The sequence below is a fragment of the Bos indicus x Bos taurus genome, chromosome X (genome assembly GCF_003369695.1).
Source record: "Bos indicus x Bos taurus breed Angus x Brahman F1 hybrid chromosome X, Bos_hybrid_MaternalHap_v2.0, whole genome shotgun sequence".
NCBI lineage: Eukaryota > Metazoa > Chordata > Mammalia > Artiodactyla > Bovidae > Bos > Bos indicus x Bos taurus.
In genome coordinates, this window is record NC_040105.1 from 110,126,605 (window position 1) to 110,193,287 (window position 66,683).

The window sequence follows — 66,683 nt, forward strand, 5'->3', positions numbered from 1 at the left end:
GAGACCTCAGTCCAGATTCAGAGACTCTTGGCCTCTAAGTGACAGGAGGCGTAAATAATACCCCTCTACAGCACACTTCGCTGTTGGGAATAAAGTCCAGAGGACGCCAGCCTAGTTAAATGCCTAGAAGCCCAGCAAGACTGCCAGCAGAGGGCGTCTCAGCATTCTCTCCACTTAGCTGACTCCCAGGCTCCCTCATAGCTCAGTAGGTAAAGAATCTGCCTGCAATGTAGGAGATTCGATTCCTGGATCAGGAAGATCTTCTGAAGAAGGAAATGGCAACCTACTCCAGTATTCTTGCCTGGAAAATCCCATGGACAGAGGAGTCTGGCAGGCTACAGTCCATGGGGTCACAAGAGTCAGACATGACTTAGCAACTAAACCACCACCACCAACCAGCTGACTCTCAGCTGTGTGACCTGAGAGGTGGCCCTCAGGCTCTAAGGGTTGAGTGGGAGAGTCATTGGCTCACAACCCGGGAAGGGATTCTCTGTACCACAATTGCTGAGGGCCCAAGCTCCGTGCAGCCCAACGAGCCCCTCCTGCCTCCTCTAGGGAGAGCCTGGAGCTCTCTCTTACTTCTTACCAGGCAGTGCTCACCAGCTCCCTGCCAGCTGCAGCCTGCTTTGATTGCTCAACAGACCTCTTCCTCTACCACCCGCTCTGCTCCAGCTCCACAGCCCCTGGGCGCTTCCCAGCCCTGCCTCAACTCTCCCACAGATTCTTGGGCAGCGCAAGCAGGCTTCCTTTCTCCCCTTTGTTAAATTGCCATTTCCCTCACTGGGCCACTACATACCTGGTGGGATACGTTCTTCCTGGCTTCCAGCAGCCTCGCATCCACCTTGGCCATGGAACCCTCACAAGTGCCAGTGGCTCCTTTCAGGCTGGCATGGTCCTTCTGAACATCACCCAACATGGCACTCATGCTTTCCCTGACTCGAGGGTCCTGCTGCTCTGGGTAAGTGTCAGCACGTCTCTGAGTTGTCCTTCCCAGACATGATTGCCTATATAGCATGTTCCATATGTGGTCATGGCCATCTCTCTGGAGGAGGTGGGTGGCAGTGGGCTCAGTACAGATGTGGGACTCAGGCCATGGCCTGATAGGTGGTTGACCTCTCTTTGCCTTGTGTCTGGCTTGCGATGGTCCCCATGCTGAGAACTGGTGATTGGAGTGAGTTGCCACAAATGAAGCCCCGAGAGAACAAGTAATTTGTCCAAGTTGACACAACAAGTATGTGGACAAGCCGGAAATCAAACCCATACAGTCTGGCTTCAGAGGCTCACAGGTACATCCAGGCCAATGTATCTTCCTTTGCCAGTTCACACAGGTGATAGACACAGATGCTTCATGTTCTAGTTAGCTTCTGTGAGCAGCCCTACTCCCTTACCTCTCAGCTGAATTAAGATGTGGGAGTTACTTATATTCATTTGGTAGGATATATTCCTCTAGTGCCTGAATGAACCATCCCAAGCTGTAACAGGATTCCTGTTCCACATTTCTTTCTTCTCCTCACTGTTCTAGGTTGAGTTAACCTCACTCTTTCTAGAACAAAGGTCTCCTCTGATTTCTTATTCAAAGAGTGGGAATTTTTGCATAGGAACTGGATTCTTTCATGTAGTCCTAAGCTTCAGGACTGGAGAAAACTGGGATTTCCCCCTCCTGTAGTCTGAGAGCAACACCTGGCAGGTAATAATAAGGGAGGTCCCTTTCACAGTTCACTGACCAGCTCCAGGCTAATTTGCTTGAGTCGTGTCTGACTCTTTGCGACCCCCATGGACTATACAGTCCATGGAAATCTCCAAACAAGATTACTAGAGTGGGTTGCCATTTCCTTCTCCAGGGTATCTTCCCAATTCAGGGATCAAACCCAGGTCTCCTGTATTGCAGACAGATTCTTTACCATCTGTGCCACCAGGGAAGCCCCTCCTAATTTGTAAATAATGCCTCTTGTTGGAGGGGTTTGTTTTAATCATAAAAGTATCACAGGTTGGTTGTAGAAAAAATGTAAAAGGCAGAAAAGTGGTAAACAGGAAATAAAATCACTTGTTAGAGAAAAGTACTATTAACATTTTGGTGTATTTTCTTCCACTACTTTTTCTTGCACACCTATATATGTCTATATAGTTATATAACTATAAACAGATTATGGTCATGTACTTGGATATCACTTTGTATACTGATTTTTATTAAATTTTGTATCATAACTATTACACAAATCATTGAAAACACTTCAAAATCATGATCTTCAGTGTCCCTTTTCACAGTGTTTACTCATAATACTGTGATCCTTCATTTAAATCTCTCTGTACAGGTGTTTTTTTTGGTTTTTTGTTTTTGGGTTTTGTTTTTTTTTTTTTTTTTGCCTCTAGAGTAACTTGAACAGGAATTCTCAAGGCGCTTGATCCATGGTATGAATTTCTTACCAAAAATCTATCAAGTTTACATTCTAGCAGCAATGTATGAGAAAACATTTCACCATACCCTAACAGCATGTACTATTATTTTTAAAATACTTGCCAGTTAGAAAAAGGGAAAATAGTTGTAATTTTGAAATTTTGCCAAGTGTTTTTTTTGCCATTCCTTGTTTTATTCCCTCCACATGGGGGTCCCCTTTTAATGACAGAGGCCCTGGAGGACCATAGATCCTTAACGTGAACATTAAGACTTTCCCACTCCTTCTGGTTTCCTCTTTGAAGCACACCCTTCCACTTGAACTCTGGAGCCCATCCTTAATTCTTCCTCACATTCTTGCTCCCATAATTATTGTCTTCTCTCCTTCTGTCAACTTCATCTCTTTCTCCTGAAGTCATGTATACTATGCCTCACTTCTGTTTCTTCTAACATAAAGTATGTCTCCTGGATTTGAGAAATTCCTTCAATGTGTACTCAGCAAGTGACCTCTGTTTCTGAAGTAGGTCCTTGTTGGCTGGCTCCTGTCTTTGTTCTCCTGTGCCTCTTTGCGACGTTGGACAGTGCAGATTAAAACACACACACACACACACACACACACACACACACACGCACACGCACATGCACACGCACACGCACACACACACACACCCTGTCACATCATACTATATTCCCTGCAACTGTAGCTACTTCTGGGCCTCTTCCAAATGCTCGTTGGTCCCATCCCCATCACTGGATGCACCTGTTATCACAGCTGCTACTCATTTGATTTACTTCACACATAGGCCTTTTAGTGATTGCCTTGTCATAATTGAATGTTGTCACAGTGGAGCAGCATAGACAGTAAATACTGGGAGCTGTGGCCCTCAGACTTTTATGTAGGAAGAGGGAGTTCCTACCTCCTTGGCAAAATGTGGTGCAAAACTGAACTTTTCATTAGGGCACATTAGAACTTAGGTAGTAACGTGATGCAAACTTATCTTCACAACAAACTGCATATTTAAAAGTTTTTCATATACTTCTGCTCGTGTTTCACTTGATGTCAGAATTCCACATTTCTAGCCATGTTACATGGCTTCCCTGGTGGCTCAGATAGTAAAGAATCTGCCTGCAGTGTGGGAGACCCAGGTTTGATCCCTGAGTTAGGAAGATCCCCTGGAGAAGAAAATGGCTACCCACTCCAGTATTCTTGCCTGGAGAAATGCCTAGACAGAGGAGCCTGGAGGGCTATAGTTCATGGGATTGCAAAGAGTCAGACATGACTGAAACAAAAGGAAACCAAAAGCAGTCATTACCCATTAAGCAGTCATTCCTACCTCCGTACGCCCCAGGTCCTGGCAAACACTAATCTGTTTTGTGTCTTTTTGAAGTTGCCTGTTCTGGATATTTCATATTCATGGAATCAAACATGTGGATCTTCTGTCTGTGACATTTGTCTGTGACTCAGCATAATGTTTTTAAGGTTTGTGAATGTTGTGGCATCTAGCAGGACATCATTGATTTTAACTGATTGAATAATATTCAATTGTATGGATATACCATATTTGCTTATCCATTCTTCATTTGATGGAAATTTGGCTTGTTGTTGTTTAGTCGCTAAGTCATGTCCGACTCTTTTGCAACCCCATGGATTGTAGCCCGCCAGGGTAGGGGTTTGTTAATGCCCAGGAGAGGGCCCAGGGGATCCTGAGTATCCAAGATTGTCCTGTTTGACACCTTACCATGTTTCAGGGTTCCACTTTACCTTTGTCAGATCCATACAGGATATGGAGAACTGTAAATGCTGTGCAAGCCATCTCCATAGCATCAGGGACTCTCTCTTCAGCCCAAAACAACAGGCATCCCCGAACTCATCAGCTGTGGGGAACCCTGGGTTTCCAGTGTCAAACACAAGACATCAGTCCATGATGCCAATAAAAATGTCTCACTGAGAAGGTGAAGTAGAGCATCCCAGACACCTTGGAAATTAGACTGTCACCTAGGTCACACAATGGTGATCTCCTTCCTGTGGCACCTGGAACTTATCCTCAGAGCAGAGTCTTAAACACCTGACAAGTTCCACCAACTCACAACACTATGAATGAAAGAGTGAATGAATGAGGTCATAAGGAAAATATTAGAACATAGAGATAGAGCTGTCTCCCTGACAAAGCCAAAGTTGGGAGATATATTTGACTCAGAGAGACACAGTGTTAAAGAAGTGACGGGTATAGTTTCAGTGTGTAAAGTCCACATAGAGCATGAACTTGGTGTGTTTCCAAGCACTTTCCAGAACCATTAGTATGTTATGTGCATTGGTCCAGGCAGAAATGCCCCAATCAGTTTAGTTCAGTAGCTCAGTCATGTCCGACTATTTGTGACCCCATGGATTGTAGCACACCAGGCCTCCCTGTCCATCACCAACTCCCAGAGTTTACTCAAACTCATGTCCATTGAGTCGGTGATGCCATCCAACCATCTCATCCTGTCGTCTCCTTCTCCTCCTGCCTTCAATCTTTCCCAGCATCAGAGTCTTTTCCAGTGAGTCAGTTCTTCCCATCAGGTGGCCAAAGTATTGGAGTTTCTGCTTCAACATCAGTCCTTCCAATGAATATTCAGGACTGATTTCCTTTAGGATGGACTGGTTGGATCTCCTTGCAGTCCAAGGGACTCTCAAGTGTCTTCTCCAACACCACAGTTCAAAAGCATCAATTCTTTGGCACTCAGCTTTCTTTATAGCCCAACACTCACATCCATACATGACTACTGGAAAAACCATAGTTTTGACTAGACGGACCTTTGTTGGCAAAGTAATGTCTCTGCTTTTTAAAGAAATGCCCCAGGAAGCAGAAATGCCCCAGGAGTCTTGGTCTCTGTCAGGAAGAGTCCAAACAGGTTCAGCTGGGCCTGATGTGTAAATGATTTGGAAGGCCCTCTTCTAAAGTTATGGAATCGAGTTAGTATTTATTTAGGATGAGAAGAAAATTCATGGTGAAATTTAAAAGATGACAATTGATCCATCAAAATCCTAAAATGATATGTACATATACGTATATACATACATATGTGTGTAAGTGTATTATTAGACACTCCAACTATGTCATTGTAGAATCTGAAATGTTTGAGGTGAAAGATATAATGATTTTATTGTGAATCAAAACAGCTCACTTTTGCAAATTAAAAAAAAAAAAAAATCACGTAGCCGTGTGATTTTAGCTACATAAACTGGGGTTGTAACAGTTGATTCTTCCTACAAAGAAAAACACACTCAGGTTCATGCTAAATATTTAATGTTTATTTTTACATTGAGTTTTAAAAAATAAACTGGCTTTTCTAACACTTTTCTTCCTTTCCAAAAAATAATATTTATAAGGAAATGTTGTTTTGAGTTATCATAACAATGCATGAGCTTCAGAATTTACCTGTTACACTACCTTTCACTGTATTCTGAGAGCAGCCATGTTTAGCTGAATGGAGACTTTTCTGTTACCCATTTCCCAGAACCCCCTGGTCCACCTACTGCTCAGGCAGCCTGGAATGACTTACTCATCTGCACTTACACTCCTGGAACCTGTCGGAGCTTGTCGATGTAGAAGTCAAAGGATCATGCTTGCTTTGTTTGGGACAAATCACTGCCTTTTTGGGGAGGACATGGGTCGATGAGGGTAACGCACCTGCTTTGCTACAATCTATGCCAACTGGATGGGCGCCTAACAGTCAGCCTGTAATCCCAGGTCTAGAGAAGCCGGCCTGAGTCTATGATGGCTCTAGTCGTGTTCCACAAGGAGACAGACGATAACATGTAGGGGATCCAGTCACTGTCATATAGGAAGACAGCTAGAAGTCTGTCTATTTGGGGAAACCATTCAGTCATTGAAGAAGAGCTACTCCCACAAATGAAATCTCAGGGAAGCAAAGGGTGAACAGTCTTGCAGGGGTTGACAAAACATTTACTGCACGCCAAGGTTTCGTTCAGCCTCACATTACCACATGCAGATGACCCATTAACTTTGGATTTCAGACTGCTTTTCCAAGAACGATTGGGAGGTAGTGGTAGTATACAAGAAACATCTCCATAACTGGCTTCATCTCTCAGGGCTTTTTTTTCCAAATGGATAAGCATGGCAGGGAAAAGTCAGGGATTATCTTAAGAAGGAATACAACCCATCATGTGTATGCTTAAGGACATAAAGCATAGTCATAATTATATTTTACAGTGATATATGTGCTTCTTAATTAACACATAAAATGCAATGTCTAAAGCATGTCTACCAGCTCTCTAATTTTTATATAATGCTTTTTTTAGTAAATATGTATAGATATCTATAATAACTATGAGCTATAGAAATACTAATTTCTGTTGCTGATGAAGAAACATGTACTGCTAATAGCATTGTGGTTTACTGTCTATATTTGTAATTGAAGGAAATGCTAAATTTTAGTTAGTTAAGTAAAAATAAATATGAATTTCCCCCATTCAAGTTTACAGATTCTTTGAGTTCTTCATGTCAAGTTTAGGTCTTAAAGCTGAAAACAGATACTGTTTTTCTCCAGTAAAACAAAAAAATCGTATCTAGCATATAGTAGGTGCTCCAAAATATTTCTTAAGTAAATGAATACACCTGTGCTCCAATCTACTGGTTAAGGGATTAAAATTTCTTCCCCAGTCTCTCACACCAATCTTAATAATGAATTGATAACAAAAGTTACTATTTGATGATAGTTTGATATGTGCCAGGTACTACTGTGTAAATAATGTTCTCTGTTTTTGTTGTTTATTCACTATCTCAGACTCTTGTGAGCCCATGGACTCTAGCCTGCCAGGCTCCTCTGTCCATGCGATTTCCCAGGCAAGAATACTGGAGTGGATTGCCATTCCCTCTCCAGGGGATCTTCCTGACCCAGAGATGGAACCTGCTTCTCCTGCTTGGTAGGCGATTTCTTTATCACTGACCCACCAGGGAAGTATAAATAGTGTCTCATCTTATTCTTATAATGACCTGAGGCAGGTACTATTATTACTCCCATTCTGTTGTTACAGAAAATGAGCCAAATAGATTTTTAGCAATCTCTTTAAGGCTACACAGCTGACATTATAAAGCAGATTTTTTTTGATCTAGAGTCTGTGTTGTTAAAGTATTAAGAACTTATTCTGGGTGTCTCAGGCTTGGAGATTGGCCCTCAGTTCTAACACATCCTGCACAGGTCGCCTTTGGTGACTAAGGCTCAGATCAGTTCTCTTTCACCCTCATCTTCTTAGGCTACCTGCAATACCATCTGGGGGATGAACTTGAGCCATTCCCTCAAGTTCACAAACCAACTCAGATCTAAAGACAACTTGGATATCCAGGATCGAATTCTCTTCTGTTCTCCAAATCCCAAAGCCCATTTACTGACTGGACAACTTCCTCTGATATTCTTCAACCTCCCCTACACCAATTCAGTGGTCATCTTCTCTGTGAGGATTTTTCTGACCCTTCCTAAGAGATCTGCTCACCTGGTGTTCCTGCTATACTCTGCATACACTCTATCACCACCTCAGTCATATCACAGCATTCCATTAATTACATACTTGCTCATCCTTATCACTTTGGAGACCATTTCTAGTTTGTTTCTGAGTTCTTAGGAAATAGGACAATGTCTGATACAGTACGTACATAGTAGATGCTTGTAGAATGGATGAATACATGAATGAATGTTATGCAGCAACACTATGGCTGTTATAATAAACATTTGTGAGTGTTATAATAAACACTTTGGTTGCTGTGTTTATTATGACCTAAATACACAATCAATGATCTAATGTAAAGGTATAAATGTAAAGTGTTAAGATGTAAACATGTAAAATGTAAAAATAGAAAAACATGATCCAAGGGAACAATACATTTATAAAATAATAAATCTTAGCAAAGAAAAAGAATTCAGTCAGGGTTACACACAGGAGTACTTTAACAAGAATTTTCATTGAATTCTCTTTAGAAACAGTGGAATCCATGAGACAGCATCTTTAAAATGCTGAAAGGGAAAAAAAAAAATTCAACCCAGAATTCTATACACAGGGAACATGTCCTTCAAGAATGAAGGTGAAATAAGTATATTTTGAGATAGATGAAAGCTCAGAGAATTCATCAACAGATCTGCACTAAAAGAATGCTAAAAGAGGCCTTTCAATCTGAAAAAAAATATGGTAGTAGAAAGAAACCTTGATTTGAAGAATACTAGAAATGGTAAATATATGGATAAATATTAATATTTTCTCTTAATTTTTAATAACCTGTGACTTTTTAAAGTAAAAATTTGATAATATTATAGGGTTTATAAAATATGCAGTAGAAATATATATGGTAACTACAACATAAAGGATGAGGTTGAGGAGGAATGAGTTGATGTAGTAGAAGAGTTCTTACATTTATGTACAGTATTAATTCCAAGTAGACAGTGAAAAGTTAAGGATATATATCATAATCTCTAGAGCAACCACTAAAAAACAATGCAAAGAGGTATAGCCAAAAATAAAACAGATAAATGAAAAAAATTTGATTTCCCAAGATAAGAAAGAGAATACAGCATCAAAAATACATGGGATAGGTGGTAGAAGGATAGTTCTAGGTCCTAACCATTTGAAAAACTGCATTCAATGTAAATGGATTAAACACTCTAAATGAAAGGCAGAGATTATAACAATATAATAAAATAAGCAAGACTTTTTCTGTAAACAAGAAAATAAAATACATTAAAAAATAAAATAAATAAATAAAATAAAAACATAGAAGATGGTGGAGTGGAAGGACATGTGCTCATCTCCTCCTGCAAGAGCACCAAGATCACTACTAGCTGTTGAACAACCATCGACAGGAGAGTGCTAGAACCCACCAAAAAAGGATACTCCACATCCAAAGACAAAGAAGAAGCTGAAGTGAGAGGGTAGGAGGTGTGTAATCACAATAAAATCAAATCCCATACCTGTTAGGTTGGTGACCCGGAAACTGGAGAACAATGATACTGAAGAAGTTCTCCCACTGTTGTGAAAGTTCTGAACCCCACATCAGGCTTCCCAGCATGGGGATCTGACAAAAGGGCCTGAGAATCCCCAGGGAATCTGACCTTGAAGGCCTTACACAAGACTGGGGGGAACAGAGACTCCAGGCTTGGAAGGCACAAACAAAATCTTGTGCACACCAAGACCCAGAGGAAAGGAGCAGTGACCCCACAGGAGACTGAACCAAAACTACCTGCTAGGGTTGGAGGGCCTCCTCTGGAGGCGTGGGCTCAGCAGCGGCTCAGTATAAGGATGGGACAACTGGCAGCAGCAGTCTTGGAAGGTCCCCCTTGGAATAAGCCCTCTTAAACCCTCCCATAGAGCCTATAGACCCCAAGGCTGAGTCATACCAGGCCAAAAAACTAACAAGGAGGGAGCACAACCCCACCTATCACCAGATACCTGAATTAAAGCTTTATTAAGCAAGGCCCTGCCCACCAGAGAAAGACCCAGATTTTCCCACTGCCAGTCCCTCCCATCAGGAATCTTACACAAGCCTTTTAGCCTCCTCCATCAGAGGGAAGACAGAAGAAGCAACAGTAACCATGATCCCACAGTAGCTAGAACAAAAACCATATTACAGAAAGTTAATCAGGATGAAAAAGCAGAAAATTATCTCCCAGACAAAGGGACAAGATAAAATCCCAGAAAAACAACTAAATGAAGTGGGGATAGGCAACCTTCCAGAAAAAGAATTCAGAATAACGATAGTGAAGATGATCCAGGATCTCAGGAAATCAATGGAGAAGATGCAAGATGCTTACCAAAGACCTAGAAGAACTAAAGAGAAAACAGAGATGAATAATACACTAGAAAGAATCAATAGCAGAATAACTGAGGCAGAAGAACGGATAAATGACCTGGAGGACAGAATGGTGGAAATCACTGCCACAGAACAGAATATAGGGAAAAAAGCATGAAAAAGAAAGAAGACAACATAAGAGACCTCTGGAACAACATTAAATGTGCCAACATTTGCATTTTGGGGGTTCCAGAAGGAGAAGAAGTTCCAGAGAGTCCCAGGCAGGATAAAACCAAGGAGGAACACACCAAGACACATAGTAATCAGACTGACAAAAATTAAAGAGAGAGATAAACTATTAAAAACAACAGGGAAAAATGACAATATACAAGGGAACTCCCACCAGGTTATCAGCTGATTTCTCAATAGGAACTCTACAAGCCAGAAGGGAATGGAACAATATGTTAAAAATGATGAAAGGGAAGAACCTACAACCAAGAATATTCTACCCAGGAAGATTCTTATTCAGATTTGATGGAGAAATCAAAATTCTGAAAGAACAATTCTGTCATATTGCTTCCAGACAAGCAAAATTTAAGAAAATTTAACACCACCAAACCAGGTCTCCAAAAAATGCTAAAGGAACTTCTTTAGGCAGGAAATACAAGAGAAGGAAGAGATCTAGGGAAAATAAACCAAAAACAATTAAGAAAATAATAATAGGATCATGAGTGATAGTTGAGTGATAGTTGCTCAGTTATGCCTGACTCTTTGCAACCCCAGGGACTGTAGGTTGCCAGGCCCCTCTGTTCACGGAATTCTCCAGGCAAGATTACTGGAGTGGGTTGCCATTTCCTTCTCCAGGGGATCTTCCCAACCCAGGGATCCTGCATTGCAGGAGAGTCTTTAACATCTGAGCCACCAGGGAAGCCTACTATTAAAAGACGTTTCTAAGTATAAAGATAGGTCAACTTAAAAAGTATCAGCAGATACATGCTTGACTTTAGCTTATAATCTATAAACAATACATTAGAATATGTAATGAATCCATACACCTTTTCCAAAGGAATACCCAAGACAGAAGTAGCAATAAAGTTATAAATGACAGTCATTAATCAGATGAAATAATTTAGATGAAGCTTTTCTCTCTCGAAGAGATGGGGACTCGGCAAGTGGTCAGGAAGGAAATATAATGTGCTTATAACTTTGTATGAAAAATGATGTTCAGTTCCACATTGCTGAACATAGTTCTGTTTTTGCCAAATAAATCCTCTACTTCAAGTTATTGTCCAAATGCTTTATTAAATCTCCACTTCTGGCCTTTGTTTGGGAATCTGTTACTTTTGTTGCCACCTCCTAATCACTGTTCTCTGAAGCTTCTACTTCTTTCCTGCTGTCCCCTGACACCTCAGTTGCCCTCGCGCTGTCCCCTGAAGCCTTCCCGCTGTCCTCAGAAGTTGTAATATCCTTCCCATGGACCTTCTAGCTCTGGTTGCTCCGTGGCCACATAAAGCTGCGAGTGCCATAAATCATGCCACTTTTCCTGTACTTCTGTTACTGATGCATTAGGGATATCAAAACAAATACCCTGCTTTCCTTTGAGAAAGACAATTCCCTTCACTTTGGAATCAATATCCTCACCCAGCTGCTCTTTAAGTTCTACCCAAGCATAAATAATATTTGGCATTTTAATTGAGCACTGCAAGATCATGGTCACAAAGCTCACTTCAGAGTTGATCAAGGAGCGCTAGTCTACCGATGTGGCACTGGAAATGTGGGCCAGGGCTGCTGCCAGGGCTTCCAGAGCTCCCTTCTCCACAATCAGCTTCTCAGCTGATTGCTTGAAGTGACCGATCATGGTGGGAGGCACAGAGTCCAAGAGCCTGATGGCATCTTCAATGATTACCTTAAATTTAAATGAACTAAATGCACTAATCAAAAGGCATAAACTGGCTGAGCAGATGAAAATATGTGCATATATGCACTTCCACGTACCACATCACTCTGCTTGACCTCCCAAATTGTATGTAATAATTTTATGTTGTTAAGTTAATCATGTTCCCATTTAGTTCAGTTCAGTCGTTGAGTTGTGTCCAACTCTTTGTAACCCCATGGACAACAGCATGCCAGGCCTCACTGTCTATCACCAACTCCCAGAGTTTACCCAAACTCATGTTCATCGAGTTGGTGATGCCATCTAACCATCTCATCCTTTGTCGTCCCCTTCTCTTCCTTCCCTCAATCTTTCCCAGCATCAGTGTCTTTTCAAATGAGTCAGCTTTTCACATCAGGTGGCCAAAGTGTTGGAGTTTCTGCTTCAGCATCAGTCCTTCCAATGGACACTCAGGACTGATCTCCTCTAGGATGGACTGGTTGGACCTCCTTGCAGTCCAAGGAACTCTCAAGTGTCTTCTCCAACATCAAAGTTCAAAAGCATCAATTCTTCGGCACTTAGCTTTCTTTATAGTCCAACTCTCACATCCATACATGACCACTGGAAAAACCATAGCCTTGACTAGATGGACCTTTGTTGGCAAAGTAATGTCTCTGCTTTTTAATATGCTGTCCAGGTTGATGATAACTGTCATTCCAATTGTATGTGTCTTTTCATTTCATGGCTGCAGTCACCATCTGCAGTGATTTTAGACCCCAAAAAATAAAATCAGCCAGTTTCCACTGTTTACCCATCTATTTGCCATGAAGTGATGGGACTGGAAGCCATGGTCTTAGTTTTTTGAATGTTGAGCTTTAAACCAACTTTTCCACTCTCCTCTTTCACTTTCATCAAGAGTCTGTTTAATTATTCTTCACTTTCTGCCATAAGAGTGGTGTAATCTGCATATCTGAGGTTTTTTATATTTCTCTCAGAAATCTCGATTTCAGCTTGTGCTTCATCCAGCCCAGTGTTTCTCATGATGTACTCTGCATATAAGTTAAATAAGCAGGGAGACAATATGCAGCCTTGACATACTCCTTTTCCAACTGGGAACCAGTCTGTTGTTCCATGTTCATTTCTAACTGTTGCTTCCTGACCTGCATACAGATTTCTCAAGAGGCAGGTCAGGTGGTCTGGTATTCCCATCTCTTTCAGAATTTTCCACAGTTTATTGTGATCCACATAGACCAAAGGCTTTGGCATAGTCAATAAAGGAGAAATAGAGCTACTGATAGCTCTGGAGAAATAACTCCAGAAAGAATGAATGGATGGAGCCAAAATAACAACACCACCAAGTTGTGGATGGGACTGGTGATAGAAGCAAGATTCGATGCTGTAAAGAGCAATATTGCATAAGAACATGGAATGTTAGGTCCATGAGTCAAGGCAAACTAGAAATGGTCAAATAGGAGATGGCAAGAGTGAACATCGACATTCTAGGAATCAGCGAACTAAGATGGACTGGAATGGGTGAATTTAACTCAGATGACCATTACTGTGGGCAGGAATCCCGTAGAAGAAATGGAGTAGCCATCATAGTCAACAAAAGAGTCCAAAATGCAGTACTTGGATGCAATCTCAAAAATGACAGAATGATCTCTGTTCATTTCCAAGGCAAACCATTCAATATCTCGGTCATCCAAGTCTATGCCCCAACCAGTAACGCTGAAGAAGCTGAAGTTGATCAGTTCTATGATCTATAAGACCTTTTTAGAACTAACACCCCCAAAAGATGTTCTTTTCATTATAGGGGGTTGGAATGCAAAAGTAGGAATTCAAGAAACACCTGGAGTAACAGGCAAATTTGGCCTTGGAGTACAGAATGAAGCAGGGCAAAGGCTAATAGAGTTCTGCCAGAAGAATGGACTGGTCATAGCAAACACACTCTTCCAACAACAAAAGAGAAGACTCTACACGTAGATATCACCAGATGGTCGACACCAAAATCAGATTGATTATATTCTTTGAAGCCAAAGATGGAGAAGCTCTATGCAGTCAGCAAAAACAAGACTGGGAGCTGACTGTGGCTCAGATCATGAACTCCTTATTGCCAAAATCAGACTGAAATTGAAGAAAGTGGAGGAAACCACTAGATGATTCAGGTATGACCTATATCAAATCCTTTATGACTATACAGTGGAAGTGAGAAATAGATTTAAGGGACTAGATCTGATAGAGTGCCTGATAAACTATGGATGGAGATTTGTGACATTATACAGGAGACAGGAGTCAACACCATCCCCAAGAAAAAGAAATGCAAAATATCAAAATGGCGTTTTTATTTCTGGCTTACTTCACTCTGTATAATAGGCTCCAGTTTCATCCACCTCATTAGAACTGATTCAAATGTATATAATATCATATAAGAAATGAATCGCTAGTCCAGGTTCAATGCAGGATACAGGAAGCTTGGGGCTGGTGCACTGGGATGACCCAGAGGGATGGTATGGGGAGGGAGGTGGGAGGGGGGTTCAGGATTGGGAACACATGTACACCTGTGGCAGATGCATGTTGATGTATGGCAAAACCAATATAATATTGTAAAGTAAAAAAAAAATAATAATAAAAAAAGAAAATGAAAAAAAAAATCAAAATGGCTGTCTGAGGAGACTTACAAATAGTTGTGAAAAGAAGGGAGGCAAAAAGCAAAGGAGAAAAGGAAAGATATACCCATTTGAATGCAGAGTTCCAAAGAATAGCAAGGCGAGATAAGAAAGCCTTCCTCAGGATCAATGCAAATACATAGAGGAAAACAACAGAATGGGAAAGACTAGAGATCTCTTCAAGAAAATTAGAGATACCAAGGGAACTTATACAAAGAAGGGCTCAATAAAGGACAGAAATGGTACGGACCTAACAGAACGAGAATATATTAAGAACAGGTGGCAAAAATACACAGAAGAACTGTACAAAAATATCTTCATGACCCAGATAATCACGATGGTGTGATCACTCACTTAATGCCAGACATCCTGGAATGTGAAGTCAAGTGAGCCTTAGGCAGCATCACTATGAACAAAGCTAGTGGAGGTGATGGAATTCCAGTTGAGCTATTTCAAATCCTGAAAGATGATGCTTTGAAAATGTTGCACTAAATATGCCAGCAGATTTGGAAAACTCAGCAGTGGCCACAGGACTTGAAAAGGTCAGTTTTCATTCCAATCCCAAGAAAGGTAATGCCAAAGAATGCTCAAAGTGCTGCACAATTGCACTCATCTCACACACTAGTAAGTAATGCTTAAAATTCTCCAAACTAGGCTTTAGCAATATGTGATCTGTGAACTTCCTGATGTTCCAGCTGGTTTTAGAAAAGGCCAAGGAACCACAGATCAAATTGCCAACCTCGGCTGGATCATTGAAAAAGCAAGAGAGTTCCAGAAAAACATCTATTTCTGCTTTATTTTCTATGCCAAAGCCTTTGACTGTGTGGATCACAATAAACTGTGGGAAATTCTGAAAGAGATGGGAATACCAGACCACCTGACCTGCCTCTTGAGAAATCTGTATGCAGGTCAGGAGGCAACAATTAGAACTGGACATGGAACAACAGACTGGTTCCAAATAGGAAAAGGAGTACATCAAGGCTGTATATGGTCACCCTACTTATTTAACTTATATGAAGAGTACATCATGAGAAATGCTGGGCTGGAGGAAGCACAAGGTGGAATCAAGTTTGCCAGGAGAAATATCAGTAACCTCAGATATGCAGATGACTCCATCCTTATGGCAGAAAGTGAAGAAGAGCTAAAGAGCCTCTTGATGAAAGTAAAAGAAGAGGGTGAAAAAGTTGGTTTAAAGCTCAACATTCAGAAAACGAAGATCATGGCACCCGGTCCCATCACTTCATGGGAAATAGATGGGTAAACAGTGGAAACAGTGTCAGACTTTATTTTCGGGGCTCCAGAATCACTGCAGATGGTGATTGCAGCCATGAAATTAAAAAAGTTACCCCTTGGAAGGAAAGTTATGACCAACCTAGATAGCATATTAAAAAGCAGAGATATTACTTTGCCAACAAAGGTCCATCTAGTCAAGGCTATGGTTTTTCCAGAGGTCATGTGTGGATGTGAGAATTGGACTATAAAGAAAGCTGAGCACTGAAGAGTTGATGCTTTTGAACTGTTGGGTTGGAGAAGACTCTTGAGAGTCCCTTGGACTGCAAGGAGATCCAACCAATCCATCCTAAGGCAGATCAGTCATGGGTGTTCATTGGAAGGACTGATGTTGAAGCTGAAACTCCAATACTTTGGCCACCTGATGTGATGAGCTAACTCATTGGAAAAGACCCTGATGGTGGGAAAGATTGAGGGCAGTAGGAGAAGGGGACGGCAGAGGATGAGATGGTTGGATGGCATCACTGACTCGATGAACATGGGTTTGGGTGGACTCCAGGTATTGGTGATGGACAGGGAGGCCTGGTGTGCTGCAGTTCATGGGGTTGCAAAGAGTCGGACACGCCTGAGTGACTAAGCTGAACTGAACTCTTCTGCCTTTTCTAAAACCAGCTTGAACATCAGGAAGTTCACGGTTCACATATTTCTGAAGCCTGGCTTGGAGAATTTTGAGCATTACTTTAGTAGCATGTGAGATGAGTGCAATTGTGCAGTAGCTAGAACATTCTTTGGCATTGCCTTTCTTTGGGATTGGAATGAAAACTGACCTTTTCCAGTCCTGTGGCCACTGCTGAGTTTTCCAAATTTGCTGGCATATTGAGTGCAGCACTTTCACAGCATCATCTTTCAGATTTAAAATATCTCAACTGGAATTCCATCACCTCCCCTAGCTTTGTTCATAGTGATGCTGCCTAAGGCTCACTCGACTTCACATTCCAGGATGTCTTTTTCTAGGTGAGTGATCACACCATCGTGGTTATCTGGGTCATGTAGATCTTTTCTGTACAGTTCTTCTGTATATTTTTGCCACCTCTTCTTAATATCTTCTACTTCCGTTAGATGCATACCATTTCTGTCCTTTATTTGCATGAAATATTACCTTTGTATCTCTAATTTTCTTGAAGAGATCTCTAGTCTTTCCCATTCTATTATTTCGCTCTATTTCTTTGCACTGATCACTGAGGAAGGCTTTCTTATCTCTCCTTGCTTGTCTTTGGAACTCTGCAATCAAATGGGTATATCTTTCCTTTTCTCTTTTGCTTTTCACTTTTCTGCTTTTCATAGCTATTTGTAAGGCCTCCTCAGACAGCCATTTTGTTTTTTGACATTTCTTTTTCTTGGGGATGGTCTTGATCCTTGTCTCCTGTACAATGTCATGAATCTCCGTCCATAGTTCTTTAGGCACTCTGTCTATCAGATACAGCCCCTTAAATCTATTTGTCACTTCCACTTTTTAATCATAAGGGATTTCATTTAGTTCATACCTGAATGGCCTAGTGTTTCCCTCACTTTCTTCAATTTAAGTCTGAATTTGGCAATAAGGAGTTCATGATCTGAGCCACAGTCAACTCTGAGTCTTGTTTTTGTTTACTGTATAGAGCTTCTCCATCTTTGGCTGCAAAGAATATAATCAATCTGATTTTGGTGTTGGCCATCTGGTGATGTCCATGTGTAGTGTCTTCTCTTGTCTTTTGGAAGAGGTTGTTTGCTATGACAAGTGTGTTCTCTTGGCCAAACTCTATTAGCCTTTGTGCTGCTTCATTCTGTACTCCAAGTCCAAATTTGCCTGTTATTCCAGGTGTTTCTTGACTTCCTACTTTGGCATTCCAGTCCCCTGTAATGAAAAGGACATCTTTTGGGGGAGGGGTGTTAGTTCTAAAAGGTCTTTTAGGTCTTCATAGAACCATTCAGCTTCAGCTTCTTCAGTGTTACTGGTCTGGACATGAACTTGGATTACCATGATATTGAATGGTTTGCCTTGGAAACGAACAGAGATTATTCTGTCGTTTTTGAGATTGCATCCAAGTACTGCATTCTGTACTCTTTTGTTGACTATGATGGCTACTCCATTTCTTCTAAGGGATTCCTGCTGACAGTAGTAGATACTAATGGGCATCTGAGTTAATTAACCCATTCCAGTCCATTTTGGTTTGCTGATTCTTAGAATATTGACGTTCACTCTTGCCATCTCCTGTTTGACAAATTCCAATTTGCCTTGATTCATGGACCTGAGATTCCAGGTTCCTATGCAATATTGTTCCCATTGGAGCTTGAAATTGTAATTATCTTTTATTTATTTTTTTTTTCTGGCTCTTGATTGTGAAAACTGATTAGCGTCTTTTACTATTGTGATTATGTAACTAATAATACTCCATACCACTGTAGGACGATTGGTCAACAGAAAGATAATAAAATTCTATATAACCAAAACTATCATTTACTGGAAAAACCTGTAATCACTTTTTAAAATCCAGGTACATATAAGAATTATGTTGGAATTTTTTTGCAAAATGCAAATGCCCAAGTATTGCTCTTTTTCTCCAAAGGTTCAGATATGTTTCTAATGAGCAGTCATGTTTTAAAAAACCTGTTATGTAAAGCAATTATCCTTCAACTAAAAAATTAAATTAAAGAAACCTGGACTATATAAAGCTCTTTTACTTTTACTGTTTCACTTTTTCTATTTTATATTAAGTCCTCCCATTTTACTTAGTTTCTGTTTTCCAACTTCTCCATCTCTTTTTTTCCCTGATATTCTTTCCCAAGCCTTTATCAAGCATACTACAAAAGCTTTTGTATACATATATATATAAATAGTATGCATAAATATATATATATTTTAGAAAACATGTTTTTGGCTAACTAAAAATTTTATGATATTTTGATTATACGTGTTTGACAGTATGAGTAGAATGCTAGATTTCTAATTTACAAGATAGAACTGCAACAAGCAACAAAGTTTTACTGTATAGCACAGGGAACTATAATCAATATCTTGCAATAAAGCAAATTAAAAATAATATATGTGCATATGTTTAACTGAATCAAATTGCTGTGCACCTCAATATTATAAGTGAAGTATACTTCCATTTTATATATATATATAATATAAAGACATAGATGGTTGATAGTAAGAGGATTCAAAACAATACAACCATGCAAAGGGTTAGCATAGAAAAGTGGGAAAGGTGATATTAATACTAAACAAAGTAGAGTTAAATACAGTAAGTATTACCTGAAATAAATGGTAATAATGATATAAGGATCAATTAATCAGGAGTATATACAATTCATAAGTGTATTTGCACCCAATAAGAGAACTTAAAATATCTGAAAGAAAATTTGATAGACTAAAGGGAGGAGATATTTCCACAATTTTAGTTGGAAATTTTAACACCACTGCTTCAGTGATTGATACAACAACTAGGCAAGAAATCAGTAAATAGATGGAAGATCTGTATGACATTATCAATCACCTTTACTTCACCGACACTTATAGAATAGTATATCTAACAATTGCAGAATATAGATTATTTGCAAGAGCACACTGTACGTTCATCTGGGTAGATCAAATGCCAGGCCATGAAACAAGTCTCAATAGAAAGAGAAATTTTGTATAGTAAGTTATCTGAGTCCACAGTTGCATCCCATTGCAAATTAATAACAATAATATATCTCCAAATATTTAGAAGTTCAACATCACACTTCTGGAAAACCCATGGATCAAAGAAGAAAACACAAAGGAATTTAGAAAATTTTCAAATGGTATAATAATGAAAATAAAACATCAAAATTACTGGGAGGCAACAAAAGAGGGATAAGAAGAAAATTTATTGCTTTAAATGAATATATTATAAAAGAAAGGTATGAAAGCAATGCCCTAAGTTCCCATGTAAAGAAGCTAGAAAAGGAAAAGCAAAGTAAATCCAAAATAAGTAGAAACAATGAAATAATAGAACTAAGAGCTTAAGTCAATGAAATAGAAGACAAACCATGGAGAAAATTAGCAAAAGAATCCATTTTAAAAAACCATGGAATTTATAATGATCACCAAAATTAATGAAGAAAGAAGAGAAAGTACACCAATCATCAATATCAGGAATGAAAGAGGGAAACTGCTATAGATCATGTTGTTGTTGTTTTTCAGTCCCTAAGTCATATCTGTGTCTTTGCGACCCAATGGACTGCAGCATGCCAGGCTCTTTTGTTCTCTACTGTCTCCAGAGTTTGCTCAAATTCATGTCCACTGAGTCAGTGATGCTATCCAACCATCTAATCTTCTGCTTCACCCTTCTCCTTTTGCCTTCAATCTTTCCGAGCATCGGGGTGTTTTCCAATGAGCTGGCTCTTCGCATCAGGTGGCCTTTGGTTTCAGTTTCAGCAACAGTCTTTTCAATGAATATTCAGGGTTTATTTCCTTTATGACTGACTGGTTTGATCTCCTTGCAGTCCAAGGGACTCTCAAGAGTCTTCTCCTACACCACAATTTGAAGGCATCAATCCTTTGCTGCTCAGCCTTCTTTATGGTCTCACACCTGTACATGACTACTGGAAAAAGTACCATAGCTTTGACTATATGGACCTTTGTCTGCAAAGTGATATCTCTGCTTTTTAATGCACTGTCTAGGTTTGTCATAGCTTTCCTTCCAGGGAGCAAGCGTCTTTTAATTACATGGCTGCAGTCACTGTCCACAGTGATTTTGGAGCCTAAGAAAATAAAGGTGGCTCAGATGGTAAGGAAGCTGCCTGCAATGCAGAAGACCCAGGTTCGATCCTTGGGTCAGAAAAGTCACCTGGAGAAGGCAATGGCGACCCACTCCAGTATTCTTGCCTAGAAAATTTCATGGACAGAGGAGCCTGGTGGGCTACAGTCCATGGGGTCACAAAGAGTTGGACACAACAGAGTAACGAACACAAGAAAATAAAATATGTCCCTACTCCCACTTCCCCACCCCCTCCTATCTGCCACGAAGTTATAGGACTGGATGCCATGATCTTAGTTTTTTGAGTGTTGAGTTTCAAGTCAGCTTCTTCACTCTCCTCTTTCACTCTGATCAAGAGGCTTTTTTGTTCCTTTTCACTTTCTGCCATTGGAGTGGTATCATCTACATATCTGAGGTTACTGATATTTCTCCCAGGAATCTTGATTCCAGCCTGTGCTTCATCCAGCCCAGCATTTCACATGATGTACTCTGCATATAAGTTAAATAAGCAGGGTGACAATATACAGTCTTGTCATACTCCTTTCCCAATTTGGAACCAGTCAGTTGTTTCATTCTAACTGTTGCTTCTTGACCTGCATACAGGTTTCTCAGGAATAGATAAGGTGATCTAGTACTCCCATCTCTTTAAGAATCTTCAACAGTTTGTTGTGGTCCACCCCTAGATAGCATATTGAAAACCAGAGATATTACTTAGCCAACAAAGGTCCATCTAGTCAAGGCTATGTTTTTTCCAGTGGTCATGTATGGATGTGAGAGTTGGACTGTGAAGAAGGCTGAACGCTGAAGAATTGATGCTTTTGAACTGTGGTGTTGGAGAAGACTCTTGAGAGTCCCTTGGACTGCAAGGAGGTCCAACCAGTCCATCCTAAAGGAGATCAGTCCTAGGTGTTCATTGGAGGGACTGATGCTGAAGCTGAAACTCCAATATTTTGGCCACCTCATGCGAAGAGTTGACTCATTGGAAAAGACTCTGATGCTGGGAGAGATTAGGGGCAGGAGGAGAGGGGACGACAGAGGATGAGATGGCTGGATGGCATCACCGACTCAATGGACATGAGTTTGGGTGAACTCCGGGAGTTGGTGATGGACAGGGAGGCCTGGCGTGCTGTGATTCATGGGGTCGCAAAGAGTCAGACACGACTGAGTGACTGAACTGAACTGAACTGACTGACACAATTAAAGGCCTTAGTGTAGTCAGTGAAGCAGAAGTAGATGTTTTTCTGGAATTCCTGTGCTTTCTCCATGATCGAACAAATGTTGGCAATTTGATCTCTGGTTCCTTTGCCTTTTCTAAACTCAACTTTTACATCTGAAAGTTCATGTACTGCTAAGGTCTAGCTTTAAGGATTTTGAGTATATCCTAGCTAGTATGTTTCTGAAACTTGCAAATCTTGGCAATGGGAGAAACAGCACCATAAATGGGTTCCAGGTTCATAGTGGATATTACCTCCTAGCAGCCTGAGCTGTGATTCTCCTTGCCACATGCTCCATACAGAAAGCATACCAATTCACCCTAAACGTTTTGGGCACCACAGGATCTGCTACATGATAAGAGTCAAGAGGCTGACCTACTAGCATGGAGAGTCTGTTTTAGCTGTGGATCCACATTAGCCTGGGTGTGGTAGGAATAACAAGTGCTTTTTGAATTCTTGGATGGTGGCCAAAATCTCTGCAATTACCATAAGGATAAGCTACCCCATTTTACTTCCTCTATTTATAAGAAAGGTGATTTGCTCCTTCTGAACCTCATAGCTCTTTCTCCAGTGGCCAGGGAGTATGGGGCAGTAGACAGGAGATGAGAGTCTGTCTCTGCCCAGAAATTTATGAAGTCAGGAGGCTTCCTGGAGCAGTCTATTCCAGCAGGGTGAGCAGAGACCATTATGTGGTGGATTATGGAAGAAAAGGATGGGGACAAACTTCCACACCCAGTCTTAACTCTGCATCCCTCAGAAGCGGCAGAAGATGATTTCAGTGTTTTCAGAGGTACAACCAGTTGGAGCACAGAGATTATAGGAAGCAACAGAACGTTAGGATAGCCCTGACACTTACCAGACACATAGAAATAGATGACCATTCATCACCATATTTATCCTCACAGCAATGATTGTGAGGGAGGCATGTATAGCCTGGCCCATAAAAAGCCCTCAATAAATGAAAAAAAATTATGCACAGTCCTCTCAAGTCTACCCAGGTCCAAAATCCCTTGCTATCATATAAAATGCAAAATGTGTCAATTGATTAATTATTTAATTAATACCTGCCGATACTATAGTAGGAGTACAGATGAGAAGAAGACCCACTCCCCCACATCCAAATTTCAGCCTGTTTCTCTCCTGGCTGCTGACTTGGACTTGCATAGCTAAGTCTGGTAGCTCACATCTTAATGGATAAGTCATTCTTTAACACGAGTAGGTCATAATACTGAGATAAACAGGTAAACCCCAGCTCTGGTGAGAGAACAGAGGACTTTCTTTGACATCTGCATCCTGAGGAACCCCTCGAGCAGGAGGTAACACTTTGCAGCTTTGGGGACCCCTAGACCGGGATGGCAAGATGTGAGCTGCAGACACCCACAGCCTATAAGATATTTATGAATAACTGGGGAGACACCCGAGCCCACCCACTCAGCGGGCACATCTTCAATCAGGACAGACTGTGACAGTCTTGCTTCTTTTCCCTAGGAGGACGATTTCAGTGAGCACAAGCTTTTAATGACTGCCCTCCGACCTCCTTGCCTCGGCCTTCCATGCGCCCAGCTTGTGCTGCCTCCCTCCAAGGCCACGTGAGCCTTGTGCCTGCATGAGCCCCCACCAGGTCTCACGGCCATGTGGAACTGGGCGTGACTGTGGATGTTGGCACAGAAGGAAAGGATGACAGCTTCACCCGAGAAGCAGAATAGGCAGCGATCAACCCCATGTTGAACCAGGTCAACACCTGCCTGGACCACCTGAAGGAGAGGAATGTCCACCTCCCTGGCCACTTCCAGGAGTGCTTGAATCTAACTGGCAGACACATTTTGAGTTCCAGCAGCCATGCTCAGAGGCCCCAAGCGATTGGCAGCCCCTAGTGGAGCCCTAAGGGCTCAGGAGCCAGGCCTCAACCCTGCCTGCCTGAGCCAGGCTCTAGCCTGAGCCCTCACCACCTGGCTTAGGGCGGCCTGCAGATGTCCTAGGGGATCTGCCTGCCTGGGCCATCCTTCTGGTACTTCTCTTTGTGTCCCTGGCATACCCCCACCTCCTGGCAGGTGTGGGCCTGTGACCCACCCAACTTGCCTGACTGCCCAACTCCTGGATGCTCTCACTCTGCCCAGGCCTTGAGTGTTCACATTGAACTAGTCTCCAACAGTGTGTGCACACTCACATACACACACATAAAAGGTCCTTAATATTCTCAAGTTTATATAATATGTGCAAATCTCATACAAAAGAAGGGGTTAGGCTTGGTTTGGTGGATTCTAAATGGAGGCCTAAATGTCCCTTTTGAGAGGGTCCTTGGCTTTATCAGGGGAGTTCGAATACCTTCAGGCTTGACATCAACCACAATTACAAAAATGCATATGCTAAGCAGTGTGCAGATGTTACCTGATGGTAAGTGTTCCTGGGAACTGGTAGAATAATCCCAGAGGAGGGGGTCAGGATCTCCCTGAGCCTTCTGAGTTTCAGCCTCTGAGAAGAACCCTTTTTTCCTAACCTCCATAAGCACTCCCTCCACTCTGTGCTAGGTATTACTGCAGGGGTGTCCTTGATCCCTTGGCAGTTGTTTTGCCTTAAAGGCAGTTTCCAGTTAGTCTCTGGAAGGTGTGTATCTGTCCTGATTCCCTCTGTAAGTTTCCAGCATCAACTGGTACAGGTACTTTGGGGCGAGGCCTAGAGGAAGTTTCACAAGTGTTACAATGGATTCATCTGACCATCCTCTATTCTAAGGACTCTGGGTGTGAAAAAATCATGCCTGGGAATTGAACATGAGCTATTCCTTTGTTAGGCTAGTGTGGTGACTAAAATGCTAGACACTTCTGTCATGAAGTGGCCCCTTTTCCTCTGCACATAAATACATAGGGCCCATGGGATGGAATAAATGGACAGCAATTATTGAATCATATCATGAAAATGACAGTTTAATCCTTCTCAGTAGGAATGACTTCATCTTTGCACTATAAGCATTTTATCTTTCCAACTTGGGGACAAAGGAGGGTTAATAAGCAGTTGATTTCAGTACTCCTTTTCCCCGGAAAAGATTAGTGCAAGCTATTCAGGATTCTATCATTCCCTTTGTCAGCGAATTAAAAAGAAATGGAAATATGATTCAGTCAGGACCAGTGAGAGGTGAAAAGTGCACTAGGGTGCTTCTAAGGAATGTTTCCCCTCTCCTAAGAACTAAATGCACAGAGGGGTGGTCCTTTTGTTTTCCCTGTGGAAATTGTTAGATCTGGATGTGACTCCTGGGAACTGCTGTAGCCATCTTGCCAAGAGCCTGATAATGAAGCCAAATCATGGAGGATGACAGATACAAGGGAATCACAAAGAAGTGAAACTGGAGCTCTGTGTCTAGAGCCTGCTATACCTCTGGACCTCTCCACTGATGACACTAAAAAAAAGTGGGGGGGGGGAGCTCTTATTAAGTATGTAACAGGTATTGGAAACACATGTATATGGTTTCCTCTGTGTGTGTATCTTGCTCAATGTAAATTATTAGAGTCACTGGACTTCCTTGGAGAAGGCAATGGCACCCCACTCTAGTACTCTTGCCTGGAAAATCCAATGGATGGAGGAGCCTGGTAGGCTGCAGTCCATGGGGTCATGAAGAGTCAGACGCGACTGAGCGACTTCACTTTCACTTTTCACTTTCATGCATTGGAGAAGGAAATGACAACGCACTCCAGTGTTCTTGCCTGGAGAATCCCAGGGACAGAGGAGCCTGGTGGGCTGCCGTCTCTGGGGTCGCACAGAGTCAGACACGACTGAAGCGATTTAGCAGTAGCAGGACTTCCTTGGTGGTACAGTGGATAAGAATCTGCCTACCAATGTAGGGGACACAGGTTTGATCCCTGGTCTTGGAAGATACCACATGCGTGGAACAACTAAGCCCATGTGCCGCAACTACCAAGCCCACATGCAGCAACTACTGAAGCCTGTGCACCTAGAACCTGTGTTCCACAACAAGAAGCCACTGCAGTGAGAAGCCCATGCACCACAACAAAGAGTAGTCCTCACTCTCCACAACCAGACAAAGCCCACATGAAGCAATGAAGCCCCAGCACAACCAAAAAAAAAAAAAAAAAAGTCATTTAAAAACTAAATTATTAAAGTCACTGAAGTCAAGTATTAGGCATCATCCAAATTGGTACTGATTTATGGAAGGAGTTTGATGCAAATAAATTAGATGAATAAACGGAGGCTGAAGAAGGGGAGGAGATTTGCCTAAGGTCACTCTGAAAGTTAGTAGCAGATATAAGACTAGAATCCTAGTATTGGCCTAGGAGAGGCTGCAACTCTCCAAATATTCTAGGATGCTAATGAAGAGTAGCAGGGACAAGAAAAAGAGATATCAAAATGACAGACTTTCAAGAGGCATCTCTCTAAATGACCTGTCATCAGATATATTTTTAAAATATGCATTTTAAAATAATATATCAACAGAGGGATGGCTTGGGAAAACTAGCTGTCTCAGCCTGACATATATCTCTGCCCATCTCAAGATTTAGGATATGGCACTGTGGGCAGAGTGAGCTCTACAGGAAAGGTACCCCTCACCTCTCTTTTCCTAATCTAGACTTCCCTTTGCTTCAGTTCTCCTCTTCCCAGGTCGTAGACCTGGCCTGTGAGGAAGACACATAAGCAGCCCAGCAGATGCTTCATCCGTGGCACTAATTCATGACACTCACTTGACAGAACTGTTGTATGTCAAGATTCAAAGTCATTCAACTTCTCCACCTGTGCAGGCACAGACTAAAATGAAGACATAGACTGCCACATAGGGGTTATTTATCAGTTTAGTTCAGTTCAGTTCAGTCTCTCAATAGTGTCTGATGCTGTGAAAGCCCATGCACTGCAGCACACCAGGCTTCCCTGTCCATCACCAACTCCTGGGACATATCCAAATCATGTCCATTGAGTCAGTAATGCCATCCAACCACCTCATCCTCTGTCATCCCCTTCTTCTCCTGGGTTCAATCTTTCCCAGCATCAGGGTCTTTTCCAATGACTCTGTTCTTCGCATCAGGTGGCCAAAAGATTGGAGTTTCAGCTTCAGCATCAGTCCTTCCAATGAATATTCAGGACTGATTACCTTTTGGATTGACTGGTTGGATCTCCTTGCAGTCCAAGGGACTCTCAACAGTCTTCTCCAACACCACAGTTCAAACACATCAATTCTTTGCTCAGCTTTCTTTATGGGCCAACTCTCACGTGCATACATGACCAGGGAAAAGCCATAGCTTTGATAGATGTACCTTTGTCAGCAAAATGTCTCTGCTTTTTAATATGCTGTCTAGGTTGGTCATAGCTTTTCTTCTAAGGAGCAAATGTCTTTTAATTTCATGGCTGCAGTCACCATCTGCAGTGATTTTGGAGCCCAAGAAAATAAAGTCTGTCACTGTGTCCATTGTTTCCCCATGTATTTTCCATGAAGTGATGGCACTGGATGCCATGATCTTAGTTTTCTGAATGTTGTGTTTTAGGTCAGCTTTTTCACTTTCCTCTTTCACATTCATCAAGAGGCTCTTTAGTTCCTTTTTGCTTTCTGCCATAATGGTGGTGACATTTTCATATCTGAGGTTATCGATATTTCTCCCAGCAATCTTTGCTGAGAGAATGCACTGCTCATAGCAAACATACTCTTCCAACAACACAAGAGACGACTCTACACATGGACATCACCAGATGGTCAATACTGAAATCAGGTTGATTATATTCTTTGCAGCTGAAGATAGAGAAGCTTTATGCTGCTGCTGTTGCTGCTAAGTCGCTTCAGTAATGTCCAACTCTGTGTGACCCCAAAGATGGCAGCCCACCAGGATCCCCCATCCCTGGGATTCTCCAAGCAAGAATACTGGAGTGGGTTGCCATTTCCTCCTCCAATGCATGAAAGTGAAAAGTGAAAGTGAAGTCGTTCAGTCGTGTCTGACTCTTCGCGACCCCATGGACTGCAGCCTACCAGGCTCCTTCATCCATGGGATTTTCCGGGCAAGAGTACTGGAGTGGGGTGCCATTGCCTTCTCCAGGAGAAGCTCTATACCATCAGCAAAAACAAGAATGGAAACTGACTGTGGCTCAGATCATGAACTTCTTATTGCCAAATTCAGACTTAAATTGAAGAAAGTAGGGAAAACAACTAGACCATTCAGCTATGACCTAAATCACTTCATGGAAAATAGATGGGAAACAGTGGCTGATTTTATTTATTTATTTATTTATTTATTGGCTCCAAAACCACTGCAGATGGTGATTGCAGCCATGAAATTAAAAGACGCTTACTCCTTGGAAGGAAAGTTTTGACCAACCTAGAAAGTGTATTAGAAAGCAGAGACATTACTTTGCCAGCAATGGTCCATCTAGTCAAGGCTATGGTTTTTCCAGTAGTCGTATGGGTGTGAGAGTTGGACTATAAAGAAAGCTGAGCGCAGAAGAATTGATGCTTTTGAACTATGGTGTTGGAGAAGACTCTTTTGCATCCCTTGGACTGCAAGGAGATCCAACCAGTCCAACCTAAAGCAGATCAGACCTGGGTGTTCATTGGAAGGACTGATGTGGAAGATGAAACCCCAATACTTTGGCCACCTGATGCAAAGAGCTGACTCATTTGAAAAGACCCTGATGCTGGGAAAGATTGAGAGCAAGAGGAGAAGGGGATGACAGAGGATGAGATGGTTTGATGGCATCACAGAATCAATGGACATGAGTTTGGGTAAACTCCGGGAGCTGGGGCTATACAGGGAGGCCTGGTGTGCTGCAGTTCATGGGGTCCCAAATAGTCAGACATGACTGAGCGACTGAACTGAACTGAACTGAAATAAAATCCCTTATGATTATACAGTGGAAGGGACAAATATTTTCAAGGGATTAGATCTGATAGAGTGCCTGAAGAACTAGGGATGGAGGTTTGTGCCATTGTATGGGAGGCAGTGATCAAGACCATCACCAAGAAAAAGAAATACAAAAAGGCAAAATAGTTGTCTGAGCAGTCCTTAAAAATAGCTGAGCAAAGAAGAGAAACTAAGGGCAAAGAAGAAAAGGAAAAATATACCCACTTGAATGCAGAGCTCCAAAGAATAGCAAGGACAGATAAGAAAGTCTTCTTAAGTGATCAATGTGAAGAAACAGAGGAGAAGAATAGAATAGGAAAGACTAGAGATCTTTTCAGGAAACCTAGAGATACCCAGGGAATATTTCACCCAAAGGTGGGCACAATAAAGGACAGAAACGATATGGACCTAACAGAAGCAGAACATATTAAATAAATTAAAACACTATTTTTCATGATAAGGTTTCTGATTGAAGGTTGAAAAATCTAACATTCAGAATGCAGGAAAACAGTCACTTGCACATCATTCATGAGGGGATGAGGAACAATAAAAATATCATGAAGAAAGATTCTTAAATATCTTATAAATGAAGACTAGGAATGAACTTAATCAGATAATTGATACAGCATTACATTCAGCTAAATATTGAAGACAAAAATAAAAGGCACTTATCTATTTTAAAAGAAATATAAAATACAACATTTGTATTAGTCAGAGTCCTCCATAGCAACAGAACTAATAAGATGTACTATGTGGTGTGTGTGTGTGTGTGTGTGTGTGTGTGTGTGTGTGTGTGTGTGTAAAGAGAGAGAGAGACAGAGACTGAAAAAGATTCAGAAAGAGATTGATTATAAGGAATTGGCACACAGTTACAATAGATAACAATTGAACGGGAAAGACTAGAGATCTATTCAAGAAAATTAGAGATACCAAGGGAACATTTCATGCAAAGATGGGCACAATAAAGGACAGAAATGGTAGGGGCCTAACAGAAGCAGAAGATATTAAAAAGAGGTGGCAAGAATACACAGAAAAACTATACAAAGAGAGCTTAATGACCCATATAACTATGATTGTGTGATCACTCATTTAGAGCCAGACATGGTGGAATGCGAAGTCAAGTGGACCTTAGGAAGCATCACTATGAACAAAGCTAGTGGAGGTGATAGAATTCCAGCTGAGCTATTTCAAATCCTAAAAGATGATGGTGTGAAAGTGCTGCACTCAGTATGCCAGCAAATTTGGAAAACTCAGCAGTGGCTACAGGACTGGAAAAGGTCAGTTTGATTCCCATCCCAAAGAAAGGTAATGCCAAAGAATGTTCAAACTATTGCACAATTGTACTCATCTCACATACTAGCAGAGTAATGCTCAAGATTCTCCAAGACAGGCTTGAACAGTACATGAACCATGAACTTCCAGAAGTTCAAGATGGATTTAGAAAAGGCAGAGGAACTAGAGATTAAATTGCTAACATCTGTCAGATCATCAAAAAAGCAAGAGAGTTCCAGAAAAACATCTACTTCTGCTTTATTGACTATGCCAATGACTTTCACTGCGTGGATCACAACAAAATGTGGAAAATTCTTCAAGAGATGGGAATACCAGACCACCTTACCTGCCTCCTGAGAAATCTGTATGCAGGTCAAGAAGCAACAGTTAGACAGAAATCTGTATGCAGATCAAGAAGCAACAGACATGGAACACAGACTGGTTCAAAATTGGGAATGGAGTATGTCAAGGCTGTATATTATCACTCTGCTTATTCAACTTATAGGCAGAGTACATCATGCAAAATGCCGGGCTGGATGAAGCACAAGCTGGCATCATGATTGCTGGGAGAAATATCAAAAACCTCAGGGGTTATTTATAGTGGAGGAGAAGATGGTCCAAATATTTGCTCTGTGCTCACACTTGGGCAAGCAATTTCCCTACAAGAATCTTAATTTCCTTGCCTATAACATGAGAGTGTTGTCCTTAAATAGTAGTTCTCAAACTCAGCTCCACAAAAATCTGTATGCTTTTAGTCATTCATAATTTGGGGAACTCTTCCCTCAGGTATTCTGGTTCAGTAGGTGTGGAGTTAGCAAAGTCAATGCCCGGACAGGTGTGAAACAAGAATAAAAACAATCCATCAGGGCTTCCATAGGCCCCATGTAGGAAATCTGGGATGTAGATGTTAAAAGGTGCTCGTCCTACAATGGTAACCAGGTTTCCTCACTCTAGGGCTCTGAAAGCCTTTAACAGTCTAATGTAAGTTGTGAACTATCAATAGATGTTAACATTATGCAACATTCTCAAAAGCATTTGACCATAGAACCAACACCTACTAACAGTCCAGGCACAACAGCATTTTCCAGATCACAGTTAAGAAAATCCTAGAGTAGGTGTCTTAGCTCAGATTGTCAAAACAAAGTATCATAGAGTAGGTAGCTTAAACTACAGAAATCTATTTCTCACAAATTTGGAGGCTGTTAACTCCAAGATTAAGGCGCCAGCATACCATTGCCTTCTCCCTATGTCCTCACATGGCCTTTCCTCAGTGTGTGTGGGCAGAAAGAGATCTTTCTCTCTCTCCCTCTTCTTATAAGCCCTGTTGGATTAAGACTCCCCACCCATGACCTCTTTTAAATTTATCTCAAAAACTTCCTATCTTCAAATATAATAAAATTAGAGTTAAGTCTTGAAAAGACTAATTTGGGGCGAAGAGTGGTTACACAAGTCAGGCAACAGCACTAGAAGATATCCAAGGCCACTCCAAGTCTATATCCTAAGATTCTCAGTGAACCATTTTGTTTTGATGAATCATTGTTCACAATATGAAGGAATTTCTGGTGGGAAAATAGTATAGATAACCTCACAGAGGTGTATTTTATAAGTGTTCTTAGTGCCTCCAATGAAAGATATTGCCAAAGAACAAAGTATTACCATGATGACAAATCCTTTGGGGGTGGGGGAGGGGAGATTGTCCTTTCTATTAATACTGGAACCAAAATAAGAACCAATATTCTGAACCTGCTCAGAACACTAGTCTATATCACCTTACCACTTCTAACTCAGATGGTGAAAAGCCACGCCTTATTTATCATCATGTCAATACAAATAACCAATAAATGATCTGTAACAGGAATAAAAATAGAAAAGAGTTTTATTTGAACCAAACTGAGGGCTATAGCCTAGGGAACAACTTATCAGTAACGCTCAGAAGCTGTGCTGGAGAAGCATGGTTTTCATCACAGTTTTATATCTTTTCAGAACAAAGAACCATCAAACAGAAACATGCAGGGGTACATTCCTTCAAGATTTCAAAAGGGATTAGCATGTACAGAGTGAATTAGCAGGACCTTGGTATCTGGGAAGGAAAATTTATCTTTAAAGGAATACTAGCACAAGCATCATAAGAGAGGATAGCACTTATCCCTACCTTCAAAGTGGACATACTTTACTTCTGGATAATGAATTCTTTTCTTAATGGCTAAAGCAGATGAACACTGCATGATAAACAGGTCATAAGACAGGTTGTTCTGGTTAATATAAAGTTCAAGCTAAGTCACATATAAGTCAGAATGACTTCCCCATAGCTCAGTTGTGAAAATTTCTTGCATCAATCACAAAGTTTTATTGATCCCAAACAGTAGTCTAAAACTGTAATCTTGCATCTGAACTTTGCACAACATTCAAGTTGTGGGCTATATGCTTATTTTCTCCCCCACTCTCCTGGAGGTAGAAAGGAGATTCCTTTTATTTTCTACTCCTCTTAGGATATGGAGAGAGAACACTGAGCTGAACTTCTAACCCCTTGCAAATCCACAGATGTTTCCTTTACACCCATTTTTGATTCTGTGCTCACCCTAGGGGATTAGAAGGGATTCATACACCTTGAGTAAGCACATTCCTTACATACTGACTTTGCGTCTATATATTAGCTCATGTCTTTTTATGAGTCCATATTCTGTTTATGGGACTCTGCTTCTAGGTATTGGCTCATATTTCCACATACAGACTGTGGTAGATTGACTGAAAAAAAAGCCACAGCAATTCCTCCTGTCCCTGGATGTGCAGCCCTTTGGTTATATGTTGAAGGCAGAGCTGAGGATTTGCTGATGGAGTTAGTGTGGGACATGGAAGAAACAGAGGCATCAAGGAGAATGCCAAGGTACTTGGCCTAAGCAATAGGAAGAAAAGAACTTTCATCTATCAAGGGGAAGAAGGCAGAGGAAGAACAGATTTGGGAGGGGGAAAAAAGCAGTCAGTGAGTAAAACCTTCATGGATACTAAATCTATTTATTTTAAAAAGTAAACTTATAAAATCCATAAAACTAAGATTCCCTTAAATGTTCTGATATATATGCAATATATTAAGTAAGAGTTCAACTAAAATCCCAACTCCAAACAGGTTAGTTAATTACATATTTTCATCTGGAACAAGAGTCACATCCTCTTTGGGTTGAGCTGTTGTGGCTATCCAGAGAGGTTGACCTGTAGCACTGTCTCTTAAAAACACATGATTTGTGAAAGAAATTGGAGTGTCATTGCCCTAAGTAAACAGTGAATTATGTACATACATGTGATGATGATATCAGAGAAAGTAACTTAATGATCTGAGTGGTAATTTGATTTTCTGGTATTGGTAATAGACTAAAAGCAAATGCCTCTGCTAATATCAGATAACCCTTGATTTTTATCTTTTCAAAGCTGATGCAGATGACCAGATGATTATTTTCTTTCAGTCTTTTAATATAGAAAATTGAGCGATTTCTTAGCATTCAACCTTCCTTACATTCCCTGGTAATGGTGCACTCTTTGAACATGCTGCTCTGGATTAGTATTTGGGGCTTTATGATTAATATTGCAGGCAATATCTGCAGCATAGGGGCCAATAATCTGTCTGAGAGATGCATGAATAAGCAGGAAAATGTGTTCACAGAACCTCATGCAAGCCAAGGAACTCAGAAGGACAAGTGAGTAGCGGGCTGGGCAGGGAGGGTGGGCACCTGGCTGACTCTTCTGCTCCAAGTTTAGCGGGCCTCATCCCCATTCTGTAAGATGCAGAGTCCTGGGTTCCTCACCTGGCTCCTGGCCCCTTCCCCTCACCCACCACCCACCTGGGGCAACCTAGCCTGTGCCCCTCATTTCTGACCCCACCTCCTTATGGCCATTAGCTCCACCCCTCCCCAACCCTCTTCCCCCACCCCCTCCAGCCCTAGCTCTGCCTCCATATTGCACCTGCACACTCAGATCAGATCAGTCGCTCAGTCGTGTCTGACTCTTTGAGACCCCATGAATCACAGCACGCCAGGCCTCCCTGTCCATCACCAACTCCCAGAGTTCACTCAGACTCACGTCCATCGAGTCAGTGATGCCATCCAGCCATCTCATTCTCTGTTGTCCCCTTCTCCTCCTGCCCCCAATCCCTCCCAGCATCAGAGTCTTTTCCAATGAGTCAACTCTTCCCATGAGGTGGCCAAAGTACTGGAGTTTCAGCTTTAGCATCATTCCTTCCAAAGAAATCCCAGGGCTGATCTCCTTCAGAATGGACTGGTTGGATCTCCTTGCAGTCCAAGGGACTCTCAAGAGTCTTCTCCAACACCACACTTCAAAAGCGACAATTCTTCGGCACTCAGCCTTCTTCACAGTCCAACTCTCACATCCATACATGACCACAGGAAAAACCATAGCCTTGACTAGACGAACCTTTATTGGCAAAGTAATGTCTCTGCTTTTGAATATGCACACTAGCAACCATCTACTCTTGAGGGCAGGGCCTGCCCTGGGCCCGCCTCCATGGAAAGAGCTTCTGGTGAGGCTTGGGAGTGTAAATTAAGATCAGAATGGTAGTGGGATTTCATGGTGTTTGGCAGTCTAAATACAAATGCTTCAGGTAAAATCATACCCACTGACCTGAAATAGGGCCAATGGGAGATGGCTTGCAGTCTTATGTGAGGCTCATTCTGTAGCATGAGAGGATAATAAAAAGGATATAAAATTCCAGCTGCAATTGGAGAAAAAGAGAAGTGATCTGATCTCTGCATCTTGATGAACCTCTTGGGTAGGAAATGAGAGATTGAAGCTTGGGGCCCTCTAGACTGAATGGCAAGAACAGAATTGCTGCCTCCTTCAGCCCATGATCTTTTTGAAATCCCAGGAAGAGAAAGGCACCCAGCCACCCTGAAGATCTACAGGCAGAACAGACTGCCAGTCTCACTCTCCTTTCCTGTGGGGGTGAAGAGGGGATTACTGACCAATAAGGCTATTTGTTTGGAAAATTTTTAAAATATTTATTTATTTGGCTGTGCTGGGTCTTACTTGTAGCATGTGGAATCTAGTTTCCCAAGCAGAGATCGAACTTGGGTACCTGCTTTGGAAGCATGGAGTCTCAGCCACTGAACCACCGGGGAAGTCCCTGCTGAAATGTTTAAACCATGGTAAGTTATAAGGCATAAAGTGAAGAGGAACTAAAAAGCCTCTTGATGAAAGTGAAAGAGGAGAGTGAAAAAGTTGGCTTGAATCTCAACATTCAGAAAACTAAGATCATGGCATCTGGTCCCATCACTTCATGGGAAACAGATGGGAAAACAGTGGAAACAATGTCAGACTTTATTTTTGGGGGTTCCCAAATCACTGCAGATAGTGATTGCAGCCATGAAATTGAAAGACGCTTACTCCGTGGAAGGAAAGTTATGACCAACCTAGATAGCATATTCAAAGGCAGAGACATTACTTTGCCAAAAAAGGTCCGTCTAGTCAAGGCTATGGCTTTTCCAGAGGTCATGTATGGACGTGAGAGTTGGACTGTGAAGAAATCTGAGCGCCGAAGAATTGTCGCTTTTGAACTGTGGTGTTGGAGAATACTCTTGAGAGTCCCTTGGACTGCAAGGAGATCCAACCAGTCCATCCTAAAAAAGATCAATCCTGGATGTTCATTGGAGGGACTGATGTTGAAGATGGAACTCCAATACTTTGGCCACCTCATGAGAAGAGCCTGATGCCGGGAAAGATTGAGGGCAGTAGGAGAAGGGGCAGCAGAGGATGAGATGGTTAGATGGCATCACCTACTCGATGGACATGGGTTTGGGTAAACTCCTGGAGCTGGTGATGGACAGGGAGGCCTGGCATGCTGGGATTCATGGGATCACAAAGAGTTGGACATGACTGAGCGACTAAACTGAACTGAAGTTATGCGTAGGACATGCAATTTCAGTTAATTGCATGTCTAATTCCAGTGAGAACTGAAAAGTGTATTGATATGTTTAAAGAATAAAAAATGCCAAAAAATTCTACCCACTTAGCTAATTTAATTCCACTATTACAAAGTCTTTATAAGACCTAGTGGTGTGGTGTAATAAAAGAGGTCTCAGGCTCAACGGACTGAGATTCTAATGCAGGCTTCAGCAGGAATTAATTGTGTACTTGCTGCTTCTAGTTTGGTCCTACTGACTTCTGAACTAATCTTCTATAAAGTCATGCTGTTCACTCTACCTTTACTTGCGCTTGGGAGTATCAGAAGATTTCTCCCCGATCTTCAAATATGCATTCATGGCCTTTATGAAGTGGCTAAAAGTATTGCTTCTCATAGGGAGGCACTAGATTACTTGCTACCTTTAGGGGATCAAGCTTCCCAGGTGGCTCGCATGGTAAAGAATCTGCCTGCAATGCAGGAGACCAGGGTTCGATCCCTGGGTTAGGAAGATCCCCTGGAGAAGGGAATGACAACCCACTCCTGTATTCTTGCCTGGAGAATTCCATGGACAGAGGAGCCTGGCGGGCTACAGTCCATGGGGTCACACAGAGTTGGACATGACTGAGTAACATTAAGGGGAATACTTCCCTAAACAAAGGGGAGAGCTTAACAAAGAGGGAACTTTTAGCATGGCCTGGAGACCCCATCCTCTTGCCACCAGCTCCTGTTCTTAAGCCATCAGACTCCAGAGCTTAAAGCTCTGCCCCGGTTCAGGTGACAATGCACATAACAGAGCTGCAGCTTTCTTGATCATGCTGGTGCTCATTGAGAGTAAGAAAAACATGAAAGTGAGGCCTTCTGAAGCAAATGAATTTTATTGGAAGAACACAAATATTTAACAAAGTACAAGAAACTTAGGCAACAAATACTTTTTAAAGACACAGAAATGAGGCTAGCTCAGGGAAACTCACCAGTATGTCTTTTTTTTTTTTTTTTTGGCCATGCCATGCAGCATGCGGGATCTTAGTTCCCCTGCCAGGGATTGAAACCGCCCCCCACCCCCCATATTGGAAGCACGGAGTCTTAACCACTGGACTGCTGGGGAAGTCCAAACAGTATGTCTTTTTATATTCTGTGCAGTAAAAAGTTACTAGTGAACCTTTATAGGCTCTCACTCATTCTTGTGGGTCTAGTCCCAAACTATAACAAAAATATTATTGGCTCCACTAATAAGATGAAAAGTGTACCAAACGAAGTAGCTATGGCCAGGAAACTCAGTGACACAAAATAGAAGGCTGTGGGAAGGTCTCAGAGAAAAGAGGCCTGCTAGAGAGACCAACGAGCCTGAGACAGGGCCTTCCACCCTGTGGAATACAAATACAGCACACATGCACTTTGACATGTCCCCATGGGTACAATATTTTTAAAGATTTCTCGAGTAAGCACAAAAGCAAATATTATAAAAAATGAAAACAACCCAAAGTCCAAGCCATTCCCAAAGGCACGATACCCAAAAGTCAATTTCTGGTCAAATGACAACTCACTGATGTCACAGGGTCACTCTTCGAGGCAAAGTCCTCCGCGTGAAGTTAACGAATTCTGTAGAACTGCTGTTTTTCTATGAAATTCAAAATCCTGCAGACTAAAGGTTAACCTTACATTCCACCAATACAAACACCAAGTTTACATAGAAAAACCAAGGCAAAACCATAATACAGAAGCCGTAAATGGCACCACCCATTTCCCCAAGGAGAAACATTCTTCCCTCTCAGTTCTAAAATCTAAAAACACTTGAGGGGGGGCACTCATTTGTGATCATGGAAGGGTCTTTTTTTTTTTTATTTTTAAACCCCTTTATTGAGGTATGAGGAATGACTGACATACAAAAAAAGTACACATTTAATGTATACAATCTAATGAGTCTGGAGATTATACATCCATAAAGCATCTCCATAATCTATACCATAAATACACCTATACACTCTGAAGTTAAATTCCACCTTCATAATTTATTATTATTACTTGGTGAAAAAAAAAAAAAAAAACATGATGGAATAAGATCAACCTTCAGCATTTTCAGTACACGTCAGTCCTGGGGTCTGGAGGAGATGCACAGGTGCTTGGTTCCTGACTTTGACTATATCCTATATCCTGTAGCTCAGTACTCTGACAATCTACTAGAGGAAAATCTACAACAGGCCTTTCAGCATTCTGGAAGGTACTCTGTCTGACTGATGGGGAGAAGCTGAGTAAACCAGTGAATCTTCTTAGGATTCACTGAAGTGAGCTCACTGCTGTTCTTTTCCAAAACTGATAAGAAGTAGTACAGTAGGCTTGCACATGAATAAGGAGAGGTGAAGGAAGCTCAGAAAGCCAACCCAAATCTAAACTGTGAGGTGGCCTGGCAGGCAACGCTCAGTAACCCATTTTGTGTGTGTGCTGGAGTCAGCATAGTAGACTGGGAGGGCAAATTCAAGTCCAGAGGGATGAAGAGACCATTCAAATTGTATAGGAATGCACATATTTTGCTCATTCTGTCCACTCTTTCGGAAAGAACTGCACACTAAAATTCCATAACTAAAACTCTGCAGGATCTGAGTCCTTGCCTCCTACCAAGTATTCTAGCAGGTCCTGTGCACCAAAAGACACAGAAATCAGACCTCCACCAATCAGAGATCAAATCTCTGCTCCTTCAGAGTACTTGAGAAAGGGACGGTGAGAGATGAAGTTCAGCTCCACTTGCCAACCGACTGCTGACATCAGCAGAGTGATTTAAACCATCTCTAAACAAGGTTTGTAGTTTTAATTCTCATCCCCATTGATCCTATTGATCACAGAGAATCCCCACTGAGGACATATGTATGGGTTAAAAAGCAGCTAGACGATAAGAAGTCACTCACACTTTGTACTTATCCTTCAGGTGCTGTTTTCACAAGTTCCTCATGAGGAAGTTCTCTGCACAGGTCTGATTATGGCCAGGACTTTACAATTAGCACTTGGAGGGAGGATGCAGATACTCAGGGGACCTGGTATCTCACCAGAGCATATTGTAAGGGAAACTAAAATAAGGACAATTAAATTGCTCATATTGAAAAGGGATAAGGCCTTCTTTCTTGCCTTTCCTAAAAAACTTTGGAATATGTGTCAGTTCTTTGTCTGACTCTGCTGCTCGTAAGTCACCTCAGTCATGTCTGACTCCTTGCAACCCCATAGATGGCAGCCCACCAGGCTCCTTTGTCCCTGGGATTCTCCAGGCAGGAATACTGGAGTGGGTTGCCATTTCTGACTCTCTGCAATGTATGCAAATCTTTTCTATAAGTTAAATAAGCCTCTTGGTAATTTGATAAACCAAGTGTTTTCCTTCAGGGATCTGGCAGCAAAAGTAGTGACCAAGAGCGCATAAAGCTACAGGAAAAAGATGAAAAATATCTCTGGAGAAAAAAAAAAGAACTGTAAGCAATAGCAGTTCCTTCTCAGAACTCCCTTAGATTATATACTGTGTAACAGTACAGCAGGGAAAAGAGCTCCCCTTCCACAACAGCCATTTTTCACAGGTCTAGACAACAGAACAAGGAAGAGACAGCAAAGCCTTCACTTGCAGACAAAATCACAATTCTCTTGGGAAAATGGAAACCAGTCCTGATCCCATAATAAATGTCCTAGTTTATAAGAAAGCCATATTTTCTTATATCCATCAGGGTGCATTGTTATCTTCTGTCTCTCAGCTATGCTAGCCTAAAGGACGGGCACAAGAATGGAGGAAGGAGACAGGAGAAAGAGCCCTGAACCCACAATGTCCACCACAATCATCACACCAAAGACATTTGTCCTCCCCACTGTCAGTCTTTCCTTATACTCTCAGAGCCTCCTCCTCAAAGCCCTGCTGGGCCCAAATTTCCCTAATCAAGAGCAAGCAAAAGCCTGAAATAGGGAAACCATTGGACCTTTTCCCTCCCCAAATTGAGCTCCCCTTTCATCTCCACCACTCCAGTAGCACACCATCACAAACAATGCATAACTGTCCCTCCACTGTTGTAACAACAACACCTTATTCTTTGAGAGCGCATAGAAGGTCCCCTTGAGGCAGTGTCACCCCCACAAACAGGAAGGACCAAATGGAAGAGGAGCCACCATCAAGCAGAAAGGATTTCTAGCAGATACACGGGGCTGGAGGAGAGGGGGGAGACAGCTACAGCCTGGGTGTGTAGCCCTCTTCAGCAAGAGGAATACAAGGGCTTGATCCTCCAGCTGGAGTACCTGACTCAGGAGGTTCCTGCACATCCAGGTTCATTGGCCAATATACGCCTTCTTTAGGACTTTACTAAGGCACCTGGGATGTGTGAGTGTTGAAGGAAGAGTGAAGCACCAGCAACAGCAACTCAGTTTCATTTGCCTCTTTACAGCCACAGGCAGTCTCAATAGAAGAGTTGAGTGAGACCACTCAACCAAGTGTAGTCAACATCAGTGGGCACCTCCCAGGAGACTCCCTCAGATTACTGCTCTAGGCCACAGTATAGGAAGGGGAAAGGCCACATTTCTTGAGTCGCTTTTCACAGCCTAAGGCAGTACACAGACTGAAGCAGGAACACAAGAACATCTCTAATAGTGAAGTCCAAAATTCTGGGGAATGCTGTAGCATAGGGTAAAGCCTTCATCATGAAAGTCTCACCTTTGTCAGAAAGTAATCCACTCTCATGTCACACTCAGTGATGTGCACTATATTTTCAGTACCCTTGCTACAATGATCCAAGACAATACCAGGGATTGAGAAATAGGTAGGAGACACTTTTGACCACAGAAAGTCCAATACACCTTTCACATTGAGGGCCTATGTCCTCCTGTCCAGCTTTCTCCTTGTGCTCTGAGAACAGCTCTATAGAGGCTCACTCTTCCCAGCCCCTTCCCCACCTCTAGGCTTTAGGCACCCCAACGAAGGTCCACACATAGTTAGTCATTCCATCTTTCCTGATCAGGGAAGTCCTTCCCGCTTTGACCCTTTAATCTCTACAGTACTTCTCCTGAAAAGAACCGACAATCAAAAGTGGCCTGAGAACCACTCATGAAACTCATTTAGTTCAAGATTAAATTGGTACAGCTACTATGGAAAACAGTATGAAAGTGCCTCAAAAAATTAAAAACAGAACTATCATCTAGTCCAGCAATCCCACTTGTGGTATGTATCCAACGGAATACTTTGCACCAAGAATTTATAGAACATTAACATTCCCACAAATGAGTAGACATTCATTGAAGTATAGTCTCATGAGCCTAAGTGACATGGCTGGCCTAGGAATGAATTTCTGGGAAAGAACCAGCAAGCCAGATTCCATCTCAAATTCAGTGGAGGATTACCTTCGCTTTCCATGAGAGCCCTGATGTGTGAAACTGTCACCAATTGGAGAGTCATCTTTTTTGAATCCTCAACCTTGTGACTTATTTTTAAGTGCCAATACATAGCAGATTTACCTATTAAACCATTCATTTAGGTTTTCTTGACCCCTGCCTCTAAAGAAGTCAGCCAAGATGACTATGATGGGCAGTGGGAATAAGTGTGTATGGAAGGGGAAGAAGGCATCACGGTTATTCTTAAGTTTCACAATTGTTTTGACTAGGAAATAAGCCAGCTTTGATCATCATCATGTCACTTGGTGAAAGAATATGGGCTCAGGATAGGTTTTTCTAAGTATCTCAGGCCTCAGGTTTTCACTGGGTAGGAAATTATCATGACCCCCTCTTTCACAGCTTTAAAGTAATTTCACTAATTACAGGGATAAACAAAAAGTCTTTAAAATGTCAACATGCCCTCTAAAGACTATACTCACACTTTAGTTTCCAATCACAAAGAAATGTGGATTTTATTTTAACCTTTGGTGAATGAAATTCAGGTTCTATGATGCCACCTTATGGATAAAACCTGTGCTAATAAAGCAACAGAGGAGCCCGAGGTTTCTATGAACCTAGAGGTTAGAAGTGTCTTTGAATGCATCTTATAAGAGTTCATATTTCTATTTAGTGCTTTCCCCCCACCCCAATTGTGAAAACTCTTCCACAGATTTTCAACAAATTAACCACTGCCCAGAAAAGAAGTAACTTGATACAGACAATGAAAGGGAGGGGACCTTTTCTGCACTGCCAGTTAACAAGCACCCTCTTGGTGCCTGAACTTGGTGCTGAGCCATATCAGCTTTGGCATAAGGCATCATAGATGGCCAGAAAAGAAAGTGGCTCAGAGCAAGGCAAGGTGTGAGTTGCTGGGCTGCCTCTTGGCATCATAGCAGGATTAAAGAGGCTGGTTTTCAAAGAGAAGTCCAGTGATATCTGAGGAAATTTGCTGGCCCTGTGAAAGGAAACAAACGTTTGGTTGAAATGGGGTCTGGACAGGTAGGGAGATGAGCTAAATGAAGCCACAATGTTCTGTTCCCATATATGGGTTCTGGAAATGGTGTACTAATTCCTTCAGTACCTCTTGTGTGGTAAGCACTCAAGAAAAACCATAGAATAGACATCCCTGAGTGCTGGGGTCCAGCCCCGGTTGGATCCAGGGATTCCCTCAGGAGGACGGCATTGGCGAAAGGATAGATAAAAGGAGAAAGAGACAGAGGCTTGACCTGACTGGTTTACATGGGAAACTAATAAGGTTCATGACACCGAACTTGCTCTGACCACAGAGGCCGCAGGCGCCCTCTCGAATAGCTGAAGGTGCCCCACCTTAGGCACCTTCTCTGGGTCTTAGAAGCCCAGGCAGGTAAGTGGTCTCAGAGAGCCCCCACGCTCTGATCAGTCACCCTGAAGGAAGAACAGAGAAGAAAAGTAGAGAAAAGGAAACAAGAAAGAACGACACGGGGAGACCAAGCCTGATGAGCAAGGCCCATACTTTATTTTCCAAAGTAGTTTTTATACCTTAAGTTGTGCATAGAGGATAATGGTGGGGGGTGGAGGTAGAATCATGCAAGGTCAGCAGTCCTTGATCCTTATCGAAGCCAGGCTTTCTTTCTGCAAACTTATCATATACAAAAGCTTTAGGTGATTTACATCATCTTCTGGCCAGGAGGCCTGTTAACATTTTATGACCCTTTCTTCAGAAAACTTATTTTTCTCTAAAGGTGACTATTCTAAAGTCAGGCACCACCCTCCGAAAGCATTAGATAAAGTTGCATTCCTATAGGGAAAAAGTATGGTGGGCTATAACAAGAAAAGAATTAACTCAAGGGTCCAAGGTTACAAACCTTAAAGCTACTACTTACATTTCTATACACCAACTATATTAATCAATACACTCCCAGGGACACAGTAGGTAAGGGATATGGAAACTTGGCAGCAAGCATTAGCTCAACAAAGAAATCCTCTACTAGTTCTATTCTAACAATTTTAACTCTCTGAGGAGCTCTGCATTAGAATATCGTAAGCTTCCTGTGCCTCTCTGGTTGGGAGGCTGTGAACAATCACATGCATAGCTGCAGAAGTCCGAACAAACCTGTCAGGCAAGCTAGAAAGTCATCAGAGGGGTTTGAATGGAAACACTCCTATTATGCCCAGGAGACTTATTAACTAGAGCTCTAAGTTGATTTTCTTCAGAGAAAGGTGGTCGGGGATAGCCCCCCGTTAATGTCAGAAGAGTTGGTGAAAGTCGTGAAATAGTAAAACGAACAGATTCTGGTTTTGGGGTAGATGCTCAGGCAGGTCTGGGGGAGTGGGCCCTCGAGTCCTGACTGGCCTTTGCATATCAGGCCTCTCCGCATGACCTTTGTCATGGGTGGGAACTCCCGTTCTGGCTCCCGGCACCTGAGAGCAAGGTGTGATTCCCATTTTGCAAATGTGGAAATTGAGGCTCAAAGATGACAGTAAGAAAGAGTCATACTCAGATACTAAAATTTATTTTTAATGAAACACGATGTATTGTCTCAGCAACATCTGCAAAGCAAAAAAAAAAAAAAGACGAACTGTGGAAGGGTAAATATTTAATGAAGTATTGACCAGCATATTATTTGAATAATATGGAGACTACACCTCCAGGACCCCTGCAAAGTAAATGCCCACCCACTTATAGAGGGGACAGACTGGCAGACTATCATTCTCTGCCACTAACTTGGTGTACAGGCCTCATCTTGCTCCGCTTTCCTAAATAGAGCTGGCTTTAAATTACATTCAAATCCTTGTTCCCCTACCTGAAAAAAACAAAACAAAACAAAACCCAAAAAAACAGCACTCCACAGTCTCTGGATTCCTGAAGTTTGTTTTTCACAGTCCCATCCAGTCCAGCTTGCTTCTGTCTGGTATTACAAGTGATTTCCAAAAGGATAAAAAGACAGATCAGAACTCTGATGTGAAAATGGCAATATCAGGCTTTTGGGAAATGTGACCTTCTAATAAATTCAGTGTCTGTAATAATGGCACTCACGGTGGACTGGAAAAAGATGCCACTGACTAATTAAAGATGTCCATTATAAACATAGTGTCTGAGCAGCGCTCAGGGAGTGATCCTGACATTGTTGGAAGTTCCTACTTTAGAGACTCAGGGAAGACATTTAAACACCATGTTAAATAATCTTACAGCTGATGGAATGGGTGCTACCCTCCTCCCAGCATTTGTGGCCCCACATAACATAAGGTTGCACTTACTCATCTGGCAGGTCTGGACAGCTAATTCCGGGTCCCCTCTCTTCTCATTACAGTCCCATAGGCTGGCCAGTACTAGATTTTTCCACCACAGGTCCTGGAGGAAACAGTGGTTATACAGATCTACAAGGAGACTTGCTTACAGATCGACAGCCTAAGACAGTTGCAGGAAAATTAGGTAACTTGGAAGCCCATAACATGAGTGGATGGGGCAAACTTCCTTTTTCCCTTTGAAGGAAAGTTACATGGCTCAAAATAGCCTGGAGTTAAAACTCTCCTCCAGGTCCTCCCCACCATTCTATGCAAAACAAAGAACTCTCTCACCCGAAGGAAAAAATGGACATTAAGGTTTATTACGCCCAGCTCCCAGCTGGTCCAGCCTCTGGTCTATCTCCAAAATTCCTTGCCCAAGCCATTTAAGAGATAACTACTCCGAACAACCTTGGAGAAGAACAAGCCCCCTTAAGACAGTAACTTTCCACATACATGCCTATATATACTTACTATTTTCTTGGAAAAGCGCAGCAGCTCGCTAATGTGACTGCTGCCCCTTCTTGCCTCATTAAAGGTGATCTGTTCCTGTAAAGTGCCAGTCTCATTCTTTTTCTGAACCTCGCCTTCTCTAACTCCCTTACGTTACATTTTTGGTGCTGAAACCTGGGAGGTTGAGGTTCCTTCTCTTCTCCACAGCCAGCTCTTCAGGGTGTGGAAGCCTGCCAAGCTCACTTTCCAGCCCAGGCTTTCAAGACCTCCTCAAGAGGAAGTCCTGTGCCTTTGTGAGTGGTAAAAGTCCTGTGTAAGGGCTTTATGGGTTTTCCATGTAACCCGAAAAATATTGGCCTTTCTCTCTCTCTTCCTCTTTTCTCTCAGTTCCATTCAGTTCAGTTCAGTTGCTCATTCGTGTCCGACTCTTTGCGACCCCATGAATCACAGCAAGCCAGGCCTCCCTGTACATCACCAACTCCCAGAGTTCACTCAGACTCACGTCCATCGAGTCAGTGATGCCATCCAGCCATCTCATTCTCTGTTGTCCCCTTCTCCTCCTGCCCCCAATCCCTCCCAGCATCAGAGTCTTTTCCAATGAGTCAACTCTTCCCATGAGGTGGCCAAAGTACTGGAGTTTCAGCTTTAGCATCATTCCTTCCAAAGAAATCCCAGGGCTGATCTCCTTCAGAATGGACTGGTTGGATCTCCTTGCAGTCCAAGGGACTCTCAAGAGTCTTCTCCAACACCACACTTCAAAAGCGACAATTCTTCGGCACTCAGCCTTCTTCACAGTCCAACTCTCACATCCATACATGACCACAGGAAAAACCATACCCTTGACTAGGTGGACCTTTGTTGACAAAGTAATGTCTCTGCTTTTGAAGATGCTATCTAGGTTGGTCATAGCTTTCCTTCCAAGGAGTAAGCGTCTTTTAATTTCATGGCTGCAGTCACCATCTGCAGTGATTTTGGAGCCCCCCAAAATAAAGTCTGACACTGTTTCCACTGTTTCCCATCTATTTCCCATGAAGTGATGGGACCAGATGCCATGATCTTCGTTTCCTGAATGTTGAGTTTTAAGCCAACTTTTTCACTCTCCACTTTCACTTTCATCAAGAGGCTTTTTAGTTCCTCTTCACTTTCTGCCATAAGGGTGGTGTCATCTGCATATCTGAGGTGATTGATATTTCTCCCAGCAATCTTGATTCCAGCTTGTGTTTCTTCCAGTCCTGCATTTCTCATGATGTACTCTGCATATAAGTTAAATAAGCAGGGTGACAATATACAGCCTTGACGTACTCCTTTTCCTATTTGGAATCAGTCTGTTGTTCCATGTCCAGTTCTAACTGTTGTTTCCTGACCTGCATACAGATTTCTCAAGAGTCAGGTCAGGTGGTCTGGTATTCCCATCTCTTTCAGAATTTTCCAGTTTATTATGATACACACAGTCAAAGGCTTTGGCATGTCAATAAAGCAGAAATAGATGTTTTTCTGGAACTCTCTTGCTTTTTCCATGATCCAGTGGATGTTGGCAATTTGATCTCTGGTTCCTCTGCCTTTTCTAAAACCAGCTTGAACATCAGGAAGTTCACAGTTCACGTATTGCTGAAGCCTGGCTTGGAGAATTTTGAGCATTACTTTACTAGCATGTGAGATGAGTGCAATTGTGTGGTAGTTTGAGCATTCTTTGGCATTGCCTTTATTTGGGATTGGAATGAAAACTGACCATTTCCAGTCCTGTGGCCACTGCTGAGTTTTCCAAATTTGCTGGCATATTGAGTGCAGCGCTTTCACAGCATCATCTTTCAGGATTTGAAATAGTGCAACTGGAATTCCATCACCTCCACTAGCTTTGTTCCTAGTGATGCTTTCTAAAGCCCACTTGACTTCACATTCCAGGATGTCTGGCTCTAGATGAGTGATCACACCATTGTGATTATCTGGGTCATGAAGATCTTTTTTGTACAGTTCATCTGTGTTTTCTTGCCACTTCTTCTTAATATCTTCTGCTTCTGTTAGGTCCATACCATTTCTGTCCTTTATCGAGCCAATCTTTGAATGAAATGTTCCCTTGGTATCTCTAATTTTCTTGAAGAGATCTTTAGTCTTTCCCATTCTGTTGTTTTCCTCTATTTCTTTGCATTGATCGCTGAGGAAGGCTTTCTTATCTCTTCTTGCTATTCTTTGGAACTCTGCATTCAGATGCATATATCTTTCCTTTTCTCCTTTGCTTTTCACTTCCCTTCTTTTCACAGCTATTTGTAAGGCCTCCCCAGACAGTCATTTTGCTTTTTTGCATTTCTTTTCCATGGGAATGGTCTTGATGCCTGTCTCCTGTAGAATGTCATGAACCTCATTCCATAGTTCATTAGGCACTCTATCTATCAGATCTAGGCCCTTAAATCCATTTCTCACTTCCACTGTATAATCATAAGGGATTGGATTTAGGTCATACCTGAATGGTCTAGTGGTTTTCCCTACTTTCTTGAATTTAAGTCTGAATTTGGTAATAAGGAGTTCATGATCTGAGCCACAGTCAGTTCCTGGTCTTGTTTTTGTTGACTGTATAGAGCTTCTCCATATTTGGCTGCAAAGAATATAATCAATCTGATTTCAGTGTTGACCATCCGGTGATGTCCATGTGTAGAATCTTCTCTTGTTTTGTTGGAAGAGGGTGTTTGCTATGACCAGTGCATTTTCTTGGCAAAACTCTATTAGTCTTTGCCCTGCTTCATTCCGTATTCCAAGGCCAAATTTGCCTGTTACTCCAGGTGTTTCTTTTTTTCCCCTGTTTTAATTCTAAATTTTATTTTATTTTTAAACTTTACAATATTGTATTAGTTTTGCCAAATATCGAAATGAATCCACCACAGGTATGGGGAACGCGGGTATACTTGTGGTGGATCCAGGTGTTTCTTGACTTCCTACTTTTGCATTCCAGTCCCCTATAATGAAAAGGACATCTTTTTGGGGTGTTAGTTCTAAAAGGTCTTGTAGGTCTTCATGGAATTGTTCAACTTCAGCTTCTTCAGCATTACTGGTTGGGGCATAAACTTGGATTACTGTGATACAGAGACCTTTTGCCATTCAGCTACCCTACATGCAACATTCCACTCGAGCTGGCCCCTAGATTAAGGTAAGATCCGGATGGTGTTCTAGAGGTGCTCTAGAACCCAGTCCTCTCTGGGTCCTGGGGACCCCCATCCCAGGGCCACTCTGTAGGCAATGGTGGGGGCTGCTTCACTTCAACACAGAGGTCTCTTCTCATAACTCCTATTGCGACTATGGCTGATCACCTGAGCTCCCAAAAGGAGCCTCTGCTTGCCTTTCAATTATGGGGTCTGGCCAGTCTGTCCCAAAGGATTCCTCTCTGACATGTATTCTCAAAAATCTCAGACCACTCTTCCTCACTGAACTCAAAGTTTACCACTTCAAACAACTCTGTATACAGATCTGGCCTCAATACCAATTAGACAAACAAAACTGCTGGTCTGAGCTCGGGACTTTTGATTTCAGTACTTTATCAGATCTCACTAACTCCTCAAACAGAATGGCAAATGGTCAAAGGTCCCCTAATTCGAGCCTTCTGAGACCTTAAAAGCTGTCCTTCTCTCTACAAAGACTGTTCTACCTATCAAATTCTCCTCGGCTCTCTCTCCCCCTCCATTACAAAAGAATCCAAATTTAAAACACTTAGCCCCCAATTTTGACCAGACAGATGAGCCTCCTCCCTACTGCCCCATTCTGGAGATGAGACCCCATCATCTAGCCCTTCCTCCTCCAAATCAGAAAGCGATGACTCCAAAACCCCACAAAAGATTTCTACCCCACCTCCATCGGCCAGGACCTGAAGCAAACACATTTCCTCTCAGAGAGGTAGCAGGACCAGAGGGCCCTACCTGGGTTCATGTGCCTTTCTCAATTTCTGATATGACACAAATTGAAAAAAAAAAAAAATTGGGATCCTTTTCAAAAAATCCTACTAGATACAGAAAAAAATTCCTCTGTCTTACACAAACATATAATCTAACCTAACATGATCTTTATTACATCCTAAATGCCACTTTAACCCCTGATGAAAAGAAATGGATATGACATACAGCCCAGACTCATGTTGATCAGCTCCATAACCAAGATAAGACTAATCCAGTGGTTGATAATACAGTCCCTTTAACTGAGCCATGGTGGACATATCAAACAGGCAATGCTGACATCCAGTACCTGCATCATATGAACACCTGTTTACTAGAAAAAATACTAAAAAGCTCTCACATTCATATTAACTATGATAAGATTAGAGAAGTGACTCAAGAAAAAGATAAAAATCCTGCCCTTTTTCTTTCATGGCTTACTGAGGCAGTTCAAAAATACACGAATCCAGATACTTCAACCCCTGCTGGACTTCTATACCTACATATCCAGTTCATAAGCCAGTCAGCCTCCGATATTCACAGAAAACTACGCCAGTTAGAGAAAGTCCCTGAGACCCCCCAAAGAGACCTTCTAGAAGTAGCAAGGTATTCAGTAATAGAAAGGAAGAGTCTAAGAGAGAAAAAGACCATGAGAGAAAAGCTAAATATGTCCTTTTGGCGGCAGCAATTAAGAGAAGAGATCAGCCCGGTCCAAATCACCCCAGACTGGAACTTAAGAACCCCCCAGACCCTGCTTCCCATGCAACCAGTCAGGACACTGGATAAAAACATGCCCAAACTCGCACTCCACCCCGCCAAATCATGCCCAACCTGTGGTCAGTAGAGACACTGAGAGGTAGACTGTCCCCAGGGACGCCCTGACACCCCTGGGGAGGTCACCACCTCCCAGACTTGGAGAGTGGAATGTCCACAGGGATGCCCTGGCGCCCCTGGAGAGATCCCCATTTCTCCCCCAAACCCCAGCCCAACCCTATGAGAGTTGTTCCAATGACAGGGCCCGGGTTCCAGCCACCCCCACCCCGGTCTGTGTCCTGGACACGAGCTCGGAACTTAGGGTAGACAGGGTAGTGGCAAACAAACAAACAAACAAAAAAACCTACTTTATAATAGACACTGGGGCAGCTTTCTCTCTCTTAACTTCCTACTCTGGCCCAACTCAAGACTCAGAACTCACAATCAAGGGGGTCTCTGGAGTTCCCTTAAGGCCAAAAATCAGCCCTCCATTACTCTGTCAATTTAGAAAATTGACCCTCATACACTCATTCCTCATAATTCCTCAGTGCCTGATGGCACTCCTAGAGAGAGATTTTGCCAGGGTCCAGCCCCAGCTGATCCAGGGTATTCGAAAGGGAGACAGCGTCGGCGAGGATCAGGATACAATAGCTTCAATTAGATATTAATTAGAGATGTAAAGAGTAATAGAATGAGGATAGCTCAGCAGGAAAATTCAGTGGAGAAAAGAGGCTGAGTAGCTTGGTTTACGCAGGAAACCAATAAAACTTCAAGACAAGAAGCTTGCACCACTTATGTAGGCTGCAGGTGTCCTTCCGTTCTCCTGAAGGAGAGAGACACCGAGGCCTCCCGGTCGGATCTTAGAAACCCAGGCATAATTAGTAAGCATGGCGGGCTCCGCGCTCCAGATGGAGACTCAGCCAGAGTCTGAGAGAGAGAGAGACATGGGGAGACCAGTCTTTCGAGGAACTGATCCCAATTCTTTATTTTCCAGAATCTGTTTTTATACACTGAGATGTTATACAAAAGTCACACGGGGACAGCAGTCCTGACTTTTATTAAAATGTATACAAATTTATTAAAATGTATACAAATGTATACAGAGGTCTTAGGGGTGTTACATCATCTTCTGGCCAGGGGGGCCTGCTGACAATTTATGACCCTCTCCTTGTGACAGCGGTCAGTCAACCAGAACACTTATTTCTCCAGGGGTGATTATTCTTGAAACAGACGCCACCTTCCGAAGGTACCAGATAAAGGTACATTCCTATAGGGTGAGGGTGTAGTGGGTTTTAATTAAGGAAAGAATTTGCTTAGCCTAAGGTCTAACGTGATTAATATCAAAGGTTAATACATATTTCTTCTATATATTCATTAATGTGTGTAAGGGCAGGGGATGTGGAGACTTCACAACAAACATTGGCTCAACAAATGAAAAACCCTTCACCAATACAATTTCTAATCAGCCCACTATACTTATGGTTTTCTAACTTTCTAAGGAACCTGTTTTTAGAAGGTTTAAAGCATCTCGTGCCTCTCATGGTTGGGAGGCTGTGAGCAATCACATGTGGCCGGACAAGCCTGTCAGGCAGGCTAGAGAACCTTCAGAGGAGTTTGTAGGTTAAAACACTCTTGTCACACCCAGGAGTTTTTATTAACTGGAGCTCTAAGTTAACTCCTTCTCCGAAAGAGGTGGTGGGGGACAGCCCCCTGTAAAGTCAGAGGTGTAGGTGAGATTACAAAGTAGTAAAGTAGGCAGGCTCTGGTTTTGGGGGGTAGATGCTTGAGGATTTCCAGGGGGACTCCTGAGGCTCGATCCCGCCTTTGCGTATGTCAAGCTTCCTTCCTCATGAGCTTTGCCATGGGCGGAGGTCCTCCCGCCGGCTCCCCGCAAGATTTGTTGTCCAAATTGGGAATCTTTATTACCATACCCATCCTCGATACAGTCTCTATATTCTCCATGCAGATGGCTTCTAGACCATCCCTATCCCTCACCCCTAACCTTCCCTTAGATCAACCTGCCTTAGACCCCCAAGTTGGGGGCTCTGATCACCCATCCATAGCCAAACATTATCCCCCAGTCCACATTACCCTAAAGGACTCCTCGACTATAATCACCCAACCACAGTACTCTCTCACCCCGGAGGCCCACAAGGGACTTAAGCCTATCATAGACTATCTTTTTCAGGCCTCTATCTTAATTCCTACCAATTCACCACACAACACCCCTATTCTGGCAGTAAAGAAGAGACCAAACTCTTGGAGACTGGTCCAGGATCTGCAAAAAGTCGATGAGGCCATCACACCGACATTCCCAGTAGTCCCTAACCCTCACACCCTTCTGTCTACCGTACCCTCGACTGCAACCCACTTCATGGTATTAGATCTCAAAGACTCCTTTTTCACCATCCCCCTCCACTCCCTCTCCCAACCCCTTTTCACCTGCACTTGATAAGACCCTGAGACGCATGTTCTCAACAACTAACATGGACAGTTCTCCCCCAGGGGTTCAGAGACAGCCCCCACTTTTTGTACAGGCTTTACAAAAAGACCTACAGACACCCAACTTAGCCCCAAATCATCTCCTCCAATACGTAGCTCAACCCAAAAACTCTGCCTCCAACATACTGCCAAACTCCTTGGGGCCCTGGGATCCTGGGGTTATCGGGTGTCCCAATCCAAAGCCCAAGTAGTACAGACAAACGTCACCTACCTGGGCCTCTCCATATCCCACCAACAAAAAACATATTCCCCCAGATAGAATCCAGGCCTTAATTAACTGTACACTTCCAAAAACAAAAAGAGAACTCCTGTCTATCCTTGGCCTCCTAAACATTTTCCGTATCTGGATCCCTAACTTCTTCCTCATTGCAAAGCCGCTCTATGAAGCAACTAAAAGATGTCTGGATAAGCCCCTCTTAACCCTTCCTTGCTGGCCAATCCTATTCGCCAGCTCACCCAGAGCCTCCTCCAAGTGCCAACTCTCAACTTGCCAGATCACACCAGACCATTCTTTCTCTTTGCCCATTCCAACCAAGGACAGGCCCTGAGACTTCTATGTCAGTGGGCTGGAGACACCTGGGCTCCCATAGCCTATCTGTCAAAACAGCTTGACATGGTGACCAAGGGGGTGGCCTCCCTACATACAGGCCATGGCTGCTATTGCAGCCCTTGTACCCAAAGCAAATAAACTCTCTAGGACACACCCCTTTAACAGTCTGTTCTCCACACACCTTCCGAGACTTACTATCACATTGGGCTTTCCTCTCCCTTCCCCCTTCCAGGGTACAGGTCCTACATGCCTTTCTCCTCCACCCTCGGCTCTCTTTCTCCCCCTGCTCTCCCCTTAACCTGGCCAGCTTATTACCCACGTTGCCTACAACAGACCCTCTCCTACATAGCTGCAGCCACCCTCTTAATATCTGAAGCCCCAAAACTAACTCAAAATGCTCCTATAAATGTATGCTCACCTCATTCCTTCAAAGATTTACTCTCTCATCGGGCTTTCCTTTCTCTGCCTTCTGCTAGACTACAAATCCTCCACACACACCTCCTCGACCCATCCCTTTCTTACTTTGCCAACAAAGGTTCGTCTAGTCAAGGCTATGGTTTTTCCTGTGGTCATGTATGGATGTGAGAGTTGGACTGTGAAGAAGGCTGAGCACCAAAGAATTGATGCTTTTGAACTGTGGTGTTGGAGAAGACTCTTGAGAGTCCCTTGGACTGCAAGGAGATCCAACCAGTCCATTCTGAAGGAGATCAGCCCTGGGGATCTCTTTGGAAGGAATGATGCTAAAGCTGAAACTCCAGTACTTTGGCCACTTCATACGAAGAGTTGACTCATTGGAAAAGACTCTGATGCTGGGAGGGATTGGGAGCAGGAGGAGAAGGGGACAACAGAGGATGAGATGGCTGGATGGCATCACTGACTCGATGGATCTGAGTCTGGGTGAATTCTGGGAGTTGGTGATGGACAGGGAGGCCTGGTGTGCGGTGATTCATGGGGTCGCAAAGAGTCAGACACGCCTGAGCGACTGAACTGAACTGAACCCAAACCTCTTAATCCTGCTAGTTTACTCCCTACACCAGATCCAAAATCAAAGCACCTATTTCATGACTGTGTTCAGACCTTAGATATGACACCTAATCCCTTTAAACATAAAACTGATCAGCCTCTTACTGAACCCAAAGTCCCATCTTGGTTCATAGATGACAATGCCCAAAAACAAGCCCCATTTGGGGCTGAATACACTATAGTTCAAGGACAGCCCGACAAAGCTATCCCCCATCACCTCATCAAGTCAGTCACACTCACAACTCACACATCCTTACAACAGGCTGAACTGATAGCTCTTACACCAGCCTTGGCCCTAGCCAAAGACCAAAAGATAAACATTTACACTGACTCCAAATATGTCTATAACATATTACATTCTAACATTATAATCTAAAGAGAGAAGAGATTCCTCACTCAGAAGGACACACCTATTCTCAAGGCTTCTTTTATTTCTGAACTCCTCCATGCAGCTCAGCTCCCAAAACAAGCTGCTGTAATACATTGCCAGAGACATTAGTGACATAGTCCTATCTCCTTTTATGTCAATATAACAGATCATGACACAAAATGGCATGCCAGCCTCTGCTAGTCCTGTCTTTACTATTGCCCAAATTGACGAGTCTAACATCCACACATTACTTTCATATTTGCATTTCTTTTCCATCCCTCTGCAAAAGTACTTAAGGCTTTCCTTCAGAACTTTATTAAACTGACTAAAGATGATGTGACTTAGTTAAATAATCTGACCCAAACTTGTATCATTTGTCAGGGGACAAATCCTAATTCTAACATTGCCCCCTTCCTTTCCCCACCCATGAAATCGACAGAAATCTTCCCACACAAAACTGGCAGGTAGATTTCACCCACATGTCACCTGTAAAAAGGGTTAAATTTCTCCTAGTCTTTGTAGATGCATTTTCTAGACAGATTGAAGCTTTCCTGACTACTAACAAAAGAGCCCCTACTGTGGCTCAGCTTATTCTTACTGAAATCCTCCCAAGGTTTGAAATGACTTCCTCCCTCCAGTCTGACAATGGGCCCAAGTTCACATCCCACATCACCCAAAATATTGCACAAGCCCTTCCAGTTCCTTAGAGGTTTCATTTTCCTTACCAACCCCCGTCTTCCAAAAAGGTTGAGAGAGCCAACCAAGTCCTAAAAGAAACTCTGAACAAATTAATGATCAAATTTCATCAAGACTGAATTAACTCTGCCCTTTAGCACTCTTAAAGGTCCGGGCCTTACCAAAAAATACACTTCAATATCAGTCCATTTGAGGCCATGTATGGGAGACCCATAATACCTTTAGATCTTCCCCCTTCCCAGGACAGTCCCAAAGTGCCTTCTCACCTTCCTTTTCCTTTACTTGTCCAGATACGAGATGCCCTTTGACAACATATGAATAACTTACTCCCTCGACCACACCCCAATCTTTCATACTCATCCCTTCAAATAGGAGACAAAGTCTATATGACAGTTCAGTCCCACTCAGATCTAACCCCAAAATGGCAGAGACCCTACACGGTAATTCTGCTGACCCCTACCGCTGCAAAATAAAAAAAATAAAAAAAATCACCCCTTGGGTACACATCACCCAGATAAAAAAGGTTATACAGCCCAATGATGAAATGCTTGCCAGACTAATACTTATCAAGTTTCTCACACAGGCCCTACAACTCTAAAGTTCTCACAGTTTCCACTGGCCCCCAATTGGCGATGGATGAGCCTGTCAGTTTCACAGCTACAATTATTCCTGAAACAACTTCTAGCAGATATCTGGGTCTCCAGTCCTCAAGATCCATGCTTGAACACATTGAAGATTATGTCTCCACCCTGTGGCTACAGGAAACCTTTTATAACTTTTACCCCTTCTCAGGCCATTCATTTTTATCATCCTCCTACTCACCTTTGGGCCTTGTTTGTTTAATCTTTTCCAGAGATTCCTCCAAGACCGAATCTGAGCCATTTCTTGAGACCAAGTCAAGACTGTTCTTTTGCTTGAGACCCTTATGGCTAGAATAGAAAATCAACACTATGGGCTTTGAACTTCTTCCTCCCAGACCACAAACCCTGACCCTCATTTATCAGCATGAAGAAGCCCTGAACATTAATGACACCCACCTCTCTTTCTCTTTTGTATATATTCCTTAGGGTCTGGAATGAAGGAAAGTTACATGGCTCAAAATAGCCTGGAGTTAAAACTCTCCTCCAGGTCCTCCCCACCAGTCTATGCAAAACAAAGAACTCTCTCACCTGAACAAAAAAAATGTACATTAAGGTTTATTACGCCCAGCTCCCAGCTGGTCCAGCCTCTGGTCTATCTCCAAAATTCCTTGCCCCAGCCATTTAAGAAATAACTGCTCCGAACAACCTTGGAGAAGAACAGGCCCCCTAAGACAGTAACTTTCCACATACATGCCTATATATATTTACTCTTTTCTTGGATAAGCGCAGCAGCTCGCTAATGTGACTGCTGCCCCTTCTTGCCTCATTAAAGGTGATCTGTTCCTGTAAGTGCCAATCTCGTTCTTTTGCTGAACCTCGTTCTTCTCTAACTCCCTTACTTACACCCTTATCCACAAAACACCAAGGCAGCCAAGGGCCGTCAGCTGTTCATAACAACACATGTGCTCCCTCAGAGCCTTACTTCTCATTTCATGTGGAAAGTAACAGCAATACCCTCAATGGTTAAGAAAGGTCACAAAACGGCCAAGATCACATTTGAACCAATGCCCGGCAATGATGTCTCCACCCCAAACGCCCTACAATACAAGGCAGAATCAGCTCCATGGCGGCTGCCGGTCACCAGTCTGACTGACTGTCACTCCACCCACCCAGCCAAATTCATCCACCCTTCCCTCATTTTAAGCCGCAACACTACAAAGCATTAAGACATAATGAGAAGGAGGCTCCAAGATCCACATTTAAACAAAGAAATGTTCTTCAAGTTTCATCAGGCCATTATAATCACGTCCAACTCCAAACCTCAAAGTGCCTGAGAGATCTTCTCTGCCATCCACCAGGTGCCCACAGACACGTCAAAGTGTCCATCAGGACACCACGTCTACCCGACTCTCCAAATCACACCTCAGACAGCCAAATACAAACAAATTTAGTAAAACTTACACTTTTGCTATCTTAGGAAAGGGAGCCACCACATTGAATCCTAACAGAGGAAAATGGTCTACGGAAGCCCCACAGACAATCCAAACAGTCAGGAGCTTAAGCACACGCTAGCACTGGTGACCCACTCCAGTACTCTTGCCTTGGAAACTTTCCATGGATGAAGGAGCCTGGTAGGCTGCAGTCCATGGGAGCGCTGAGTTGGACACGACTGAGCGATTTCACTTTCACTTTTCACTTTCACGCATTGGAGAAGGAAATGGCAACCCACTCCAGTGTTCTTGCCTGGAGAATCCCATTGGAAGCCTGGTGGGCTGCTGTCTATGGGGTCGCACAGAGTCGGACATGACTGACGTGACTTAGCAGCAGCAGCAGCAGGGCTTCTTCCACAACTTTTCACACGCCTGCCTCCCAAGAAAATCATTGGTGGGCCTGCAGTGATTGACGGGGAGATTGGTCATTCCTCTCAGGTAGGTCTACTGGTGGGAAACTGTCCATTTCCCAAGGCCCAGCTGACGTAATGAAATATCTGCTCGTATTTCTATGTCTTTCTATATCTGTGTCCATCCCTCAATGCCTACTTCTTAGGTCTTTGCATATACCTTTTGCTTTTGTTATCTTATACTTTGGAAAGCGTGATATTCAGTTACCCAGGCCTAGATCAATTACACCCCCTCCAGGAAGCCTTCCAAGTTTTTTGTCCTTCCAGGCAAAATGTGAGTTCATCCTTTTAGATAGGGACATGGAGATATATCAGAGCAAAGAGGCAGAGGACTTGTTTCTGAGCCCTGGGGTCAGATATTACAGGGCTGGGCATGATGTGAGGGACCCAAGGTTTGCATTTGGATATTTTGCAAGTCAGTTCAGGTTGCAGACGTTTGGGGAAGACAAGGGAACACTGACAACAGGCTAACGCTTAGAAGCTTGCTAAGATTGGTACCAGCCTTTTCAGGATTTTCATATTCTTTCCTGCTTTTCTATCTGTGAAAATCTTGTCCTTCCTACAAGGCCCAGGCATAAATCACTTCCCTAACTCTTTTCCTGAATTCATGTTCCCACCCCAACCACAAGAGCTATTTCTCCTATTGCTATAGGAAGAAAGATATGAGGATTTCATATCTTGGCTGAAAATGTCACTAAGCTTTACCGTTATCCAAACTGAGACTGGAAGCCCCACTTCTTTCCAGAAGGCCTCTTACTGAGAGATTTCTGCACCTGCTCTCAATTTGTGAGTTGTACAAACAAGAAGGCACAGCTCTCCTAGGCTTTGACTACCTTGAGTGTTTAACTCATTTACACTCTATATGGTGTGTGGACCACATAGCCTCTGGGTCCTGTACTGTATGGTCACAGTGCACAGTGCTCCTAGGAAAGATGATCTAATGCTAACACTGTCCTTTCCATGGGAAAGATAATTTAGGAGGGTATTTGAGGCTTCGTGGTGTTCACAGTGTTATGCAGCAGTCCATGATGTTGCCCTACCACTGTGATGGCTAATTTTAGTGCCAACTTGATTGGTCATGGAGCGTCCAAATTAAAACATTATTTCTGGTTGTATCGTGAGGGTGTTTCTGGATGAGATGAGCATTTTGAATTGATGGACTTAATAAAATAGAAGCCTTCCCCAAAGTGGGTAGGCATCATCCATCTGTTGAGGGCCCAAATGGAATAAAAAGCAGAGAAAGGAAGAATTCTTCTCTATTTTTCCTATCTTGCTGCTTGAGAATAGAACATTTCTCCTCATTTTCTCCTCCTTTCAACTAGGATTTCACACCACCAGCCTCCCTGGTTCACAGGCCTTCAGACTGGGACTGAATTATACCACTGGCTTTCCTGGCTTTATACCTTGTAGGCAGGACACTGTGGAATTTCTCAGCCTTCCATAATAGGGAACTAAACTCCTCAAGATAAATTTCCTTTACATATATATATATATGTGTGTGTGTGTGTGTGTGTGTTGTGTGTGTATGAACTTCCTTCATAGCTCAGTTGGTAGAGAATCTGCCTGCAATGGAGAAGACCCAGGTTTGATTCCTGGATCAGGAGATCCCTGGAGAAGGAAATGGCAACCCACTCCAGTATTCTTGCCTGGAGAATCCCATGGGCATAGGAGCCTAGTGGGCTATAGTCCATGGGGTCACAAGAGTCGGACACGACTTAGTGACTAACCAACAGCCAATATATATAGATAGATGTAGATATAAAGTGTCTCTTATGGTTTGTTTCCCTGAATAACTCTACTAACCTGGAACATTGCAGCCAGCTGCAGCTGTTTAGACTTGGCTTCATAGTCCTCAAATAGAACTCAGAAGAAACAGCAAAATCAATATATGAAAATTAGTTCAAGACTATGGGTGAGGAAACTAAGATACCAGAAACAAACAGCCAGATATTGCCCAGAGGGGTTTCTTTTCCACTAGATTAACTGCTCCTTTGCAAGCCCAGAGAAAGCTTACAGGTGAGCTCTTGTAGAACTGGGGTTGTTAGATGAGACTCTGACAAAGATCCAGAGGGCAGGAGAGTTTTGCAGGCTTTGTTCAGTAATCAGTAAGTATGATTAATCCACTTAGGGGGGGAAGACAAGCAAGACTGGGGCCATTGATGTGAATCCTGCCCCAGGATCTGCCAGGTCTTTCCCATGTGTTACTTGTGCTTGTCCCTCTGACTGGCATCAGCAGATGGATACATGCTGGACCCTCTCAATCCCTGGCATACAATGACCACTACCACACAGGTCCTATCTTTCAGATCACCAGTGTCTCCTTGATCTGTGGTCACCATTCATTCTTTTTATTTTATTTTTCTCTTGCCCTAACTGTGCAGCTTATGGGTCTTAGTTTTTGACCAGGGACCGAAGCTGGGCCACAGCAGTGAAAGCACTGAGTTTAACCACTGGACCACCAGGAACGTCCTGCCTTTCATTCTCGTCTCATTTATATTTCATTCCACGTTCATGGTCTGTCTGAAGAAAATAACGTTTTACCTACTGTGTACAGTACATGGCTTGAGGTATGCTCTTGGGATTCATACCACAGTTATTCCTCCTATCAGCTGAATATCCTTCATTGTTTTGTGCCTTAGTTTCCTAATCAGTCCTGGCTTCCCTGGTGGCTCAGACATTAAAGCGTCTGCCTGCAATGCAGGAGGCCCAGGTTCGATTCTGGGTTGGGAAGATCCCCTGAGAAGGAAATGGCAATCCACTCCGCACTCTTGCCTGGAAAATCCCATGGATGGAGAGCCTGATAGGCTACAGTCCATGGTGTTGCAAAGAGTCAGACATGACGAATGACTTCACTTCACTTTCCTAATCAGTAGAGTGAGGATCCTAATAAAAACTATGTAATCAGGCTGCCATGACCCTTAGTGAGTTCATAAAAGCATTTAGACCAGTGACTAACACACACTAAGCTTTCATGTAAGGACAACTAAGACTGTCACCTTATCACTATGCATGTCTCTGGTCAAATACAACCTCCTTTCTGGAGACATTCCCATGCTAGATCCACCAACACTAATCTACTTTCTCTGATTCTTTTTCTACTTATAATTCATGTGACATAATCCACATCTTACAACATATTGGCCAGTTTGCCAGTTGTTTTGTTCCACAATTATCACTTTCACCTATGCTAATGTCTTTGTTGACTTATAACTTTTGCATGTCTTCATCTATATGTCTTGTTCTTAAAACTTTTACCATAAGTTTCAATCATCAGCTTAGTAGCTCAGTCTCTCCTGGTTAATATAGCTCAATATACAGCACAATACATATGAAGATTCAGTAACACCTATGGGGACACTGAAATAGTACCTTTCATTAGGAGAGCCCTCATGATATTTATTTTCCCTGTGAGAATTCATAAAACTCTCTTGTCCACTCACTGGTTTACCAGAAGGCACCAATGTGGGTGGTGCCCTGATAAGAGGAATTGGCAAAAATGTACTGAAGATTTGGTTTGTCACTGTATCAGGCCCATCTGTCAAGAAAAGATTGCCACCAGGCTGAACTGTGTGTTGTAGAAGAGTTGATGTGGAACATGAGCAAGAAAGGAGGCAGTTTAAAGGATTAAGGGGGAGCAAGGTGCCCAGGAGCAGAATGTGAAAGAACATGACCTTCTCAGGAAGAAACACATATTCTGGCCTCATGGGAGAAGAGAGTTAATGATATAAACTGCAAAAGATAAAGGGAAAAGATAAGTGCCCATAAACAAGGACACATGGTTGGATGTGGTAAAACTCCATTAAGATCCAATTTGCTTTTCAAATCTACCATTTGGGTAGATTTGGGTACCATTTGGGTTGTCAGTGTGCAGAACAGATCAAAAACAGAGGGTCAGCAGAAAAAGGGGAGAGCTGGAGAACCCATCGTGGCCTCGCTCAAACATCATGTGAGTCTTGCACGTGCACGAGCCCACCGTTTCTGCTGCCACGTGGAACAGGGTTGTGGATGTGGGTGCCGAAGGGCCAGGACAATGGCATAGCCAGACAGGCAGTGTACCCAATCATCAACCACATGTTGGACCAGGTCAACGCCTGCCTGGACCACCAGGAAGAGAGGAATGACCACCTTCCCTGGTTGCCTCCAAGAGTGCTTGAATCCAACTGGCAGGCCATCTTGAGATCCAACAGCTGCTCAGGGAGGCCCCAAGTGATTGGCAGCCCCTAGTGGAGCCCTCCTAGGGCCCCCGAGTCAGGCCTCTACCCTGCCCTGCCTGGATGAGCCAGGTCTAGCCTGAGCCTTCACCACCTAGCTTAGGACTGGCCTCCAGATGTCCTAGGGGATCTACCTGCCTAGGTCATCCTCCTGCTACTTCCCTTTTGCATGTTTGGCACGCCCCCACCTCCTGGCATCCCCTCCTGGGGTCAGATGTTGGCCTGTGACCCACCCAACTTGCCTCTCTGCCCAAATCCTGGATGCTCTTCACTCTGCCCAGGCCTTGAGTGTCCCCACTGAACTGGTCTCCATCAGCATGCACGTGCACACACACAGACACACATACACACACACACACACACAAACAAGTCATTTACATTCTCAACTTTATATAATATGTGCAAACCTCCTACAAAGATGTCTCCTAAACTTAATCCACCCACGAATGGAATAAAAGTACCTGTTTTCCTGCATTCTGAATGTTAGATTTCCCAGCCATCATTGTACATCTTATCGGGGAAAGCCATGTCTTAATTTCTCTGGTTTGTATGTGTTTGAATAATATTTGAGGGCAGACTGAATAACATTTGAGTGAAAATGATATTAAATGTTCACTACACTTCTGTAACTATCCTCTGTAGATTGTCTGATCAAGACCTTGGCCCATCTATCAGTTGGTCAGTGTGAGAGTGTCCCTGGTAAACCAGACATGTGCCTGGTTTCTGAACTGATGGCCATTCTGGCTGAGGACTGTGCCCCTTAACCTGTGAAGTTCAGCCTAAATATGGATAGTTATGTCAGATTGCCACCCTCCTTTTTCCCTCATTTGATGGGTTCCATGCTGCCAAAGCATAGGGCTGGGCCAGGGTGTAGAAATTGTGGTGGGTCATTTTCTGGGACTCTGGGTCAGTCACCGAGTAAACCCGAACATCTGGAAGTGTAATGGCTGCCCAAAGTTTGACCCAGTTCACTTGTATGAATCAGCAGAGAACTCAGACCAACATAGCAGGAACCGGACCCTTCTTGTCTGTGACACTGTGGCAAGAGACTAGGATGCAATTGTAGCCTGTGTCCCTAGCTTGTATCCCTGGGATACAGATAGATGGATAGATCAATCGCTGGAGGGATATAGAAACAGAAAAAAAGAAAAAAAAAAAAAAGGGAGAGAGGAGGAAGGCTGAGAGGACACCAGCACAGGAAGCAAGGCACAGACTAGCTTGCATTTGCTTGTGTCTGGAGGAGACTTGTGCCTAGGGCCTTCCAAGATATTCACAGCCTCTCCAGTCCTGAGTCCACCCTTGCTGCAGGCCTCACCAGAATCCCTGAATGCCTGGAGAACCATCCTTAATGACATGAGATGACCACCAGTCACTCCCAAAATCTTGGCAGAAAGGTGCTCCATGCCTTTCTAGTCTTGGCATACCTGGGGTGGGAGAAAGAACCAGAACAAAAAGCAGAAAAGGAACCCAGTATGGGTAGGCCCCTACTCATCCCTTTTTCCTATAGGATTCCTGTCACCCAGTCATTCATCTCCAAGTTGACACCACATTTAAGGAAAAGGAGGGTAGAAGGAGGCAGGGACCCCCTGCTCTGAGTCTGTGTGTGGTGGTGGTGGTGGGGTTGATGGGGGAGGGGAACACTGAGTGTTACTGATTTAAGAGATTCTTGATCACCAAAATAACAGAGTTCCAAAAGTGCACACATGGTCCAGGAGTTATGTCAACTGCTACATGCACATGCCTGTGCAGTGAGACCCTACTCCTTAGTGCCAGGATAGCCAGTGTTTTGCATAGATGCTCTTTCAGCATCATATTTATCCCCACAGCAATAGTTATGAGGGAGACACATATAGCCTGGCCAATAAAGCACCCTCAATAAATGGAAAAAATTATGCACACTCCTCTCAAGTCTTCCCCAGGTCCAAAATCCCTTGTTCTACAAAACACAAAAAATTGTCAATTGATTATTTAATTAATACCTGCCAATCCTGTATTCAGAGTACAGATGAGAAGAGGGACCCGCCCCCCCACCCCTGCAATCTCAGCCTATTTCTCTCCCAGCTGCTGACTTGGACTTGCATAGCTAAGTCGGGTAGCTCACGTCTTAATGGATAAGTCATTCTTTAACATGCTGCTGCTGCTGCTGCTGCAGTAGGTCATAATACTGAGATAAATAAGTAAATTCCAGCTGTGATGACAGTACAGAGGATTTCTACAACCTTATCCTTGAGGAACCCCTTGGGCAGGAGGTGACATGCTGCAGCTTTGGGGGACCCCTAGACGGGGGGTGGGAAGAGGTGAGTTTGCTGAGAAGCCACAGCCTTAAGATCTTTATGATAATCTGGGAGAGACCCGAGCCCACCACTCAGCGGGCACATCTTCAATCAGACAGACCATAACAGTCTGCTTTCTTTTCCCCAGGAGGACGATTTCAGTGAACACAAGGTTTTAACGACCCTCCCTCCGCCCTCCCTGCCTCAGCCGTCTTTGCGCCCAATGTGCCGCCACACACTCTACTGCCGCTTAGCCATTTGGGTGCAGGAGCCCACTTGTCTGGAGGCCACGTGGAACAGGGTGTGCTATGATATCCACACGGAAGGCAAAGACAACGACTTCACCCAGAAGCAGTACAGGCAGCCATCAACTCCCATGTTGGGGCCAGGTCAACACCTGCCTGTACCACCTGGAGGAGTGGAATGACCACCTCCCTGAACGCCTCCAGGAGTGCTTGAATCTAACTGGCAGATACATCTTGAGTTCCAGCAGCTGCTCAGGGAGGCCCCAAGGGATTGGCAGCCCCTAGTGGAGCCCTCCAAGGGCCCCGGGGCCAGGCCTCAACCCTGTCTGCGTGAGCCAGGCTCTGGCCTGAGCCCTTCATCACCTGGCTTAGGACTGGCTTCCAGATGTCCTGGGGGATCTGCCTGCATGGGACCATCCTTCTGGTTCTTCCCTTTGAGGGCCTGGCATAACCCCACCTCCAGGCATCCCTACCTGGGGTCAGGTGTGGGCCTGTGGCCCACCCAACTTGCCTGCCTGCCCAACTCCTGGATGCTCCCCCCTCTGCCTAGTTTCATTAGGCAGATTGAGAGTTATCTTAACGTTCTCTGGAATTAGTATTCCTGCACCATGCTGTCAATTGAATGGCTATTTCATAAAATGTTGTCTGCAGGCTGCTCTACAAAGGGTTTGTAAATTTACTATTAGAAATTTTATACAATGTGTGTAGAGTTTTTTTTTTTTTTTTAAGCACAAAACAATTCTGCCATTCAGTTACCTTTTTGATTCTGTCCATTCATACTCTGGTAATGAGTGTTACATATTGAAAAATCCCTAATACTCAAGGGACTGGATTCTAATACAAAATGGACCAGGAACTTATTGTGTGCTTCCAGATTTTTGTTCCCATTACTTCTGATGTTCTCCAGAACCATGCTGGGCCAGTTCTCGTATCCTTACCCTTAGCAGGAGTAGGAGATACCCCCCCTCCCCCACCACACAATATCCAGGCATGTATCTGTCATCCTCATGAAGTGGCCAGAAGGATCACTTCACCTAGGAAGATGTCAGATTACCTACCATCCTTCTTACCTTAACAAAGGGAGAACTTCAATTCTGGCCTGGAGATCCCTCACCTTGCCACCCCACACCATCATCAATGCCCCAGATTACTGAGCCCAGAGTCCAACTCCGTACCTGATGTGATGCACACACAGAGCCACATCTTTATCAATCATGCTTGGAGTTATCACAAATAATAACATCTACAAGTGGGAGCTTTTCCATCATACACATTTTATTGAGAAACAAAATTTTACAAATTGAAAATATTTTACACAATTTTCTATTCCCCTCTGACAGAGTAGAACAGTACAACTTCCACTTGCCAAGACTGATGCGATCAGCATAGCAACTGAAACCATCTGTAAACAAGGCCACTGGTTATATTCCCTACTGCAAATGACCACAGAGAACTCGCCACAAGGGCACAGGTATTGGTAAAATATAAGCGAGCTGGAGGGTGAACAATGGCTCCTACTTATCCTTTTCCTTGCAGTACCTTTGGCACAAGTTCCACTGAAGGAAGTTCCCTGTGGCCTGAGTTTGGCCAGGGTGGGACAATCACAATTTGCAGGGGACAGACACCTGGGGGGACGTGGTATCTCATGTTAGGATATTGGAGGGCAAATACAAAGTGACATAAGAAAAAAGGTTTAATTATCCCCATTGTAAAGTGAGAGCACGCTTTCACCCCCCCCCCATTTGCTTTAGAAGGTTTACTTTAGAAAACTTGTCAGTTCTTTCTCTGCCTCTTTGCAATATGTGGAAATCGTTTTAAAAAGCACAATAAACCTCTTGGTAATTTGACAACCCAGGAATGCTCCTTTAAGGACCTGGAAGCAAAAATCCTTGCAGAGGGGGAGAACTAGGTAAAGAGGGAACAACTTAAGCAGTTGAAACCAGAAACTGCTAGACCTTCTGGACAATCAAAAAAATGACCATCAAAGCAGTGCACCAGAGTCAATAAAGCTGCAGGACAAGATCATGAAAAGGTGAGGGCAGGCAGCATCTCAGGAGGATTACAGCTTCCTCAGAAGCAAGAGGTGTTCCTTCTCAGAACTCCCTCATGTTATGTCATTGTGCAACAGTATAAAACGTTATAAACAACGTTAAACGGTGCACAGAAAGAGAAGTGGTAGCAAGGGGAAGGGTTTCTTCTTATCTCTCCTTGCTATTCTTTGGAACTCTGCATTCAAATGGGCATATCTTTCCTTTTCTCCTTTGCCTTTAGCTTCTCTTTTCTCAGCTATTTTAAGGCCCCTTCAGAGAACCATTTTGGCTTTTTGCATTTCTTTTACTTGGAGATGATCTTGGTCACTGACTCCTGTACAATCTCATGAACCTCGATACTTATTGAGGTATTGTTCTCCAAAATATACAAACAGCTCATGTAGGCCAGTATAAAAACAAAACAAAACAAAACTCAATAAAAAAACAGGCAGATCTAAATAGACATTTTTTTCCAAATTAAGACATGCAGATGGCCAAAAAACACATGAAAAGATGCTCAACATCACTAATTATTTGAGAAATTCACATCAAAACTAAATTGAGGTTATACTTCACATCAGTCAGAAGAGTCATCATCCAAAAATCTACAAAA

At 43.0% G+C, this 66,683-nt stretch overlaps 2 long non-coding RNA genes across 2 annotated transcripts; one reads left to right on the forward strand and one right to left on the reverse strand.

The window, feature by feature from the left end:
- Positions 1-7,276: 7,276 nt before the first annotated feature.
- LOC113887261 lies at positions 7,277-24,914 on the forward strand. Its single transcript, XR_003509690.1, has 2 exons — positions 7,277-7,319; positions 23,405-24,914. It is a non-coding gene; the product is annotated as an uncharacterized LOC113887261 (long non-coding RNA).
- An 18,861-nt stretch (positions 24,915-43,775) lies between these two features.
- LOC113887612 lies at positions 43,776-44,765 on the reverse strand. The gene is made up of 2 exons (XR_003509770.1): positions 44,543-44,765; positions 43,776-43,834 (listed from the first exon to the last, which is right to left on the reverse strand). It is a non-coding gene; the product is annotated as an uncharacterized LOC113887612 (long non-coding RNA).
- Positions 44,766-66,683: the final 21,918 nt, after the last annotated feature.